This window comes from Eschscholzia californica, unplaced genomic scaffold, assembly GCF_041429995.1.
Source record: "Eschscholzia californica isolate CP2 unplaced genomic scaffold, dmEscCali1.0.p SCAF_2, whole genome shotgun sequence".
Classification (NCBI taxonomy): Eukaryota; Viridiplantae; Streptophyta; class Magnoliopsida; order Ranunculales; family Papaveraceae; genus Eschscholzia; species Eschscholzia californica.
The window spans coordinates 36947140-37019228 of NW_028238309.1; the positions used below are offsets into that span (position 1 = coordinate 36947140).

At 36.2% G+C, this 72089-nt stretch overlaps 4 protein-coding genes and 1 long non-coding RNA gene across 5 annotated transcripts; all 5 read left to right on the forward strand.

The window, feature by feature from the left end:
* The first annotated feature begins 11357 nt into the window (after positions 1-11357).
* GALS2 (glycosyltransferase family protein (DUF23)) lies at positions 11358-14806 on the forward strand. Its single transcript, XM_086658800.1, has 2 exons — positions 11358-13031; positions 14250-14806. Exons 1-2 carry the CDS (start codon positions 11896-11898, stop codon positions 14593-14595), a joined length of 1482 nt encoding a protein of 493 aa, XP_086514926.1. The 5' UTR covers positions 11358-11895; the 3' UTR covers positions 14596-14806.
* Positions 14807-23126: 8320 nt separating this feature from the next.
* On the forward strand, positions 23127-23591 carry LOC147557664 (uncharacterized). The gene has a single exon (XM_086658913.1). It carries the CDS (start codon positions 23127-23129, stop codon positions 23589-23591), a length of 465 nt encoding a protein of 154 aa, XP_086515039.1.
* A 429-nt stretch (positions 23592-24020) lies between these two features.
* Positions 24021-24751, forward strand: LOC147557665 (uncharacterized). Its single transcript, XR_015235331.1, has 2 exons — positions 24021-24209; positions 24509-24751. It is a non-coding gene; the product is annotated as an uncharacterized LOC147557665 (long non-coding RNA).
* Positions 24752-30797: 6046 nt separating this feature from the next.
* On the forward strand, positions 30798-31639 carry LOC147557666 (uncharacterized). The gene is made up of 2 exons (XM_086658914.1): positions 30798-31077; positions 31128-31639. The coding sequence occupies exons 1-2, from the start codon at positions 30798-30800 to the stop codon at positions 31637-31639; spliced, it is 792 nt and encodes a 263-aa protein (XP_086515040.1).
* A 3723-nt stretch (positions 31640-35362) lies between these two features.
* On the forward strand, positions 35363-41406 carry LOC147557667 (uncharacterized). The gene is made up of 2 exons (XM_086658807.1): positions 35363-40590; positions 40684-41406. Exon 1 carries the CDS (start codon positions 36133-36135, stop codon positions 38131-38133), a length of 2001 nt encoding a protein of 666 aa, XP_086514933.1. The 5' UTR covers positions 35363-36132; the 3' UTR covers positions 38134-40590; positions 40684-41406.
* The last annotated feature ends 30683 nt before the right edge of the window (positions 41407-72089 follow it).

Sequence of the window (72089 nt, forward strand, 5' to 3'; positions counted from 1 at the left end):
AACAGTTTTGCCATTATTGGTCTTTCTTCAAAACCTCTTCACATCTATGGTAAACCCCATTATCAGTGTGATTGGATCCCTCATGGTGGAAGAAAGAAATAAAGTGGGAAATAGGAAGTAGCGTGGAATTCTCAAGGTTAGTGGAAGAATAGTGGTGTTGAAATCACGAAATTGGAGGAACCAACTGTGTTTCTTTAGTCTATTCTCATAACAGAAGGCTCCTTCCCAGGCTTTAATGTAGTCGAAGTAGTTAAACCAATATTTATCCAATTCTCTTCTTCCAGCTCTGGGTATTTCATGATATTTGAATAAATCACCCTGCCAATTTTCAGGGGTAACAACTTTCTTAATAAAGGCTTTAGAATAAGCCCATTCTGCGCCTGACCTTATGACAGAATCAAAATCCACTGATTGAGTTACTTGCAGGATTGCGCAGTAAAAATTGTATTCCTTAGGATAAAGGAATGGGTCTGCTGATTCCCTAAGGTAAAAGGATGAAGCTTCAACTGGAGAAAGATGAGCGTATTTTAACTCAATAGGAGCTATCCATATAGTAGTGTAAGGAATATATGGATAGATATATTCATTAGTCTGATTAGACTGAACTGCTGCTAAATAAGCATCTTCTCCGACTCCTAAGGAGTTAAAATTAAGAGAAGATGCTTATTTAGCAGCAATTCAGTCTAATCAGACTAATGAATATATCTATCCATATATTCCTTACACTACTATATGGATAGCTCCTATTGAGCTAAAATACGCTCATCTTTCTCCAGTTGAAGCTTCATCCTTTTACCTTAGGGAATCAGCAGACCCATTCCTTTATCCTAAGGAATACAATTTTTACTGCGCAATCCTGCAAGTAACTCAATCAGTGGATTTTGATTCTGTCATAAGGTCAGGCGCAGAATGGGCTTATTCTAAAGCCTTTATTAAGAAAGTTGTTACCCCTGAAAATTGGCAGGGTGATTTATTCAAATATCATGAAATACCCAGAGCTGGAAGAAGAGAATTGGATAAATATTGGTTTAACTACTTCGACTACATTAAAGCCTGGGAAGGAGCCTTCTGTTATGAGAATAGACTAAAGAAACACAGTTGGTTCCTCCAATTTCGTGATTTCAACACCACTAATCTTCCACAGTGGTTCATTAAAATATCATAGTTTTAATTCCATTTAGTTTCATTTAAATTCTCGTAAATTTATGTTTTATGTTTTTGTTTTAATCTTTGTTTTAAGTGTTTAAGTTGTTGTCCAAATTAAATTTCTTTAAATACTATCATACTTATTAAGTCTTGAAGCGTGACTTTGGTGAACTAAAGTAATTTTGTCCTGTGAAACCCGGGGAAACCCTAAGTCGCGTAGCCTAGAATTCCCGTGTTAGCCGGTGAGGGCGTTGTAAGGGATTGGCATAAATCGTTGACAGTGATCAGGAGCAAATATGCTTGGGATAACCAGAGCCATGTCTAAGAGACATGATAAGGCTGATAGTAGCTGTAATAAAGAAATTTTGTTAAAAGAAAATTTTGAAAAATCTTTACAAAACTGGAATTTACCAGTTCAAAGTTCTGTTTATAAACAGAAAGGAACTTTTGAATTCACCTCTGATTATATCGTAAAGACTGTAGAAGAGGCTATACCCTTAACTGAGGGTTACAACTCATTCCAACTGTTGTCAAAAAATTTGATTGATAAACATAGACAACAATACAAATTCTTGCATATTGGGTTAATTCAAGTAGGTTTGAAACCTGCTACCCGTTTAGGCTTAAACACGTCCGCAATTATTTGTGTACGTGATAAAAGGCACAACAAATTTCATGACTCATTACTTGGAATAGTGGAGTCTAGTCTTTGTGACGGACCCATATTCTTTTCGTGTTTTCCAAATTTTACTCTGTCATTAAACGACCCCACAATTATGTACTCTCTTTGCCTTGACATTAAATCTGATGGATTTAATATGATGCAAGGAGCTGAAAACATAATCCTTATTTACAGGATTCAGTATAAAGTTATGAACACCGTAGTACCCAAGATGAAAAATATTTTACAAGATCAAAAGGGGTCTACTACTTTGTTTATAACCAATTTAGAAAAAAGCAATGTAAAGGTCCCAAAAACGATCACATGGGATCATGTTAATTTACCTGAAAAATGGATTCTTGAAAAGGCTAATGAGCCTGTTAAAAAAGATAACCGTGAACTCGAAGAAATCAAAGAGTTCCCTGACGGTGATGTTGAAATTGTCTTCTCTAATCAGAGAATTGCAAGGTTAAAATTGGAAAGCCTAAACAACAAAGTTATTCCAGGTAGAAGTTCTACTTCGTCAGTTCCAACAACTAATTTTGAAAAAATTTCTGGAACAAAATTTACCTCTGACGGAGTAAACCAACCTGAATATAGGGTTAATTTACCCACTTCTGAAATTAATAGTGAAAGAACATCCCCCACTCCTTTTGATATGGGTTATTATAGCCTTTCGCCTATAACGATCCATAAAGAAGAAAAATTCAAATTTAAATTTCCTTTTAGGGGACTTCCAAAGGAATTATTTTATTCCAAAGAAAACAAATTTAAGAGAACATGGTTTTTCCTTGTTAAAGACTCTAAGAGTCATGAAAAATGGTTTTCTCGCTATAAAAGGTTTTTAATAAAAAATGGAGAAGTTATTGATTTCTTCATTTTTATGGAACAATATTATGAAGAATTTCCTGACTTCAAGGATCAAGATTTCATATTTTCTCTTGAAGCTTCTTATAAGAATTTTATTGCTAAAAATGGAAAAGTTTTTAGGAGTGTTCATCCTCCGGAAACCCAATTAGCAATAAGAATCAACAACGAAGAAGTTGTAGCAACTCCTTACAGGAAAAGCGACAACATTGAGGCTGTTGTTGAACAAAACAATTTTACAAATTTAACTCTCAGAACAATGGGAGATCAATTAAATAGAATTGAGAAAAATATTGATTTTGAAAAACAAGAAAAGGCTTCAAATGTTTCTAAAATTTCAGAAACTACTTTTGAAGAAAAGGTTTTATTCAAACCAATGAGTTCTGAAAACTTTGATTTCAAAATGGATCCTCAGAATTCTGAAATGGTTGATGAGATTATAAAAAGATTAAAAAATCTTGGAATTAAAGACAATGAATGTGCTCCTCTAGAGACACATGAGTCAGATTATAATTCTGATGCTTCTTATGATGAAGCAGAAAATTCTTCAAAAACAGAAGATAAGATCAATCTTCTGGAGAATATGTTCTTATCAGAACAAAAAAATAATGAAAATAAATTTCAAGTAAATAAGCTTGCATCTTCCTACAAAAAGAAAATGGCTTATAATATTCCTGCAAAGCCCTATTATCATAGGCCTACACCTGTAGACCTTCAATTAGAACAACATGATGAATTCATGACTGTTCAATTTGATGGAAAATCCATTAATGAATGGAATATAGATAGCATGTCAGAATACCAAATGCAAACGGTATTGCACTACATGACTATGTATGCAACTGCTTGTAAAGCACATGGTAATTCTGATCAAAATATTGCCAAAGCCTTAATTCAAGGATTTACTGGTCAATTGAAAGGATGGTGGGATTTCTACCTTCCTGAAGAAGCCAAAATACATATTTCACAGGCTGTTAAAACAGAAGTTAGAGACAATCAGGCTGTACAAGTTACAGATTGTGTCAATACACTTCTGTATACAATAGCAAAACATTTTATTGGCACTACATCGTTGCTTATTGATAGATCTCAAGAGCAACTGATGAATTTAAAATGTCAGAACTTATCTCAGTTCAAATGGTATAAAGACGTATTCTTTTCAAAAGTCTTCACCAGACATGATAGTCAAAATGATTTTTGGAAAGAGAAGTTCTTATCAGGACTACCCCATTTCTTTGCGGAAAAAATACGCAATCGTATTAAGCAAAGACACAATGGAATTATTCCTTATTCCGAATACACTTATGGGGATTTATCCTCAGAAGTGGTTGCTGAAGGCATTAATTTATGCAATGAAATAAAATTGCATAGACAAATCCAAAAGGAGAAAGTCCTTGGCAAAAGAATTATAGGGGACTTTTGTGAGCAAATTGGCTTACCACCTATTGGAACCTCTATCGAAAATAGAGGGAAAAGGACCAATAGGGTCTATGCCAAGCAGAAGTATTTTCCCAAACAGAAAAGGAAAAAAAATTTTAAAGGAAAGAAAAGGAAGTCTGAACCTGAGAATAATTCTCGGCAAAAGACTATCCCTGTCTGCTTGAAATGCCAGAAACCTGGCCACTACGCTAATAAGTGTAGAATGAAAAAGAAAATCAATAGCCTGAATATTGATGAAGGCCTTAAGAGGTCACTTGAAAAATTACTTCTTAATGAAGAAGGAAAAAATTTTAAAGTAGCCGCTATTGTAGAAGACAATCCTGAGGAAGAATCATCTTCAGAGGGATCTGATGATCAAATAGAAGAATCTGAGGATGACTCTTGCGAAGGAAATTGTGATTACTATAAAGCCTTATGTCAGGCAAATGGTCTATTTCCTTTAACAAAAGAGGATAATTTCATCCTTGACCTTATTGATCAACTTTCTGATCCTATTGCTAAAAGACAAATGCTTCAAAAGTATTTGGAAGATTATAATGGAAAGAAAGGTGACAAAAGGTTAAAATTTGAAGAGCCAGAGACTTATAGTCTAAAAGAAATTTTACAAAGAGCTAAGGCTTCAATTTCAAAAGAAGAAACTCCTGGAGAATCTTCTCGCATTAATGAATTACTGCATGAAGTCAAAGTTCTCAAAAGAGAAATTAATACTCTTAAATCTAGAGTAACTTCTCTTGAAATTAAAAAGGATAAATCTATTCTTTCTGAGTCTGATTCTGATCATGAGTCAGATGAAGAAGAATGGAATTCCTTAAAGGAAAAATTAGATACTTTAACATCTGTTAAAGATAAATCTTCAAAAGACGAAGGATCTTTGAAGGATGAATCTTTAACATATGTTAATATGTTAGACAGGGTTATTACCCATAAATGGCATATTAAAATTAAAATCATTGTTCATAAAGAATATACTCTCTCTGCAATTGCCATGGTAGACTCTGGAGCAGATTTAAACTGTATCAATGAAGGATTGATACCCTCCAGATATTTTTCAAAAACTACTGAAATTTTAAATGCTGCAGATGGTAGAAAAATGCTTGTAAATTACAAGCTACAAAATACTGCAGTTTGCAATAATGGAATTTGTTTAGAAATGCCATTTATAATGGTAAAGAATCTTTCTCATGATGTTATTTTGGGAAATCCTTTTCTTCACATGTTATATCCCATTAAAAGCATTAATGAGAAGGGTATAACAAGTTCCATTAATTCTCAAGAAATTACATTTAATTTCGTTACTGAACCTCATTATCACGAGATTGATTTGTTACAAAAGAAAATTCAAAGAAAAGAAAATTTTCTTAACTCCTTATCCCAGGAGATCAGTTACATGAAAATTACTGAAAAAATCAAACATCCTTTAATTCAAAAGAAAATAAATGATCTTCATGATCTTATTGTCAAAACAATATGTTCTGATATCCCCAATGCCTTCTGGGAAAGAAAGAAACATATTGTTAGTCTGCCTTATGAGCCAGACTTCAATGAAAGGCAAATTCCCACTAAGGCTAGACCTATTGCTATGGGACCTCGCCATTTGGAAATTTGCAAAAAAGAGATTGATGAGTTATTACTCAAAGGTTTAATTAGAAAATCATACAGCCCTTGGAGTTGTCCTGCATTTTATGTTGAAAATGCTGCTGAACTTGAAAGAGGTGTTCCTAGGCTTGTAATTAATTACAAACCTTTGAACAAAGCTCTTAGATGGATAAGGTATCCAATCCCTAATAAAAGGGACTTATTAAATCGGCTGTTTTCAGCCAAAGTTATGTCCAAATTTGATATGAAATCTGGGTTTTGGCAAATTCAGATCGATGAAAAGGATAGATACAAAACTGCATTCACAGTTCCCTTTGGCCACTATGAGTGGAACGTGATATACTACATACCTACTAACTTGGCTCTGATACCACTCACTCATTTTACGTCATCAGGATCATGGAAGAAAGAAATAAAGTGGGAAATAGGAAGTAGCGTGGAATTCTCAAGGTTAGTGGAAGAATGGGTGATGATGAAATTCCAGAGAATATTATTCAAAGTTATTATTGCTATGTTACAAGATTGGAAGGATGGCACCGTTTATATAGATACTAAGAGTAACCGGATGACCTATAAACCGGTTACCGGGAACTTGAGTAGCAGGTAAAAGTAACCCCGGGTGCTCATTGGGCCCCATCGTCAGGTTATTAGTACTGCTAGTGCACGTTCCTTTACAAAAGATAATTGGCATTTTATGCCGACACCAAAAAGAAAAGTAAAATGACCGACAACCTAAAGTGCGAATATTTAAAGTAACTACAATTGTGGTGGATATAATAATATCCTTCTTTTTACAAAATGCTTGACTTTAATAAAAGCGATCATAATTGAGATTTAGACTTTTATGCAAATGGGTCCTGGGAATCTTGCATAGAGTCATCATCTTCAGTGTCGTCATCTTCATCAGATGAGTTGTTTAAAATTTCTCTCAACTGCTTCTTTAGGTCTGACTTTGAGGATGAAGCGAGCAGTTCCTTAAGAAGATCTGAGACATCCTTTTTAGGAGCTTTTGGTGGAGGTGCTGGTTCAAATGAAACAATTCCTTTTTCAGAAAATATCGAATCCTTAAAGAATTCAAATTTATCCCACCATTTAATAAGAATTCTTCTTCCCAAATAAGGGATATGAGAGACTGTTATCTCAAATTTTTTAATGGGAAGATTTGCAATAACAACGTCCCATCTAGCTATCCATGGAACCTGATAATAAGCTGCAAAGATAAGCTCGGGATTTTTTAATGATGGGTTAGATTTAATAAAATCATCAAATATATTCCTAACTTTGTCAGGGAAAATTATAGGGTGTGATCCCCAAGTGTAAAACCATTTGATGAACCACTGTGGAAGATTAGTGGTGTTGAAATCACGAAATTGGAGGAACCAACTGTGTTTCTTTAGTCTATTCTCATAACAGAAGGCTCCTTCCCAGGCTTTAATGTAGTCGAAGTAGTTAAACCAATATTTATCCAATTCTCTTCTTCCAGCTCTGGGTATTTCATGATATTTGAATAAATCACCCTGCCAATTTTCAGGGGTAACAACTTTCTTAATAAAGGCTTTAGAATAAGCCCATTCTGCGCCTGACCTTATGACAGAATCAAAATCCACTGATTGAGTTACTTGCAGGATTGCGCAGTAAAAATTGTATTCCTTAGGATAAAGGAATGGGTCTGCTGATTCCCTAAGGTAAAAGGATGAAGCTTCAACTGGAGAAAGATGAGCGTATTTTAGCTCAATAGGAGCTATCCATATAGTAGTGTAAGGAATATATGGATAGATATATTCATTAGTCTGATTAGACTGAATTGCTGCTAAATAAGCATCTTCTCTTAATTTTAACTCCTTAGGAGTCGCCTTTAAGGCTTCAGCTTTAAGCTGTTCTGTTGTTTTACCAATCATAGTCTTATAAGACTGAGAACTCGCGCTTGAGGGAGAAACTGCCAATTTAGCTTTCCCTTTTCCATTATCAGACTTCTTGCTCATGACTCTGCAAAAATTCACGAGTCAAGAAATCAGGTAGTGAATTACTACTTCCTTTGATAAACTCAATGTCAAAATCAAACACAGACAATATGCCTTGCCATCTGGCAAAAATTTGTTTTGATGCTAAATTTTTAACATCTTTTTCTAAAACATCTTTGGCTGATTTGCAATCAACCCTGACCAAAAATTTTTGGTTTAATAAATCACTTTCGAATTTCTGTATACACAGAACTATAGAAAGGATTTCTTTTTTAATTGTGGAATAATTTTTCCTTGGCCCTTGCCATATCCCAGAAGTAAATCTTACTAGGGTTTCTTTGTTATTAATCCTTTGCTTAAGGATTCCACCATAGCCTAATTCAGAAGCATCAGTTTCAACAATTTTAAAAGCTTCTGGATTAGCAATGGCAAGACAAGGGATTTCCTTAATCTTTAATTTTATCTTTTGGACTGCTTCTGTATGAACATTAGTCCAATCAGGAGGATTTTTCTTAAGCCTGTCAAATAAAGGCTTAGCATCAATTGCTAAGTTTTTATAGAAGTCAGAAATATAATTAAGACTTCCTAAAAACCTTTGCAATTGGGTTTTTTCTTTGATTTCATCTGGAAATTTATCCGCAAAAGCAATAGATCTATCAATAGGGAAAATAGTCCCTTCTTTGATGGTATGGCCAAGAAATCTTATTTCTGTTTGAAATAATTTGATTTTTTTTTGCTGACACAACTAGACCAGCATGTTTGACAGCATTAATAAATGCTTGAAGATGTTTAAAGTGTTTATCTATATTCTCAGAAAACACTAAAACATCATCGATATAAACAATACAGAATGACGTATAAGGACTGAAAATGTCATTCATTATATTTTGAAATTCTGAGGGGGCATTCTTAAGCCCAAAAGGCATCACGTTCCACTCATAGTGGCCAAAGGGAACTGTGAATGCAGTTTTGTATCTATCCTTTTCATCGATCTGAATTTGCCAAAACCCAGATTTCATATCAAATTTGGACATAACTTTGGCTGAAAACAGCCGATTTAATAAGTCCCTTTTATTAGGGATTGGATACCTTATCCATCTAAGAGCTTTGTTCAAAGGTTTGTAATTAATTACAAGCCTAGGAACACCTCTTTCAAGTTCAGCAGCATTTTCAACATAAAATGCAGGACAACTCCAAGGGCTGTATGATTTTCTAATTAAACCTTTGAGTAATAACTCATCAATCTCTTTTTTGCAAATTTCCAAATGGCGAGGTCCCATAGCAATAGGTCTAGCCTTAGTGGGAATTTGCCTTTCATTGAAGTCTGGCTCATAAGGCAGACTAACAATATGTTTCTTTCTTTCCCAGAAGGCATTGGGGATATCAGAACATATTGTTTTGACAATAAGATCATGAAGATCATTTATTTTCTTTTGAATTAAAGGATGTTTGATTTTTTCAGTAATTTTCATGTAACTGATCTCCTGGGATAAGGAGTTAAGAAAATTTTCTTTTCTTTGAATTTTCTTTTGTAACAAATCAATCTCGTGATAACGAGGTTCAGTAACGAAATTAAATGTAATTTCTTGAGAATTAATGGAACTTGTTATACCCTTCTCATTAATGCTTTTAATGGGATATAACATGTGAAGAAAAGGATTTCCCAAAATAACATCATGAGAAAGATTCTTTACCATTATAAATGGTATTTCTAAACAAATTCCATTATTGCAAACTGCAGTATTTTGTAGCTTGTAATTTACAAGCATTTTTCTACCATCTGCAGCATTTAAAATTTCAGTAGTTTTTGAAAAATATCTGGAGGGTATCAATCCTTCATTGATACAGTTTAAATCTGCTCCAGAGTCTACCATGGCAATTGCAGAGAGAGTATATTCTTTATGAACAATGATTTTAATTTTAATATGCCATTTATGGGTAATAACCCTGTCTAACATATTAACATATGTTAAAGATTCATCCTTCAAAGATCCTTCGTCTTTTGAAGATTTATCTTTAACAGATGTTAAAGTATCTAATTTTTCCTTTAAGGAATTCCATTCTTCTTCATCTGACTCATGATTGTTTGATGTCGTACAATCCAAATTGGGAGTGAGAAAAAAAGACCGCCTTAGTTTTTCCTCCTATCACAACCTAAAGATTTTTTTCCATAAAATATAGGACAATCTAAAGATACATTGATGTTGTGGTTGAAGAATCACACCGACAATAATAAAGTCATAAAATATCACACATTTTCATTTTCCAATTAAAAAAAAAGTAGAATGATAACAACTTAAAAGATTCCTAGTTGAGATACCCAAGCATTCAACAACGAAAGAAATTAGTACTCAAGCCAATACTTGCAACAAAAAAAAAAATCCCAAGCCAATACCGAAGGTAAGATCTATCAAAACTCCCCCTCCCCTTTTCGCATTCGATCGTAATTGTGGGTCTCACGAATTGACTCAACTTTTGAAATAAGCCGCATGTCTAGGGACACAATCACTTGGTATAGAAGGACCGGGCGTGGGGCACCTAAAAGTTTTAGCTTTCGTTTTAGATGTCCTTTACCAATTGAAAGACCGAGTGACCGACATATCTAATAAGCTCAAAACTTCTTATTCACCATAATACTTCCACAACTCCACCCTTCCCAATACCACCACTTTCTCTATTTTCTCTCTCTCTTTCTTTCATCTTCATTTTCCTTACCATCTTTTATTTTCACCTTCTTCTTTTTTCCTCTATTGACAAAAGAAAAGACTTCTATTGACAAAAGAAAAGACTTTTGTCTTCTTCAATGATTTCGTTTTAGATGAAAAATTATCGACGACAAAAAAAATTCATATATTTCCACCGAAAAGGTAGAACATCTAATTTTAAAGTTTACCGGAGTCTGAGAAAATATAGATCCTTAAAGTAATATAGAAAAGTGTCTATGTACAAGAGGGTTGATGTCCCCATAGAGGTGGTGACCCTGTACACCAACCTGAGGTCCCCATACAACGACCCATCTTGAAAATACTGTTAAACTATGAAGGCTATGTATACCTTCTTTTCTCTCATCACTTTTCTCTCTCTCTCTCCAGAGTGTCCTGTTCCAATAAAACACATGTGTGGCAGCCAGGGAAGACTTGCACTGTTTCTCATCCTTCCTGGTGTCTTCTTCATACTCCCTGCCCATCATCCTACTCTATCACCTTACCTTAGGTCATGTTTGTTGTTCTCTAATAGTCTTAATGTGACAATCTAACTTGTCTTAATTAGGAAATAATACAATCGACTCTTTATTTATATTATATCTGACTAAATTGAGTCGGTTATTCTGAGTTTAATTCAAATAGATCTGAAATCAAACATCTAGACGAATATTACATCAAGGATAAAAAGAAAGTAACTTGATATCCGAGTAGATTTGTCAAATTACCTTAGAATATAAAACTTAACCAATTCTTTTTATTTTAGTTACTTTCTCTAGTACCCATAAAATTAATTCAAAAATACAAAATCTCATGTTACCTTAGCACCCTTTTTCTTTTTGAAATTTAAAATTATATGTTCCTTTTTTAACGCTAAAGAATCCAATTCATTATTAGTCAAAAAGAAACCCTTTAATTATTGTTTAAGTAGGAATTTGATCTAATTAATAAATTAATAATCTCACACCCCTCTCTCTCTCTCTCATAGAGTAAAAGGGTAAAGGAAATAGTAGCTAGCTTGAATTCCAACATCAATAATAGAAAGTTAGTACTATTTTACATCATAAATACATCAAATTTTATTCCCATTTCTATTGAAATGAAACACAGATAACAGAGTTTCCTTTTATAGAGAGAGTAGAGAGAGTAAAGAGAGAGTAGAGAGAGAATCACTCTTGTTCTTGTTCATTCTAGGAGAGAAAATCTTACTCTTCTTAATCTTCTGTTTTTTTTGGGAGTCCAATATTTGGTTTGTTGATAAGGTATATGGATAGATAGAGAGAGAAACAGAGTCCTCCCATCGTCTACTACTTTCTTAGAGAGAGAAAGAGTGAAACCCAATTCATAATCAGATTCCTCTTTCTTTCTTCTTTAGAGAGAGAAAGAGAGAGACTGAGTTTTCTTCTGCTTTTCTAGAGAGAGAAAGAGTGAATCAGATTCACTATCAGAGTCATCTACTTGTTCTTTCTTTAGAGAGAGAAAGAGAGAGAAAGTGAAAAATACCCAGAAAAGGAAAGCATTAATGGCGAAAGAATCAGGAGAGAAGAAGATGTTCGTTGGAGTAATTAACTGGAACTACGCAGCTGAACTAAAGATCTTCTTAACTGCACTTCTTTTACTCTGTTCTTTAGCTACTCTTCTTCAATTCATTCCTTCTCGTTTCTCTCTTTCATCTTCAGATCTTCGTCTCTGCATCTCCAAACTCCCATTATCCCCTTCCATCTCTGAAACAACCCAAATCACCACATCCCCACCACCCCCACCATCACTAAAACCAGATGAAACCCTAGAAAACGGAATCATAAAACGTTCTTTTAACCCTTTTGGTTCTGCCGCTTATAACTTTATCCAAATGGGTTCTTATAGAGGTGGTATAAACAGTTTCGCCATTATTGGTCTTTCTTCAAAACCTCTTCACATCTATGGTAAACCCCATTATCAGTGTGATTGGATCCCTCATGGTGGTAATGAATCTCAAATCATCTCAACTGTTGGTTACAAAATCCTCCCTGATTGGGGTTATGGTCGTGTTTATACTGTTGTTGTTGTTAATTGCACTTTTCAAGATCCAATCAATGTGGGTGGGAAATTAATCTTACATGCTTCAACTTCTGGTGGTGGTGATACTGATTTAAATTATACTGATAAGATTGAATCTTTGATTGAATCACCTGGTAGTTTTAATCTTTCAATCTTTAATTCACCACCCAAATATGATTATCTTTATTGTGGTTCATCTTTATATGGAAATTTAAGTCCTCAAAGAGTAAGAGAATGGATTGCTTATCATGTCAGATTATTTGGCGAAAAATCCCATTTTGTAATTCATGATGCAGGTGGGATTCATCATGATGTTCTTCAAGTTTTAATTCCATGGATTGAAAAAGGGTTTGTTACATTACAAGATATTAGAGATCAAGAAAGATTTGATGGGTATTATCATAATCAGTTTCTTGTTGTTAATGATTGTTTACATCGATATCGATTCATGGCGAAATGGATGTTTTTCTTTGATGTTGATGAATTTGTTTATGTTCCAAACAAGAAGACTATTGCTTCTGTTCTTGATAGTCTTAAAGATTATACTCAATTCACCATTGAACAGATGCCTATGTCTAATAAGCTATGCCTTTCTGATGATGCTGGAAAAACTTACAGGTATAAATTTCTTGTCTCTTTACTTATTTACTGTATAATTTTCATTCTTACTCACCCTGTACAAGTAAGAACCAATTAATTCCGTCGACATTCAATTTTAGTAGTAAGTTGAGGGGCTCTAGATATTATATTTGCGAGAATAGTCCCACACGGGAGAAAGGTGAACTAGTAATCAAGAATATGACGTCTAGTCATCTCCTCTCATTGTCAGTTTGTTTCGAGTTGGATGACCACAAACTTAACTATATTCCCGGTCTTGGTTGGCCGATACTTCTTTTTGTCTATGTGACACTATTTCACGTGTACCGTCGTTATCTAAGGCATTCGTGGAGCCTAATACTCGTTTCTTTGTTGTTTGCCTATGACTAATGGGCTTGTGACTCGTCGGCTTTTGCTCTTGAACCATATTAGTTTGTGGTTGTTCAACGTAAAACTCAATGACATTGAGTGAAGAGTTACTAGATATTATATTTTTGGTCATGAGATTTCTCGTTTGTTTATCTGAAACTATTCTCACAGAAACTGACATTAGACACTTTTGATTAATCGATTAGGGTAGTCTATGAACGATTTCACAATCTGATTTAGACTCTTATTTGTTTTGTTGTGTACTTGTTTGATTTTGTATACTATCATCACTGGCTTAAATGTTCTTTTTAGTTACTTAAATAAGGAACAACTAAATTGGAGGGTTGGGATGACTCGATGAAATGTTAATTCAATTGGATTTTGAGATGCAGGTTATTGAATTTTAAACATTCAAAGCTGGTAGTTGAGTTGAAAAACAAAAGAATTTGGTTTTCCTTGAAAGCGAGTTTAAGTCAAGCGCTAAAATTGTTCTATTTCCTTTCTAGTCCATGAACTATATTTTATTGTTGGATATCCTGGATTTCAACCTACTAATAATAAAAATAATTTGTGATTGTGACTGTAATTTGTGATTAGGTGTATCGTTGAAATCCAAAATCAAAGTAGAATTACATATTATCATAATTTGAATGACAGTTTCTGTTTACCCTAGAATTTTACTCATAATCATACTGGAAAACCTGAAGTAACATGAACTTGAATATACTCTCATCAACTATATTTTAAAAATCAAGGAACAGACTATTCCGTCATCTTGTTTAAAAGTATGATCATAATTGCGATTTCTTTCGATTTTTAATGTCTCGTATAATATAGTCTTAACTCACTATTCTTGTTCTTGAAATATAGGAAATGGGGATTTGAAAAGCTAGTATATAGAGATGTAAAGAGAGGAGTAAGAAAAGACAGAAAGTACGCTGTTCAACCGAGGAATGTATTTGCAAGCGGAGTTCACATGTCTCAAAATATAGCCGGAAAAACAACACACAAGACAGAGAGTCTAATCAAATACTTCCATTACCACGGAACCATAGCAGAGAGAAGAGAGCCGTGCAGGCAACTCGTCAACACCACCGAGTTAACCTTTGAAGGTACGCCTTATGTTCTCGATGACACTATGCGAAGAGCTGCTCAGTTTGTTAAAAGATTCGAACTGAAGACCATCGGAACTAGGTTACAAAGAACTCATCAGTAATATAATACTTACTCTTTGTTTTTGTAGTTTGAAATACTTTTTGTTTAATACACGTTTCAAGCACAATTCTTTTGTATAATAATAATAATAATAATAATATAGTAGGAGATAAGATGGGGAGGTGATTTCTTTATTCTTGAAAAAGAACATTACTTAAGTTTGTTATTAATTAAGGGGTTAAACTGAAATATAAAGAAAGGTTATTTTGACAGACTCCTTATTTAGGTCGTGTTTGTTTTTCTAAATTTTTCAGGAGAAAATATTTGTTTTTTCAATTTACAAAATCTGAAATTTTGGTGGAATTACTACGTATCTGAATGGGCTGAATAAAGACTTAACTATTTCAGACTTCAAAACAAGTCTGAAATGGGTGCCAACATCGGGACACATCTGAAAGACGCATATACCCACCGTGAGTTTTAGGAAAATACTTCCCTATCTTCATGTTCATCTCTGTTACCTCACACCGTCACCACGACCACGGACCACCACCACCATCGACCGCCACTACCACCAAGGACCACCACCGATTACACTCTCTTCAACCCGAAGATTTCAATCTGTAATGCACAAAGAGAGGAACACAAATATGATCTTTCACCAAATAAAAGAATAAAATCATCCAAAAGATGAGAAAAATTAGGAGATAAACTACAAACATGTTACTTTTACGGGGTGATAGTAGAGTTGCGCCCACCAAGTCACTTGGAGTCAATTTAGTTGACGAAGTCTTTATGCCCCTCAATCTAGATGCCCCATACCATCCACTCGTAATGACGATTCATTGTGGCTATAGAATTTCATTTATAGTTTGACTGAGAGCCTCACTCAAATACGAAGATACTACACTCTGTGATATTGATTTTTATTTATTAAGTGTAAATAGAAGTCGCTAATGGAAGCATATTTAGGAAAGGTTATATAATATATAGTTTTTAGAAAGAACCTCGGCGTAGGCCCCTAATGTGTTTCTTTTGTATAGAAGTATTGATTTTTAATTATTAAGAATTAAAAGAAATTAATGATGAAATTATATTTAAGAAAAACATATTAAATCTGTATTTGTAACAAGTTAACAACTCGAGTGAGACAGCAAAAGCGTCTCTTTTTGGTGAATGGTTTTGAAATCTTGGGACCCCATCAGGCCATCATTACCACAACCAAGAAAAATGAACAAAAAGAAAAGGTAGGGTTTAGGCTCTCTTTTGAATGTTTGTTTGTTTATGTGGAGAAGAAGTGGGTAATAATGTTAGGCAAGTTGATGTTTCAACAACTTGGATCCAGCTGGGCTTGTGATTTGGGATTTTAGTTTTTTTTTTTTTTTTTTGTTGAACTAATTTGGGATTTTAGTAGATGGAAAATTTTTGAGGAGTAAAGTGCAATTATGTGGTATTGACAGAGCTATTATTGAATCATGTGGTAGGAGTGGGGGATTTAATTAAAATAAGATAGGAATAAAAAAGTGCATATATGAGATCCACATGTCATGGGTTGGCAGTGGGAACTGAAGTGTCCCAAATCAGAAGCTTCCCATTAGGTTTTCGCTGTCACATGGTTTTTTATTCTTACGCGGCAAGATATTGTTTTTGGCCATATAAACGTTCTTTTTGGGTTTTTCTCATTTACTTTGACACCACTTAAAAGTGAGATTCACTTATTAAGTGAAAAAACAAACGATCTAAAATTGTCGGCCCGCACTTATTAAGTAAAAATCATTTAATAAGTGCAAAATCAAACATCCTCTTACTCTCTCAAGAAGCATATTGTCCTTAATAAGTATATCTTGAAGACTGTCATGGACTTTATTTTGTTTTTACCTAAAACCTGTATCCTAAAGTATCAAGGGAATACTTTCTTTATATATTTTTATGAAAAATAAATATTAATATAACACCTATTAATTTGGTGAAAAAATAGACATGGTTAAAGATTTTCTTAAAAAGTTCTTAAATGTATTATAAACTTTTTTAACATACTTAAAATTCCATGTTTCTAAGAAATATCATAGATGTCATTAAGTAGGCTAATATGTTTATAAGAAATATATAGATGTAAAATTATAAAGATTAAAAAGTATCAAACCTATAATAAAATGAAAAAGAAAAGAACTAATTAAATATAAATGTAAAATGAAAAGAATTAAACTAGGCATCCAAAAAATTTGTAAAATGTAGTGTATAATTTTATAACATACAAAGAATGATGTTTAGAAGTTAATTAAGAAAAAATATTTATAATCATTAAGTCAGTTAATATTCTTATAAAAAATATTAACATTAAAACTATTAATTTATTAGAAAAAACATATAATACTTTAAACAAATGAAATGTTAAAAAGTTTGATATATCAAACTCATAATAAAATGAAGGAATCAAAAAAGACGTTTTACAAGATTTACTTTAGATTATGATACATATAAAGTTTATAATATAATTGTTAATGTCTTGAATGAAAATATTTAAAAGAAAGCTCTTGTTCTCATTATGCATAAACGTTTATTTGTATTAAGTAATAAGTTAATATTAATAGTTTAATAATATAACATATATATGAAAATAAATTTCGTTGTGTTTGTACAAAAAAAACAACTCGATAAACATATTTAGATCAAAAGATACTTCGTTGATGAAAAGGACTAATTTAACAATTTTTCTTTCCAAATAAAAAAGAGTTTGTTTGTCTTAGCGTCCAACATATATACTTAAAAAGAATAGGGAATAAGCTGAGATTATTGTGGTTCTAGTGAAGCCAACAACAATGTTACATTTGATGATATTAACTCTAATATCGTTGAGTGAACAACATAATTTGATAACGCTTTTAAGTAAGAAATAAAAGAAAATGCATACCTGAACTTTTTTATTAACTGGAAGAAAAAAAAATCTATAGTCATTAAGTATGTTATATAAGAAATATTAATACAGTATTAAAATTATTAATTTACAAAAAAATAAACATAAATAAATATTTTAAATACTTTAAAGATAAAAAAGAATCAAACATATAATAAAGTAGAAGAAGTAAATAAAAAACCGAAAGGTTAAGTAAGCATAAATCTATATAACAAATGACATAGGTTTTGGTGCCATGTCATAACTTTGATTTATAAATCTCGGTCGTACAATTTTCTTTTGTAAATCATGGCCCTTCATTTTAAATGATAAAGACATAAAATCAAAATAAACTACCCACTTCCTATAAAATCTCACACTATCTCTCTCTCTCCCTATTTCCTCTATTTTTAAATTTTCACGAGTCTCTTTATTTTCTCTTCTTTCTTTAAATTTCACATTATTACAATTATCATTTTTGTTTTATCGACTTGAAAATTTCTTAATGACCAAAACATATGTCGATAATTTAACGTAAAATACTTATAGAAAACTCCGTGCCCTAAGGGAACGGGCTATATCCTAGTATAAATATAAGAATTTTTGTGTGTATGGCAAAAAAAAAACGGCCCCTAATAACACTTTTAATCCTCTCTAATCACATAAAGGGTATAAAAACCAAAATATTAATACAAATCGATATCTAGTCCATTTAGGTCCATCTAGAGAGAAAACACAAATCCCTAGAAAAACTATAAAATATTAATACCTAAACTAACCTTCCTTAAATATAAATACACATTTAAGCCCAAATTCACCAAATATCTTTTCCATTTTTATCTCCCTGTTTCTCTCTCCAATAACGTTTCTAAACAAAGAAACCGTGATCTTCATCATCTTTTGGTTTTATCTTTCTCTCTCCAATAACCGAAATCTTCTGGTTTTATCTTTCTCTCTCTCTACATCTTAATCGTCTGAAACTATCCTCCATTAAATCAGAAACCTTTGTTTCATAATCGTTTGAGTTGATGAAATAATCTTAATCATTGTTAATCAGGTAGAACACAAATCAATTTATAAGTTTTCTGATTATGTTTCAGTTTATTATAGTTGATTATCTCTCTATACATCTTAAACGACTGAAAATCTTCCATTAAAACAGAAAACTTGTTTCATATTCATTAGAGCTTTTGAAAATCATCTTTTAATTGTTAATCAGGTAAACAAAATTTTTCTTTACTGATTCTGTTTCAAATCGAGTATGTTATTATTGTCTTTCTCTCTCTAAAAATTTCATTAATGATTTTGATATTGATGAGAATATCCTTCATTACTGAATCCTACAAATCGAGTATACTGATTGTTGCATCAATCATCATATTAGATATCTTTAGATTTGTAGTTTAAGCAAAGTATGATATTCACATTTTTCTTCAGATCTAGTTTTCAATCCGTACGGATTTATGAAACGTGTTTTTTTTTCGTACGGTTCCTCATAACATAATTAACATTACATGTACTTTATCATAAATTATCATAATTTACAATAAATTATACAAACATCTCCCGTACGATGTTTTTCAAAATGAGAACATGATATATGTATTTCTAACAAATTATATATACTTTATCAGGAATATCATGAATATTATATTATTGTCCATAAATTATGCGTAATTTATAGAACATTATGTATGCTTTAATCTCAAAACAGTACTCGTTTCATTATTAGAACAACTTCACTTTATATATGCAAATCTCGTGTACTTTGTAATAAATTACATATAATTTACGTAAATGTTCGTGTAATTTATTGTAAATAATATACTTTTCTATATAATTTATTTGTATTAATGTCTCTCCATTTGTTATCACAGATGGAGTTCCAGGCAGAATCATCAAATCAAAATAAGCAAATCAAACTGAAATCAGATGGTTGGAATAAGATACTTACAGAAACAGGACAATTATTTCCTGGGGGTGTAAAAATATTTCGATATGCTCTTAGGCAATATAGTTTACTATAAATCTAGTTTCTTCTTCAGAAATCTAAATGGATTGAATGTATTCCCCTCTGGAATTATCTTTTTCTCGCCTACTATGTCAACAGTACGATAAGAGTTAGCTTTTTTCCTTCCCTTTCTTGTTGGTTGAGCTTGCTCCCCACATGTTACATAAAGTATTAAGATGTATGTGCAAAGTATGACCAATTACAAATAAATTATGTATAATTTATCATAATAATAGAAATTTTTCAGAAATTTCATAAACAGACTCATACATCATACCTCTTTGACTGAAATTACTTTGTTTTTTTGCTTTTTTTGTGTTAGACCTTCTTCATTGGCCGAGCTTACTTTGATTTTGGATTTTTTTGCAGGAACTAATTCTTTCACTGTTGCTTTTCTTTTAAGAGGACTTTTTCTAACTGTAGTAGTATCTTTGGCTGCTTTTGGTGTCGATTTTGATTTAGGTGCCATTGAAATCTCCTGCAAGAAAAAATTAAACATTTAGATACTTTCAGAACACTAAAAACATTTTTTATTATAAATTATATGTAATTTATACATCATAAGCATCAAAATAAGTAACAATATGAAACTAAACACTTAAATCACAAATCAAAACCCTTAAAACACACAAAATGTTCACAAAATCGCCAAAATACCAAAAGCAAACCCTAAACCCCAAAAAGAAAGAATCATAAAGAACGAATCATAAATTATAGTTTTTCACAAAACAATATCTATAATTTATCAAACAGATCTCAAAAAATTGATTTATGACGAAGCTTTGAACATCAGAAACTATGTCACAACAGATTAAACCCTAAAAATCAACCAAAAATCTCACCATAACGTTGCAAAAAACTTCTTTATGATGAAAAATAACCATGTAAGCTCGGTTTTATATAGATTTTCACAAGAAAGTAATGATGGTTCAAAACCCATATCGAGAAAACTTTTCGTTTTAATGGCGATGATACCTCTTCACCTGAACCGAAAGCTTGAAAGATTAAGAAGGTTGAAGAATAAAGTCGGTTTTTTACCTTCTGGAAGATGGCGATTCGAATATCTCGTTAGGGTTTTGGAGCGTTTCGATTTGTGAAAGGTGTGATTTTTACCTAAACAGTAAACTGATGAGAGAGAAAGTCGAGTAAGAGATATTGTTGTAAACGGAAATAATTCAAAAATCAAGCTTCATTTAACCGTTACAAAGATTCACTCGGCCCCACATTTCGATATCCCGCTCAAATAGAGTTGGGATACAACTGGAAATAAAATAGAGATGGTAAAGGTTTTTTGACCAAAGAGCAAAAGGACTAAAAATCCATTTTTTTGACAAGATTGGACCCTAAACCCTTTTGGAACATTATTTTGGTCTATATACCCACGGACCCTAAATATAAATGAAAAGCCATTAAAAGAAACAATTTAAAAGATCTTTTTAATTGTAAGGAAACATATAAAATTTTATAACATACCTTTCAATGTCTTTAGTGAGAATATTTAGAAAAGTCTCCTACTCTCACTGTGGGTTACTTCTGGGTCAAATAACATATTTATTTATATTAAATACATACTAGGGTATAACCCGTGTCTGAGAGCACGGGCAGTCACAATCAACATTCAATGAAATTATGTGGAACATATGGAAAATTAGATGTGACCATTGCTTTCAACACGAAATCAACACGCTAGACACAATTATTAACATCATTACGACTTTCCCACAAATTCAAATAGTGAATGAAACAAAAACCAAAACAGAACAAGGAAAATGGATCCCCCCTGGAACGTCCTTTTTAAAGATCAATGTAGACGCATCTTTTATAAACACACAAAGCATCACAGGTATCAGTCTTATCGTCCATGACAATGAATCTAAATTGGTCGAAGCGGCATCATACACCTCTAGAAGTAGAAACGCGGAGGAAGGTGAGGCTATTGCAATCCTCAAAGGAATACAATGGGCAGAATCTCATGAATATAAAAAAATCATTATCGAAAGTGACAACATTAATATCATAAAATATCTTCAGAAAGGAAAGAACAATATTCAATGGCAATCCCTCATACATATCAAAAGAATCCAGGAAATAAAAAAGAGATTAGAAATAGTGAAATTCTCTCATACAAGCAGGAAATTCAATCAAGCAGCGGACAAATTGGCAAAATGGGCAAGAAAGAAAAACAGATCGAAGGTTTGGAAACAAGTACCTTATTTTCTTTGTAAATTGTATTGTAATAGAACTCTTATTTCTATCTAATATATATCATCTTTCAAAAAAAAAAAAGAGTACTAACTCTAGAACTTGTTATTTTTCAATTTGATAGGTTATTTTGGAAACAAATATTATGAGAAAAAGAAAAAGGAAATAGGTTATTTTATTTCTAAAGCTGTGTTGTGCAAGAAATGACTTTTTTATGTAGGTTATTTTATTTCTAAATCCGGGAATCTTTTTTTTTCTTTATATGACTTCATTTTCTTAGATAGGTTATTTTATTTCTTAGAAGGACTATATTGTAATATAAAGGAAGGGTTTCTAGACAATATACATAATTAAATAAGGATGTTTGTCCCAGTCAGCATCATTCTTTCTGTTTTATATACATAACTTCAACTTGAATTGTTGAAGTAACATTAACTCGAATATACATAATTAAATAGGTTATTTTATTTCTAAGAAAGACTATATTGTAATATCAACCAAAATTTGTTTAGAAGTATTATGAATATTTTGTGTCTTCCATTTTAAAGCATCCTTACTAAAAATCTCTCTCAATAAAATAATAACTAATTTAAGAAAAGGAAACAAAAGAAAATAACACCAAAAAATTAGGGTATCCAGATATAGCAACATTAAAAATAGAAAGTCGGGTGCAATTAGGGTTAGGATTTCGTCAATTTTGTGTTCGTGCCCTGAGGCACGGGATATACCCTAGTAAATGATAAATTCGTAATCACTAACATTCTTCCGCCATCAAAATTCCTAACTTCTTGTGCTGCCATTATTTTTATCTTTCAATAAGATTATACTGACTTATTTTTGTGATTGAAATATTTTTGTAAACTTAAAGTAAATAAAATGTGCACAATAAATAGTATTCCACCACCATCGCTTTTACCATTGGACGCTCGCTATTGCCATTGCTTTTATTGTCCACCATCTTTAATGAAATTTGTAAAGATTTTTGGCACAGAGGAACATGATGACTATGACCCAACTTTTATTGACCAGGTACAAGTTGATAAGGTTCTTGGAGTAGAAGAAGGTTATTAAGGATATACTACATGCACCTCCCAACCGACATGCTAGGCCCAACCACAAGGCCCGACCGATCAGCAACTCCAACCGAGAGAGCTAATCGAGAATCCCACCAAACCGAAATAGTTATGATTTTATGTGGGAATGTTGTGATATGTATAGTTAGGATTTCCCTATGATCCTATGTAATCTTTTCTTATTAGATAAACATCAGTAAACCTATAAATAGATGTATTGAATCAATGAAAAACACAAGAGAAACAGTTTATCATAATCTCTCTCTCGGTTTCTCTCTCTCCCCTCTCTCTCTATCTTTCTATCTATTTCGACCATAGCCGAAATATTCAAAGTTGAGGTAATTACCTCTTCACATGGTATAAGAGCTTGGTTCGATTTTTTTTAGAAAGAACGGTTATTTACAACTATTTCAATGGCAACTCTCAGTGATACTACTTCTTCTGAATACATTCCTGACACACCACCTTCCTCGAACCCAGTGTTCGATGTTCATCACTCTGATTCACCAACTACGGTTCTCATTACTCCTTTATTGACTGGAGATAACTATGCCTCCTGGTCTAGAGCTATAAAGATGGCACTTCGTGCCAAAGACAAGCTAAGGTTTGTTGATGGTTCAATTCTGAAACCCTCCTCTGCTTCTGAATTACACTCATGGGAAAGGTGTAATGATCTAGTCGGTAGTTGGATTATCAACTCCGTTGCTCAAGATATTCGTTCTTCCATTCTCTACGATGATAATGCAACTGACATATGGCGAAATCTTCATGATCGTTTTTTTTCAAACCAATGCGCCAAAATTTTTTCAGTTGAAAAGAGCTATTTCTTCTTTCAAGCAAGAAGGGAACGATATTTCTTCTTACTTTACTCATCTTAAGTTTCTCTAAGATGAACTACAATCTCTATTGGCTGTCGATCCATGTAAATGCGGACATGGAAAATCAATTATTGATCGTTCTAATCAAGAACGCGCTATGGAGTTCCTTCAAGGACTGCACGATCGTTTTTCTGCAATTCGGAATCAAATATTCCTTATGGATCCTTTTCGGTTGATTCTTTGCATTCACTCCCTTATTAAACAAGAGGAGTTTCAACAAAATATCATGGCTTCTACGACGAATGCTCCTGAAGCGACAACTCTTGCCGCCAGTCCCAATGACGCTAATCAGTCAGACCGGGCTGACCATCCACGCCAAAAGAGGCCTCGACCTTATTGTGATTACTGCCGGCAACACGGTCACATCCGGGTTACCTGTTTCCAGCTTAACGGGTACCCAGGTCCAGGAGGCGGACAACGCCGGCCTAACTGACAACGGGGAGGCCCACTTACTGCTGCTGTTGACACCGAAACAACTAATGGGGGGGTGCTTCCAGCCACCTCCCCTATCGCACGAACAGTATCGAGGAATGTTGGCCCTCTTAGATCAACAATGAAATTCCATGGGCACCCACGGACAGAACCTTGGCCAAACCGAACCGGGCATCAACCTTACAGGTATGAACTTTCTTTCATCCCCTTGGGTCATCGATTCTGGTGCCGCTAGACACATTTGTTGTTCTTTGTCTCACTTTTCGCATTATATTCCTGCTCCCACGAACTTCTTTGTTCGTTTAGGGGATGGTTCTCGTATCAAAGTTCAACATATGGGTACTATTATTATTTTTAGTAAACAATTTATTCTTAAAAATGTTTTACAAATTGCAGATTTTAAAATAAATTTAATTTATGTTTCCCAAATTACTAATTCTCTACGATGTCTAGTAACCTTTGACTTCACTTCCTGTGTCTTTCAGGATCCATCAACCAAAACCAGGATTGGACTTGGTGATCTCCATAAAGGGCTCTACTTTCTTCGCACGGATTTTAGGATTTGTTCTTCTTCAGTTTCCAGTATTAGTCCACGTAGTAGTTCTTATGATGTATGGCATTGGCGCCTCGGACATCCTTCTATTTCTAGTTTTCAATTTTTAGTTTCTAAATTTCCATGTATGAAGTCTATTAATTTCAATAAAACACCGTGCGAAATTTGTCTGGTATCTAAATTTTCTCGTTTACCATTTCCATTGAGTCATTCTTCCTCTCCTCTCCCATTTGAACTTATTCATGCGGATTTAAGGGGACCCTTTTCTGTCCCCTCCAATTCAGGATGTCGATATTTTCTAACCTTAGTTGACGATTTCACACGTTGCACTTGGATTTTTTTTAATGACCAATAAATCAAACACTTTCTCTTTTATATCCAATTTTTTGAAATTTATCTCGACTCAATTCAATGAGTCCATCTCTCGCATACATTCCAATAATGGTACCATTCCCATTCTAAAGATTCAAACATTCTGTTCTGATAATGGTACGAAATTTATGAACAAATATATTCAGTTTTGGTTCCGCACACATGGAATCATGCACCAAATTAGTTGTCCTCACACCCCTCAACAAAATGGGGTTGTTGAACGTAAGCGTCGTTATATTCTCGAAGTTGCCCGTTCTCTTCGTTTGCAAACACATCTTCCACTTTCTTTTTGGGGTGGATGTGTCCTTACGGCAGTTTACCTCATTAATAAATTACCGACGCCAATTTTAAATGGCCTTTCACCTCATGAAAAATTATTAGGATCGCTCCCTAAATTCAGCCACCTTCGGGTATTCAGATGTCTTTGCTAAACTAGACGTCCCATTGTCAAAACTAAATTAGATCCTCGTGCCTCTCCGGGCATTTTTGTGGGCTACCCCCATGGACAAAAGGGACACCGTGTCTATGACCTATCTTCTCGCAAAATAATTACTTCTCGCGATGTTATGTTTCACGATGACAAGTTTCCAATGGCGTTATCCTCCAAAGTTCCTGCCACCCCTATCACGCGACCACTCATCTCCATCACTGACGACGGGACTTTTGTCTTTCCTACTGTCCTTTCATCGGACTCAACTCCTGTCCGGATTCTATGAGCACTCCATTAACCTCTAAAGACTCAGCACCCACTTCCACAAGGCCACCGACGCATGTCGATTCACCCTCGGCTATGGGCACTCCATAACATAACTCCACTCCGGATTCTGTTCGACCCATTCAATCGCCTTCGGGCACGCCAGACTCTTTAGAGGCACACTCCCAGGATTTGTCCATTCATCTCTTACGACCACAGCGCACTCGGAAGCTTCCTTCCCATCTCGGAGATTATATTTGCCAAAACTCCATTTCTTGTAATGTCCAGTACCCTCTTACCAATTATCTTTCCTTTTCCAACTTCTCGCCCTCTCATCAAGTTTTTTTTAACTTCTGTAATTTCAACAGAAGAACCTACTTCCTTTTCTCATTCAGTTTAGGCACCTCTATGGCGTAAGGCAATGGAGGACGAAATTCAAGCTTTAGAAATCAATAACACTTGGACGATCACATACCTTCCTCCCGGCAAATGGGCTATCGGTTGCAAATGGGTCTATAAAATCAAATTCAAGGCCGGTGGTTCCATTGAATGGTACAAGGCTCGGCTTGTCGCCAAGGGGTATACCTAAATTGAGGGCCGTGATTTTCAAGACACCTTTCCCCTGTGGCAAAATTGGTCACCGTCCGAGTCCTTCTCTCTATTGCAGCTATTAAGAATGGTCGCTGCATCAACTTGATGTCAATAATGCCTTCCTCCAAGGTGATCTGGACGAAGAGGTATTTATGAAAACCCCACCTGGATTTCTTAAACAGGGGAAAACGAGTAAAGCGGAAGTGGATCTTGCTCGTTTCACCCAAGCCCCTGTGCATGGTTAAGTGAGCGGAGTGGTCAGGGACTAGGCCCTGGTGTGGAATGGTTTATGGGAGCCCCCTAGTAAGGTCTGGTCGAAAAAGGGTGGGACTTCTATAAGTTAGGATGCTGTAATAGTTAGCGCCTGGTTAGATCTCCTTTTTCCTTCCCAATAGCCATTATAGGTAAAGTCTGTCGGCTCCGCAAGTCGCTCCATGGCCTCAAACAGGCCTCCCGTCAACGGTTTCCCAAATTTTCATCTGTACTAATAAACAAGGGTTTTACCCAGCCACTCTCTGACTATTCTCTCTTTTCCTTCTGGACACCCTCCACAAGTCTCTATGTGTTAGTCTATGTGGATGATATAATCATCACTAGCAACAATGAGTTAGCTATTTTTCAGCTTAAAACATTTCTTCATAAAACCATTTCCTTAAAAGTGTTAGGTCGCCTACCGTTTTTCTTAGGAATCGAAGTTTCACGCTCTTTCAAAGGCATATTTCTTTGTCAGAGAAAATACACCCTCGATATCATCAAAGACTCTGGCCTAACAGCTTGTTGTCCTTCTCCGTTTCCTATGGAACATAAACTTCGCCTTAGTCCTTTTGATGGTGATCCACTCCCTGATCCCACTTTTTATCGTCGATTGATTGGTCGTCTCCTCTATCTCACAGTCACCCGTCCTGATATCACTTATGCCGTCAATATTCTCAACCAGTTTTTACAGAAACCTACCAACATTCATCTTGATGACGCTCATCGCAATCTTCGTTATCTCCAAGGATCTACTGGTCATGGCCTTTTCCTATCTACCACAAGCTCCCTCAAGATTTCCGGATATTGTGATTCTGACTGGGCAAGTTTTCCCTCTACAAGTCGTTCCACTACGGGCAATTTCACTATGCTTTGTTCCAGTCCTCTCTCACGAAAGTCCAAAAAACAACCTACTATTGCTAAGTCCTCTGCTGAGGCAGAATATCGTGTTTTAGCACATTTAAAAAGCGAGCTTTAATGGCTCAAACTTGCTCGGTGACCTTGGAATTGATCATTCTGCCCCTATGGCGGTCCACTGCGACAACAAGGTTGCACTCCACATTGCAGATAATCCAGTTTTTCACGAACGAACTAAGCACATCGAAATTGACTGCCACTTCTTGCGGGAAAAAAAAACTAACGTCATCGCTCCTCGTGTTACACCTTCTTCTGAGCAACTTGCGGATATATTTACCAAACTACTTGGAGCAGAGGCGTTTACCACGATTATCAGCAAGTTGGGCATCATCTCCCTTTCTGCTCCAACTTGAGGGGGAGTGTTAAAGATATACTACAGGCACCTCCCAATCGACATGCTAGGCCCAGCCACAAGGCCCGACCGATCAACAGCTCCAACTGAGAGCTAACCGAGAATCCCACCAAACCGAAATAGTTATGATTTTATGTGAGAATGTTGTGATATGTATAGTTAGGATTTCCCGATGATCTTATGTAATCTTTTCTTATTAGATAAACATCTGTTAAACTATAAATACATGTATTGAATCAATGAAAAACACAAGAGAAACAGTTTCTCATAATCTCTCTTTGTCGGTTTTGCTCTCTCTTCTCTCTCTCTTTCAATCGATTTCGTCCACAACTGAAATATTAAAAGTCGAGGTAATTACTGAAGGGTTTTGTCTGTATCCTATACACTATCTAGTGTTCTAAGCGGAATCTCAAACATCATATGTTAACACTAGATTGCCCAGGATCATATGCATAAACTAATCAATGAACTAGAAGAGGGATAAATACCTTAACGCGTTTTTCCCTCGAACCATTCCAATCGCGTGTGAAGATCGAGAGCTCCAAGTGTAGCTCCTGTACTTGAGACACCGAGTGAATAGACTTGATCTCCCTTCCTTTCAGACTGCTAGGACTTACTAGAAGGTTGAGAAGAACTCTTCTTCTTGACTAGATTGATAGAACGAAAGCTTTTTCTCTATATTCCTCTCTCTCCACTAGCTGTATATTGAGAGAGAGAGAGAGAGAGATGTATATTTTTTCTTCCAGAGAGAAATCCACACCTTTTCTGTTCTCTACTGACCCTATATATAGAGAAACCCTAATTAGAATCTCATTCAGATTAGGTCTTTCTGTTTTCGGGTCACAGAAAAGATAATTACCAAAATACCCTTTTGGGGTATTTTGACTAATCCCTTAAGTGTGGCCGGCCAGGGCAGCCCACCATGGGCTTTATATGGCCGGCCCACTTTCCTTGGTCGGCCATCACATGGACGGCCTTATAAGCCTTCCTCCGGGCACCCCTTTTAAGGCCCGGTTCTTTCTATCTTGTTCCGAATCTCCATTCGAACCTTTTCGGCCTTTCCAGTTGGATCCAATCCATCTTTAGCCTGTTCTCGTCTAGTCAAGTCTCTCCGATCAAGTTACCACTCTTATGTGTAACACTTTGTAGGATCCGGTCTATGTTAGCCGCGAATCAACGACTTGATCCGACAATCGTAGTTGGCTTCTAGCAAAGCATTACGACCCCTAATTGGACCGGACTGGATGATCTTTTACCGTATGGTCATCGTTATCTTAACTGACAAATTGATCGCATTGCCACCTTGGTCGAAGGACATCCCCTTCAGACCGAACAGATATATCCTTCAATTACCTCTTCCCAAAGGTACTAATCTGATAAAAGATATTACTCGCAATGAAGTTACTGCCGCTCTTTCCATTGTAAGATCTGATAAGGCACCGGGACCGGGACCGAACGGGTTCTCTTTTCTTCTTCAAGAAATATTGGCACATCATAGGGGAGGATTTTTTCAAGGCAGTCTTGAATTTTTTTCGACAAAAGAAATTGATGAGTGAGACGAATGCTACTCTAGTAACACTCATTCCTAAGGTAACGAATCCCACTACTTTCTCAAACTATAGTCCTATTGCTTGTCTCAATTAATTAGTATATAAATGCATTACAAAAGTTCTAATGAATCGTCTCAAGGATGCGTGCATCAGAATTGTTAGTCCGTGTCAGTCTTCATTTGTTTCAGGTCGAAAAATTCAGAATAACATTATGCTAGCTCATGAACCAGTTCATAATTACCACAAAGTAAGAGGTCCACCGCGTTGTGCAGTCAAAATATATTTGCGCAAAGCATATGATATGATTCGATGGGATGCACTATTTCATTGGTTAGCAAAGCTAAAATTTCTTCCATTGTTTATTGAATGGGTCAAACTATGTGTTACAACTTCTTAATTTTCAATAAAGATTAACGGTTATCCAAGAGGTTATTTTAAGGGTAAGCGGGGGATTCGATAAGGCTTCCCTTTATCTCCGTATTTGTTTGTTATCATGATGGAATTGTTTGATTGCATAATAAAGAAGCAAGTACAACTTGGAACCATTACTTTGCACCCAATATGCAAGGACCCGATGATAACCCATCTTTCATTTGCCGACGACATGATAGTTTTTAGTGAAGGGAGATGAGAACTCGGTTGTGGGGTTAACTGAGGTAGTACATGAATTCTCTAGCTTTACAGGACTGAAAGTGAATCATCAAAGAGTAATGTGTTTTTGGCCGGTGTAAATGATCATATAGGTGTTACTATACATGCCATTCTTCAATTTGAAAAGGGGGAACTGCCTGTAAAGTGGGTTTGCCATTAACCTCTTGTTTACTATCATACTCGGGTTGTGTTCCTCTTTGAATCATAGAACTAACCGAGTGAAGTCTTGGAAAGTGATATATGTGTCTTATGCCGGTCGTTTACTTCTCATAAAAGCAGTGCTTACGTGAAAGCTTAATTACTGGATCACTTGTTTCTGTCTTCCACAGCATGTAATACATGAAATTCAAGCCATATTAAAAAGATTTTTTGGGGTTGGGAAATAGATGAAAACTAAACAAGCTCTAGTAGGAAGGCAACAAATATGTCTACCATTCACAGAAGAAGGGTTAGCGGTTCGTGATATCCAAGCCACCAACGACGCTGCTACCATGAGATTCGTCTGGGATATTCTAAGTGGGAAACATACACTTTGGATTCAATGGGTGAAAACCAATCTTATCAAGGGGAGAGATTTCTGGACTCCCAAAATTATTCAGACTCTTCCTGGTGTTGGCGCAAGATTTTAACATCTAAAAAGAATGCAAGGGATCAGATTTTCCATATAGACGGTAATGGTGAAAATATTTCATTCTGGAATGACTATTTACACCCGTTAGGAAGATTAACAAGTCATTTTCCTCCCTCACTCTGCCAAGACCCCCACCTGCACTTCAATGCAACAATTAGTTCATGCATCAGTGGAGGAAAGTAGTACGTGCTTCCTCATCTCCAAAATAGTATGGGTGAAATAATACACCACCTCACTGAAACTAGTTATGATGTCATTGTGTCTGATGTGATGGTATGGAAATGCAACAAAGATGGAATTTACGCTTTAAGGGACTCTTATAATGCAATAAGGCCAACTGGAACCAGTGTAGCCTGGAGTAAAGTAGTTTGGTTCAAAGAAGTCATCCCTAGACATGCTATGATTCAATGGATAACACTTCACAGAAGACTAAAGACCAAAGAAAAACTTATGAGTTGGGGAAGCAATGTTGATCCTACATGTAGTCTATGTAACAAAGAAATTGAAGATGATTTCCACTTACTTTTCAACTGTTCATAGCTGGGCAGTTCGGTCAAGGTTTCGTTCTCAAATGGGTACCAAAAATCATGGCCTACTTCATGGGAGGAGGAGATAGAGTGTTAATGAGATATTGTGGAGGCAATTCAAGTGTAGCAGTGGTGAAAAAACTATTTTTTGGAGCTTACATACATCACATTTGGAGTGAGCGGAATACTCAGATTTTTAGAGGTAGTTCATGTGAACCCGAAGCAGTTATTTGGAAGATAAAAAATGAAGTGAGAATGAAGATCAGTTGCATGAAAATGCAGGCCGAAGACAAACCAGAATATCGTTTGATCTTCGACAATGTAGAAGTCTCGGTAACCTTCACTAATCAGCATAGGACTATATGTAAATGGAAACCACCGATGGTGGAGTTTATGATGATTAATACAGATGGGTCCTTGCGAAATGATAGGGGAGGAGGATATGGTGCATTAATACGAGACCATTGGGGCAACGTTCATGGAGCAGTGGTCGGGAGAAAACAACCGACAACAATAAATGCATGAGTTGCAAGGTATTAAAGTTGGTCTTAAGCTTGCAATCTCTCTAAATATTCAAAGAATTCAGGTTTGCTCGGACTCCAAAACCAGGGTATCATATACTTCAGACCTAACTAGACAAGACCGCTGTGGCATTACTAGAGTCTATGGAGGAACATCCTTCGACTAAAAGAGTCTTTTGAGTACTTCAAAATTGAGCACATTTACAGAGAACTAATAGAGCGGCTGATACTTTGGCAAGTTAGCTGACAGACTCACCATATGTGGAGATCCACTCTTCTAAGTTTAGGAGAGAATTACTTAATATCTTTAAGGAAGATAGGTCTGGTACACTTTATGTAAGAAGTTAATTGATCTTTTTTTAGTCTAGGGTCTGGGCCCTCTCCCAGTGTACCGTTTCAAAATATAAAGAACTTGTAAAGATTTAGTAATAGATTAGATCATCTTTTAATAAAGGGTGTCTTGATTAACTTTATTAATTTTTTTTATTTTATTACCTTTTTATGGTATAGGGAGAAGAGCAAAAACGTTTTTTTCCAACACCCTGTCCAAATAACTGAAAGTATATAAAATAATGTAAGAATTTCAATAGAAAATTCAAATGAGTTGTTTCTTATTTGGTTTCAGAATCACAATCAACACATTGTATATGTAGAGGTAGGAAATTTTTATATCTAGGAAATTTCAAGAGACAACTAGTATCCAAGAACGTGCTGCTGCACCAAACCCCCTCTCCCCGTGGGCCTTAAGGAGCAAATTTAACTAAATACTTGTGTTTAAATGACATCTTGTATTAAAATTGGACAACAACGTAGTTTTTTTTTAAAGGACAACAACGTAGTTTTTTTTTTGTTAAAAGGGACAACAACATAGTTGGCTTGCCAAAAAGTGGATCTGGATATGGAAATTATAGATTTTGTTAAGAATCCAATTGTTTGTATGAGAATGTGCTGCTAACAATTTCCCATTTAGAAATAGACTTTTAATAAATTTCTAAAAATAAATATTAAATGCCCTTTCTATTAAATGGTCTTTGGTATAGGAAGAGCAATGTTCAGTAAAGGCATGTGCATTAGATAGGGATAGAATTCTTTTTAGGATAGGGAGAGATAAACACTATTTTCTAAAATATCCCAAAATTAAACATCAGTCCTGCTGATGTCAAAAAATGGTCTTCCGTTATATCAGCATGAAATATGAACTGATGCATGACAGCGTTTCGTTATGTGTGAATATTCTGTTAGGTTGAGTATGATTCCTTCATCTGTTCTTTGCTCCAGCTCTGGTTCTTTTCTCCTTGCTCATGTTCCTTCTCCTTGCTCCTGTTCCTCGATTCTTGAGGGGAAAACTTGCAAACGATTCGAAAACCGCTCCGACGCTCAAGTCAGTCAGGGTGTTTTTTGGAGTAAAAAGATTGAATATTCATTGAACCTTTTAGGGGGTGATGGGTCATGAAAATGTCCCATCTAAGTCGTTTAATTTAGCCAAGTTAGTCGGTTTCGAGTCTTTATTATAATAAAATGGTTGGTTTTCTTGATTAGGTGTCTTTTGCAGAGTTAGGTGTGAAAAACGGTTAAAAATGAGAAAAAGATGCATAAAGGGTATTTTGGTCATTCGGAGTCAAGGGCATTCTGGAAATTTGGCCAAGGTCAGTTCGTGGTTGAAAAGTAGAGGTCGAGACGAGTCCGTAGGAGAAAACGGAAGTCAAATCGGAGTCCGGACGAAGGAACAAACCAAGGTCAAAATCAGGTCAACATTTGGTAAGCATTCGGTACAAGTTCGGGCAAGTTTCTGGCCCGCGGTATGCTTAGGGACACGTGTCGTAGTTCGGAGGTCGGAGCATCTAAATCGCGTGTTCGCGCTAAGCAGCGAAGTGGGACCATCGTGAATCATCCAGTGTAGCGCGTCTTAGCGAGCTTCGGTAGTCCCTTGTTCACGTCTTAATCTGGACCGTAGCCTTCTGCGTGTCCTAGATCGGACGGTTCCTGTGCATCCCGTGTTTTATGGCCTATTCCGTGCACCCGAAGCAACTTAATTCCATAGCCCCGATCTCACGTTTTAATCTGGACCGTGACCTTCCGTGTTTTGTAGATACAACGGATGCTGTGTGTCCCGTGTTTTATCATTATCCCGTGCACCCGAAGCAGCCTAGATACCGTACTCCCAGACGCGTGTCATCACTCCCGTCCCTCCGGATCCCCGTGTCTCAAGATCTAACGGTGGCTGTTTGCTGCCGTATTCTATTTCAAGTGGCGCGTTGCACCCTATCAAACGAAAGTGAACCCAGCAAACCCTAGCCGCCGGACTTATGAGAATGATTAGGGTTTTATTCATTTTTAACCCCTGTAGTTCCAAAACTAACCCTCATTTTCCCATCTTCTACCATTTTGACCCTACTCAAAACCCTACCCCTATATAATATCTTTTTCTCCTCATTCTTCAACTAGACTTCAACAACCCTCTCAAAAGGCTTCCTTACCTAATTTCTAAGCCACTTCTTATCCTCTCTTAGCCTCCTTTTCTCTCTACCTCTTCTCAACTAAAAACCCTAGCCACCATTCTTTTCTTCTACTTTTTCTACCACCTTCATCTTTTCTCTACATTTTCTTTCTAATTTCTTTCTCCTTCTAATTTCTTCTTCTAACCTTCTAATTTCTTCATACCTTCTTCTCTAAAATCTCTTCTTCTTCTATCTCTCTTCTAAATTTCTCCTCTTTTATCTTCTAATAAGCTATTATTTGGAGTTTTGAGCAATATTCTTGAGATACTTGGAGCTTAAATTGGACATCAAAATGGAGATACATGGGAGTATGGATTGTGAACATTCTTGGTGATTTCTTTCCATTAATCTTTTGTAATTCCATTTATTTTATGAATTCAATGAATATTATTTTAGATTCCATGAGTAGCTAAATTTTGTATCTAGGGTGTAGAGGAAACCCATATTTGGGCTTATTTTGAGATATGCTATAAATCAATGAATCCTTATTTTGAGCTTCAATGCCTATTGATTGTCATTTCATGTTGATTCTATAACCTTATTATCATTCATGTATTATAATTAGATATTTCATGCTTTTATTGATTTATTAGATGAGATATGCCTTTTAGATCTTGAATGATAGTGTAGGAAATTAGTTTTATATGGTAGTCAATCATACATTCTTGATTTTGAATTGTGTTATTAAAGAATATATTCCGAAATCTAAATAGTTTATTATGTTAGATTTTGAGTTATACATGAGAAAAGGGATTTGTTAATTAATGCATGTTTTAAGTAGTCCATCTATGTGGTGAAATCGAAAACCCAAGATTCTTCTTCTCATCTTGATTTAATTCTTATTAGTCTATTAGTATTGCTTTCTTTTTTAAAATAGTTTCTTAAAAACAAATCAAAATTAATGAAAGGGGGTTTTAATTCGAGATTTAGATAAAATAGCTTGTCCTTGGGACGATACTCGATCTTATTTTCAATACTATAACTTGACCCCGTATACTTGCGGGAATATACCTATTTTTAGGCCTATCAAGTTTTTGGCGCCGCTGCCGGGGATAAGTTTAATTTTATTTTCAATCTTGAATTGGTTTTTATTTTTATTTTTGTCTATTTTGATTACTTTGACTTGTTTTTCCTTTCTTTTTGTAGATTCACAAAGGAGGGAGCATCAAGGAAGAGGACATCAAGAAGACCCTTTTTAGTTATTTTTACTTTATTTTTATTTTGAGGGCATTTAATTTGTAACCGAAACTAAGAAGCCTCGGGTTCGCACACTTGCGGGAAGAGTGGTCCGGGTCGTCTACAAAGGTCGTCGCCCGTCTTGAACGGGAGGTAACATCTCGATCACCCACGAATCTCCTGTAAGTGGGTACTTGTGATGTTTTTGCTTGCCTAATTGATTGTCGAACTGTTAGTTTAATTATCATATTAGTAAGGGCATTAACCCATTACAAGATAGGAGTCGGATTTCATCACCGGTCTCTTGCCCATCTAGGTAACAACATCGCCGATCCCAAGCCTCACTTAAATTAAAAATCGATTTAGACATTGGCCAAAGGGTAACGAGCTTATAGGACATTCTTGACAAATCTCGAACTTGATTAGTATTTGGAGTTTTCCCAGGAAGAGGGAACGATCCAAGAACACAGTTCTTGATCGTTGTACTGTGACGGAGTAACTCCTCATAAGAATCATAGTTCAAGTTTTGGTAAGAAGTAGAAGCTGTCTAGATCAATTTTAGGTGAAAAAGACTACCCGGTCGTCTAGATTGTGTCTAGGTTGCTTGGTGGAGTCAGCTTGCTTGCTTTGTTGTTTTCCTTAGGATCTTCGTAGTTTCGTTACTCTTAAAAAAAAAAAAAAAAAAAAAAAAAAAAAAAAAAATCAAAAGAGTCTGTTGTCTTGTCTTTTGGTGTATGCCTCTTAGGTTGTGTGATGAGAGGGGTCATTTTGTTAAGAGTCTGATTTGAGTGTTTTACTTGAAAACCTTTCTTTAAGCGAGACTATGGAGGATCACATTGATCAAGCTAGGACCGAGAATCAACCTATGACTCTCAAAGATTACATGCACCCAACTATGGTTTGTCAGCCATCATGCATTAGGTTACCCTCGACTAACACTTATTTCCAGATAAAGTCAGGGATTATCAACATGCTTCCGGTGTTTCGTGGTCTAGAGAATGAGAACCCGTATTATCATGTTAGGGAATTTGAGGACGTATGTAAGACTATGAACGTCCCTAACTCGATAGATGCCGTTACACTTAGGTTGTTCCCTTTTTCTCTAAAGGATAAAGCAAAGTCTTGGTTTTATGCCTTAAAACCAGAGTCTATTTCTACGTGGGCAGAACTTAGTGGTGTATTTCTACAAAAGTTCTTTTCCACGCATAAAACCAGAGCTTTAAGGCTGAATCTGCTAAATTTTGAGCAACTCGAAGGAGAGTCTCTCCATACATATCTTGAGAGATTCAAAGATGTTTTACTAGAGTGTCCACACCATGGGTTCAGAAAAATGAAACTAGTCCAAATATTGTATGAAGGACTAGATTATCCTACCATATCCCTGGTTGAATCATTCTGTAATGGCGGGTTTTCTAATAAAACCGCCGACGAGGGCGTGGCCTTCTTAGAGGAACTAGCCGTGCAATCTCATCAATGGGGAACTTCGATAGAACTTGTGTGTAATACATATAATCCAAGCTGGAGAAATCATCCCAATCTCTCTTGGTCTAAAAGTCAATACCAGAGTCAACCCAGTACTTCTATGAACCATCCTGAGTTTGGTGCCTCTAGCGATCCTTATGCTCAATCTAGTGTCCAACATTCTTCTGAAAAGAAGATGACATTAGAGGACACCATGAACACGCCAGAGTTTATGCAAGCGACCACTCAGACATTGATTAGTTTAAAAAACCAGGTGTGTCAACTTCAAGAAGCCTTTAGTCAGATAGAAAATGGTGAGGTTCTGAGCCAACCAGGGCAGGGATCAGAATGTACATTGGCTAGACAACCACCCGATCAAGCCAATGTAGTTACCACCCTTAGGAGAGGTAGAGTTCTTGACAAGAGAGTAAGAGTTCATGAGGATAACAAGTTACACCCTCGTGATAATCCTGAGAAGGCTCGTGAGTCCGAGAGTCCACCTCCAACGTTTGAACCTTATGTTCCTAGAGCTCCATACCCTCAGCGTCTAATGGAGACGATGAAGTTACCTCAATCTGATGAGGTAGTGAAATTGTTCAAACATGTCAACATCAATGTTCCATTATCATACGAGTCCATTGTTGAGCAAACTCTTGAGCCACTTTTAGAAGATCCAAAAGCTGAGTCTGTATTATTTCTTGATGCTCAATCTTTTACTACACTTAGTCATGATGATACCCTTTTGAGTCCAATTGGAGGTATTACAGAAGATGAAGATGATGAGTTATGGCTTGCAGAAATGTCTAAAGAGAGTGATGACTCATTTGACTTAGGTGAAACCTTAGAATTCTTTAAGGACACCGATGACATCATAATAAGAGAAATTTTAGAAAGTTTTTCGGAGTCTTTACCTAAGTCAGACTCAAATGAGCTAGTACCTAACTTGGAGGTGATTTTACAACGAGCCAATGAGGTCATTTTAGAACCTCCTAGTTTGAGTGTTGATCTAGATGAGTCCAATCTCTTAAATAGTTATGCACCATGTCCCTCGGAAGTTCAAGTTACCCCGTTGCAATCGCTTGTAAACTCTACCATGGTCTCTCAATCCATTTGTCATGTTTATGAGGATCCGTTTTATCCAATGTCTTTCAACTTTAGTTTATCGCCAAACTTAATGATTGTTGCTTCATCTAAGTTTGGGGATAAATCATTCACATTGGAAGTCTCACTTAAACTGCCATATCATTCCATGGACGTGAGACTGAATCTTCCTGGATACTTCATCTTTTGGGTTGACCCTCAAATCTTCCGATTACTATTGTATGGGGAGTCATCAACCCTTATTCCAGTAGGTTTACAGTAACTTTTCTTTCCTTTTTCTTTCATCATCGTCTGGCTGAAGACGATAAACTTAGCGCTTCTTGGGAGGCAACCCATGCTTCTGATATAGGACAGTGGAGTATGGTAATATCTTCCCTCTCATCTTTTTATTTTTGGCATAGTCTTCAGAACATTGAGGACAATGTTCGGTTTAAGTTTGGGGATAGGGAAGTACTTTTGCTAAGTCCTTCATTTCGAAAATTCAAGAGGGTTCAAAAATTTTTCAATTTTGGACCGAAAATGTGAGTCTAATGGTTGTTTTTGGCTTGTTAATAGTTATAGAGTCGAGTTGACCGTACTATCCGGTTGTTAAAGGTTTCTTCATGAATTTCGAGTCTTGAGGTCGTCTGTGTGCTAGCCATGTGAGTATTATGGAAGTGAAGGGTAGACGGTTCTGAGAGAACTAGATTAATCATTAGTGGAGACTTAACCCTTGTGAGATTTCTGAGCCTTTCTATTACCTTTGAGTGTACTCTTCTGCGCTGATTCCGAGTAGAGTGAAGAGCTACTCAACCTCGCAAATTTGTAAAAAGAGCTCATTTGATCTCGTGTGCTCAACTTCCATAGCCACTAGGAGTGACATCAGGATAGCGAATAAACCTTACTCTTGTAGTCCATGAAACCCGATAATAGTGTCAACTTTAGGAAGACGGATACTCCACCATCCATTCATCATATGACTCCCGAGAATGAAGGCATGAAAAGTAAAGGAAGAAGAATGTGAAAGCAAAGTGCGAAAAATGGAAAAGTTGATTGTTGAGAATACTAGTGTTGGTATTGCATTGATTGCATGGTTTATAGTTGTGTTTAATAGTGTGTTTGAAAAAAAAAAAAAAAAAAAAAAAAAATTGAAAAGTGAAGAGAAAAATCTCTAAAAAAAAAAGAAAGTTTGTGTAAAAAGTTCATGTGAACTTTAGTTTGTTATGTAAAATAAGTGTTCGAAGCAAAAAGCTAAGTATGGAAGTTGCTTGAAGTTCTCTAGCATTGAAGGCGTCGACATTCTCGGGATCTCATCACCATCCATCTCATCACTTGTATCCGTTGACCTTTAGGAAGCATTATTATAAGGTAGAGTGGGTGAGAAGGGTAAGTGAGCTTCCCCATTCCATTTAGTGGTTATATTCCTTTTCGTAGATCATTCGTTCTAAAATGTTGTCCTCACCCTTTTTATGTGTTGAGTTCAAGTTTAGTGATCACACTCGCACATACGAGCGAACCATTTCTGAGTGATTCATCTTTTAGAGCGTATGTCTGTGAGGCCAAAGTCGAGGCGAAATGTATTAAGATAGGGATCAAGGGTCTGTCTTCTTGGAACCGAAGTGATTCTCATTGTGGCTAGTCACGTACACTTTGAGTCTAGACTACTAGTGAAGAGATCTTTAACGTCTGTATAGTGTTGTTAACTTTGATTGATTCCTATTAGCTTGCTAAAATTTTCTAGGAGATAAACATTTTTGGTCTGTCTTAGTTGACTTTGAGTGCTTTTGGACCCTATTGTATTTTAGAAATGTTTTTGAATTTTGTGGGTATATTCTCTGAAAACCCTCACGAGACAAAACTCGTCCACTAGGGCAACCTAGGGGTTTAACGGCTTGTTGCATATGCTAAATGCAACCGGGATTCCTCCGAAAGTGAGTTAGGTTTTTCTTTTATTTTGTTTTGCTCGAGGACTAGCAAAATCTAAGTTTGGGGATGTTTGATGGGTCATGAAAATGTCCCATCTAAGTCGTTTAATTTAGCCAAGTTAGTCGGTTTCGAGTCTTTATTATAATAAAATGGTTGGTTTTCTTGATTAGGTGTCATTTGCAGAGTTAGGTGTGAAAAACGGTTAAAAATGAGAAAAAGATGCATAAAGGGTATTTTGGTCATTCGGAGTCAAGGGCATTCTGGAAATTTGGCCAAGGTCAGTGCGTGGTTGAAAAGTAGAGGTCGAGACGAGTCCGTAGGAGAAAACGGAAGTCAAATCGGAGTCCGGACGAAGGAATAAACCAAGGTCAAAGTCAGGTCAACATTTGGTAAGCATTCGGTACAAGTTCGGGCAAGTTTCTGGCCCGCGGTATGCTTAGGGACACGTGTCGTAGTTCGGAGGTCGGAGCATCTAAATCGCGTGTTCGCGCTAAGCAGCGAAGTGGGACCATCGTGAATCATCCAGTGTAGCGCATCTCAGCGAGCTTCGGTAGTCCCTTGTTCACGTCTTAATCTGGACCGTAGCCATCCGCGTGTCCTAGATCGGACGGTTCCTGTGCATCCCGTGTTTTATGGCCTATTCCGTGCACCCGAAGCAACTTAATTCCATAGCCCCGATCTCACGTTTTAATCTGGACCGTGACCTTCCGTGTTTTGTAGATCCAACGGATGCTGTGTGTCCCGTGCTTTATCATTATCCCGTGCACCCGAAGCAGCCTAGATACCGTACTCCCAGACGCGTGTCATCACTCCCGTCCCTCCGGATCCCCGTGTCTCAAGATCTAACGGTGGCTGTTTGCTGCCGTATTCTATTTCAAGTGGCGCGTTGCACCCTATCAAACGAAAGTGAACCCAGCAAACCCTAGCCGCCGGACTTATGAGAATGATTAGGGTTTTATTCATTTTTAACCCCTGTAATTCCAAAACTAACCCTCATTTTCCCATCTTCTACCATTTTGACCCTACTCAAAACCCTACCCCTATATAATATCTTTTTCTCCTCATTCTTCAACTAGACTTCAACAACCCTCTCAAAAGGCTTCCTTACCTAATTTCTAAGCCACTTCTTATCCTCTCTTAGCCTCCTTTTCTCTCTACCTCTTCTCAACTAAAAACCCTAGCCACCATTCTTTTCTTCTACTTTCTCTACCACCTTCATCTTTTCTCTACATTTTCTTTCTAATTTCTTTCTCCTTCTAATTTCTTCTTCTAACCTTCTAATTTCTTCGTACCTTCTTCTCTAAAATCTCTTCTTCTTCTATCTCTCTTCTAAATTTCTCCTCTTTTATCTTCTAATAAGCTATTATTTGGAGTTTTGAGCAATATTCTTGAGATACTTGGAGCTTAAATTGGACATCAAAATGGAGATACATGGGAGTATGTATTGTGAACATTCTTGGTGATTTCTTTCCATTAATCTTTTGTAATTCCATTTATTTTATGAATTCAATGAATATTATTTTAGATTCCATGAGTAGCTAAATTTTGTATCTAGGGTGTAGAGGAAACCCATATTTGGGCTTATTTTGAGATATGTTATAAATCAATGAATCTTTATTTTGAGCTTCAATGCCTATTGATTGTCATTTCATGTTGATTCTATAACCTTATTATCATTCATGTATTATAATTAGATATTTCATGCTTTTATTGATTTATTAGATGAGATATGCCTTTTAGATCTTGAATGATAGTGTAGGAAATTAGTTTTATATGGTAGTCAATCATACATTCTTGATTTTGAATTGTGTTATTAAAGAATATATTCCGAAATCTAAATAGTTTATTATGTTAGATTTTGAGTTATACATGAGAAAAGGGATTTGTTAATTATTGCATGTTTTAAGTAGTCCATCTATGTGGTGAAATCGAAAACCCTAGATTCTTCTTCTCATCTTGATTTAATTCTTATTAATCTATTAGTATTGCTTTCTTTTTTAAAATAGTTTCTTAAAAACAAATCAAAATTAATGAAAGGGGGTTTTAATTCGAGATTTAGATAAAATAGCTTGTCCTTGGGACGATACTCGATCTTATTTTCAATACTATAACTTGACCCCGTATACTTGCGGGAATATACCTATTTTTAGGCCTATCAGGGGGCGAGTATGGAAACTTTGTATCTTCCTTCTAGGTTTTTGGGGTAGAAGATGATGTCTTGTGGAAGACAATAGGGGGCCTTCTATAGGCTTATGAGGCGGATGTGATTGCCGTTAAGAAAAGTTTTCCCTTTATGTTTTTCTCGTATCTAGGATAAATAGAAGTTCTTAAGTTTAAAGGTCCTTCGTAGATATCCTACCGAGGTGATAGATCTTCTGGGAGATATTTCCTCTTGTGGGACTCTTTGAAGTCCAAACTTGCTTTAACACTCAAGATCCGTGGCCGACTGAGATCTTTAAGGAGATTTTGGGATTAAGTCGGTAAGCCTGCAGCGCATTCCTGTCCTCCCAGTTTAGGGTGTCAGATAGAAAACTAACTTACGTGGACCCCCCTCATTCCTTTAGAGATTCCAAAAGAGATCTGTATGTGGCGAGGGCAGAACAGGGTTGTTACTTCAAGCTGACCTCTCAGTTAGGGGTACAGGTAGCGAAGTGTTGGGAAATTAGCCGTTCTGTCTGCCTTAAGATGGGTTGACCTGTTGGACTTCAGGTCCGTTCTTGACTCGTTGACGTTAGTCAACGTCTGGACAATTTATGCATCATCAGGTCCATCTCCAAAATTATGTTCAGTCAAAGAGTGAGAAACCCCTAAAACTCTGTTTAATCAAAGAGAGAGAAACCCCTAAAATTATGTTCGATCAAATAGAGATATAGAGACGCTGTCCGATTAAAGAGAGAGATAGAGATGTTGTTCGATCAAAGAGAGAGATAGAGTTGATGTTTCATCGAAGAAATAGATAGAGATGTTGTTCGATCAAAGAGAGAGATACAGATGGAAACCCTAAATCCTAGATGACTAACACAACACTCATGCCCATAGAAGGGTTCATACCTCTTGCTATTGCTTGATTTCTCCATAGATTTTTAGGGTTTTAACACTGATTACAATAATTTTGGAAGAAGTTCCGCTTTTTTAATAAAACTCATGAATGAAAATAGTGAAAACTTTCATCCAGAACCACTGAAAAGCTAAACAAATTTCATCCAGAGCGGATGAAAAATAGACCAATATCAGCCGAGCCGTTCGAGATTTGATGTCTTTTTCACTCAACCCAAATTAAAATCCTTTACTAGAACAAAAATGACCTACAACCCTAAAAATGTTTGTTCAACCATAAAGGAAGGAAAAAAAATTATTTTTCTTTACCTGGGACATATTATCTTCATTATATATGTCTTTGTTTAAGCGATGCCCTCGTTTAAGTCAATGTTTTCATTTAAATCGATGTCTTCATTTAAGTCAAAGGACTCTTCTTTCTGATGTAGGTTGCATCCTTCTTCAGTAATGGTGGTTCTTCATCCATGAGATCTTGAGGCATCATTAAAAGCTTCTAACTAAGATAATGGTGATTGTAACTTATGTATTTTGCAATTTTTTTTTAGTATTAATGGTGATGTTGATACTAGTGATTGTTAAATTTAACTCCTTCTATGTTAACATTATTTATTAAATGATCCTTATAACGCTCTCTTAAAACTAATTTGGTAAAGGAAGAGCAAATACATAAATTTACCTTTCTGATGCACTGCCTATACCCGATACTGTTCTTCCTATACCAAAGACCCTATTAAATAGAGGACGAATATGAATCTCATTTATTCTTGTACTATAACATTACTAGAGCTATATGGTTTGCTTTTTAATAGTAAATTCGATGCGATAAACAAATTTTATTTCTTGGATATTCGGATGGAAATCAACATATGAAACACACGAACTTGGCCTAATTATCACAATAATGTGATTTATCTGAAAAACTAGATGTAATTATATTTTTAGATCTCATCAGCCAGTAGATTTGGATTCCGTAATAGCTCGAATCAGTTCTCACATTAAACTTTCTAATGATTGCTTACAAATTCAAAAACCATTTGATTTCATCCAGTCCGTATAAGCAACCTGATCTTTTGGATTTCATCAAAATTAACACTGGCGCCTATTATTTTGAAGGTAATCATGAAGTAGGTCTCGATCGGTATTATAGTTCACTCTCATTATGGAAAATTTATAGCATTTCCCATTATACTGGACCGAACATGAAACAACGAGGAAAGAGAAGCCAAAGTCATTCTGATGGAGACAAACATACAAAAAAAATCATGATGGAAGTAACCCTTAATTAAAACTCTTCAAGATCATTGACAATCCTATCACTGGATGACTGAAGACTTACCAAACAAATTTTCTCTATCTTTCAACAAATTAAATTTTGTAATTTATCTCGTTCCTTAAATCTATGTGTGGATATCTTAGCTAAATATGTAAATATAAATTCACAGGAGGGATCTTGGAACAAGATTCTTTCTTTTCCATGTAAATCCACTTTGGAATTACTTCTTTGTCTATAATACAATCCTTTTAAAAAAAACTAGTTGACTTGCAAGAAACAATACTTAAGAATGGAAAGCCAAAGCTATTCTAGAAGCTACGCAATGGGCCAGGTCTCTTCCTATTGACAAGATAATAATTGAAGCAGACAACAAAAACATCATCTCACAGTTTTTTTTTTTGAAGTAAAGCTTTCATAGAAAACGAAACTTAAATCCATATAAAGTCTGAGGACCAAACGATAAAGTACAGACGGATAAAAGAAACGTTGTTAACTGAAAGGACTAGTGAGTGAACTTCTCACGCCGAGGGACTAAGCATTGAGTTCGCTAGATTGTGTGCCTCCATATTAGAAATGCGGGGGCAGAATTGTAATTCTACTCGGGCCGAGGATAAGCTTCCACGAAGCAGATTTAACTCGTTAGATAAGCGCCTCGAGACTAGGGCATCCTCATCTGATAAAATCTCGACCATCGATTTGGAATCGCCCTCCAATATATTATCTCCATTTCCCAACTCTTGCATCAGTTGAAACCCTAGAGCGAAAGCCCTCATCTCACTGTGAAGAGGCGAAATGGAATGGAACTTTATCGTTTTGCTTCCTAAGATTCCACCATTGGAATCTCTTGACATTGCTCCTACTAATGCGTCAGGGGGTTTGAACGCCCCATCTACATTAATTTTGATCTTCGTTGAATGAGGGGGGAACCATGCAAGCTCCTGTTCATCAATGAAATCATTCGAAATGTTAGAGGAGAAGGTGATATTACGTACCTCTTGTTTGACCTTCCACCAACACCTTTTCAGATCTGGGTTTTTGTTGTGGAAGATGCGACCGTTCCTGGTTTTCCAGTACCACCATAAGAGATAAGTATATAAAATCCAATCTTCTTGTGCACTTGAAATTTGATTCAGTAGATTTCTCATGTTAATGATCGGATCTGTATTAAGACTACTAAGCATGTGATTGGTAGTAATGTTTATAATTTCTCTAAAGGTGGAACAGTCACCAAAGAGGTGAAAATTTGTTCCCGTTTCTCCTGTGTTACACATCTTACAGTTGGGTAGAGTAGTCTGATTAAATTTCGTTATTTTACCCAGAGCGGCCAGTCCATTATGGACAACTTTCCAAACGAAAAGCTGGATCTTTGGGTCCATCGATTTAATTTTCCAAATTTTACTCCATTATGGCCAGTCTCACAATTATTACATAGACAATCCAACACGCATTGGACATCACAAGTCACAATGGCGTAACTTAGAAAATTTGAGGACATTTTTCAACAACATCACATTCTCGCATTGCAATCGAAAGCATAATTAGTTCGCTCATAATCTTGCAAGATCGGCTCAACAAGTTTGATTATTCAACAAGTTTGATTATTGTTCGTATTTGTCTTATTTTTCCTCTGCCCTATTTTAAAAAAAGCCCTACTAACGCATGACTAGTTTTTTTTTTACGAGAGACCCATGACTAGTTATGAGTTGGAAAGTCAGTACTTACATGTGTTTTGACATTCATGACTTAAATACATCTTAAAAGCGCCCCCTAACTTGAGTCGAAGCTCTCGATATTTGTAAATAACTACTCCCTCCGTCCCATTTTGTTTGGTTGTTATTCCTTTTATGGATGTCCTAAAATGTTTGTTAACTTTCCTTTTATAACATTCATTCAAATAATAAAATCATGGGACTTCCAAAACTACCCTTTGTTTTGAATACCAATAAAAGGTTCTAATTGGTTATACACTTCTACCAATGAAATATTTAATGAAATACTCGATATTAAATGAGGGTAGTTTAGGAAATTGCATCTTTTTTGTCAACAATAAATAAGGTCTTCTTACTAAGTTGGATTCCCCAAAACTACAAACAAAATGGGACGGAGGGAGTAGGTTAATTTTCATTTTTCTATTTGTAGTCGATTACAAATAAATAAGTAGAACAGAAATTTCCTAGACCAACCTTCTCGAGAACAGAAAATAGGTAAAGAAAAAGGGGGCATGTGTTTCTAATTTGCACCACTAAAATAACTAATGGTGTGTTTGGATGACAGAATCATGAATCCGTAGATTCACGAGTCCTTCGGATTCATGATTCCACGGATTCATGAATCCAACTAACATTTTTTGGTCTGTTTGGCAACTAATAAGAATCCTATGATTTATTATTATTTGATTATTTTCAAACGCTTCTATAGAAAAATTATTGAATCAACCTTGTTCTCGAAACTCGTTTTTTCAAATATCGTTGCATTCGAGAAATCTCCATTTTCTTCATAAATTATTTTCGAGAAACGTTTTTTTAACTTTTTTCGTATTCATTTTTTTTTCAAAAATAGTTTTACCCGAAAGGCGTTTTTTCCCTATTTTTTTCCCAAAAACCATTTTTTCGGTAACCGAAATTTCACGAAGCATATTTTTTTTACCGAAAACAATTTTTGGCGAAAAACGATTTTTTGAAGAAAGAAATTATTTATGGTGGAAAAAATCATTTTCGTAAAAAAAATGGTTTCTGGGAAGAGAAAAAAACAATTTTCGGCAAAAAAAATTATTTTTGAAAAAATAATATGTTAACATAATTATTTTGTAGATGAAAATATTTTTTTGTTGATTTAAGTTTATTAATCCAAAATCCTAGCAAATCTTAAGGGGTAGGGTGGGATTTTGGTCCAATACAAATTTTGGGATTAGGAATCCTTAGGATTCAAGAATCCTAGAATTCTTGGTAGCCAAACAGACCTAGGATTCATGATTCCTACCAAATCCCACTTTTAATAGGAATCCTACTTAGGAATCCTGCAACCAAACACACCACAAACTAACTTAGCTTGGTTAACTTCATTTTTTTGTAGATCACTTTCTCTCTCTCTTTATACCCTCTTTTCCTCTCACCCAAAATAACTCTAACTATTGTTTTGGTCTGAGATCGAACTAGTTTTTCAAATTGCACCCCAAAGAAATTTGGTGGGTAGTAGATAGGATTCACAAATTTATTAGTATGTTAAGTGGTCGGGTTCTCCACCAGAAAACCTCCATGTCTAATACGCATAAACTCCTATGGCCTACCGCCTACATATCAATATATCATGTCAAGACAAAGTAAGATCAATTCCACCTAAAGTCCCGAGCCGAGTATTCCGGGTGTTGTAGAAATTAAAATTTTACCTTTTTGTCTACTCACCTACATGAAAATTGTGATTGGTGTGTTATGTTATGAGGATCTTTATTAAGTCGACCAATGACTATAGCATTTTTGTCTTTATCACAGGACAATAACAAATTATGTTTAGTGTTTTCCTATTAATACAGTGACGCTATTGTCGTAGCTTGAGAGAAATCTTGTGACTACTAGGGGATATTTCCATGCCAGATATCTTGTTGAGTGAATCCAATCCCACATGAAAATTCAAGTAACTCAACATCACTTAGGTATTGGATCACATTGGATCTCATTGATTAACATCAAAATCCTGGTGTAAACACATGGGGTATACGTATCACTTTTATAAGTTCGAAGGATTCTTTAATGCGGAGGCGTGCGACTCAGCCATCATCCACTAAGCATTCAGACAACATAAATTGCGACAAACTTGTTTAATGTATTAGAACTAATACACACATACTAGGGGTCTTGCCCTTCAAGGACACTGTCTCATCACTAAATGTTCATCCTTGTCGGTCACAATCTCATAGTGAAGTAAGTCGAAGCAATGAGCTACAACATGTAGAGTCACGTAGGCTCTGTGTATAGCTCAAACACAAAACTGTGTGAACCTTCGTCAGCTAATAATTTTATAATTATGAATGGTACAAAAAAAATGAATTACTTGCATTATTTATAAGGACATAAATTCTAATAAAATTAGGAATAGACTCGACAAATGTCAAATTCAGTCACGTCAAGAGAACGCTCAATGTTCAGGCAGACAAACTAGCTAAATGGGCTAGAAAGAAGAATAAATCTAAATCTTGATAGAATGTACTTTGTTTTTTAGTTTCAATATATTGTAATGGTACCTTAATTGCTTAATAATATTTCTCAGTTCAACAAAAAAAAATCTGTTAAAATTTTTAACTTTTTTTCTAAAATACCTCTCATAAAACAGTAGAACTGAAACCAGTGCCGATATGAACCAACATATTAGTAGAAGAAATGGTCCAATAACCTAGTGATGAAATAAGTAAAGTTGAATTAAATAACCCAGTTTAAGTAAGTGTGAGTTCAGGTCCCGGACGACCAGAACTCACACTTGACCTGACCTGAACTCACACTTGAATTTGGGATCCCGAGGAATTAGACAAGGAGATCCTCTCTCGCCTTTTCTCTTCACTTTGGCTATGGAAGGCTTAAGCAGAATGTTAATAGCAGACAGGGACTCTGATACCTTCATAGGATTCCCTTCTAACCACTCAGACCTATCCATCGCACATCTCCTATTTGCGGACGACTGCATCATATTTGGACGGAACTCCATCGATAACATTCACATACTTAAGAACATTCTTAGGATCTTCTGTGAGTCCACAGGTCAGATGATTAATTACACGAAGTCTAACATCTTCTACTCCAAGAACTCGCATCCCAAATTCAAGCGCCTCATCATGCGCTTGTTAAAAGTCAGGAATGCCTCCACGTCGGAAAAATATCTGGGGGCTCAGCTTTTCATTGGTGCTAATAAAACCAATGCGTTTAAAGATATTCTTCAACAGATACAGAAGAAACTTGAGAGTTGGAATCACTCCTTCCTATCTCAAGCTGGGCGCACTATCGTTGCTGCAACGATAGTGGCGGCCGTACCCCGATACCAAATGCAATGCTTCGCCATACCTAAAGGTGTAAGTAAACGCATTATGACTTGGCAAAAGTCATTCTGGTGGGGTAAGTCTCGCGGCATTTGCACGAAGGCATGGTCGTCCATCTGCCTCCCCAAGGCTCTGGGAGGGCTGGGTATTCATCTGCCAGAGCTGGACAACAAAGCTATGCTTTGTAAACTAGCCTGGCGGGTTAAAGCTGAGCCTAATGCTCTGTGGGTCAGGTTCTTAAAAGCCAAGTATTTTCCTCACAAAGAGAGCCCAGGCCCAGTCAAACCCAATTACTCCTGGACCTGGAACACCATCAGGAAACACATGGATCTTATAGAGGACTTTCTTACGTGGGAAGTTCACAATGGTAATAAAATCAATATATGGAAAGACAACTGGATTCCAGATATTAATACCCCCCTGAATCTTCAAAATGAAACTAATATTACGAAAGTTGCTCAACTTATCCAGAATAACGAATGGAATGAGGAGGTTCTCTCCAGAATCTTCGACCCCCAGGCTCAAAATTTAATCAAAGCGATTCCTATCGACTCAGAAGGAGAAGATCAAAGAAAATGGACTCTCAACAAATCAGGAAGGTTTACAGTCAACTCTATGTATAAATACCTCTCAACCAGCATGAATTCCCCCCCTCTTCATAACCCAAATTGGAAATTCATCTGGAAGCTTCCCACTATTCCGAGAATCCAAACCTTTATATGGAAGATTTGCACGCAAACCCTCCCAGTTAGGAAAAGAATAGGCAAATTCATTGATGGCAACACGCACTGTCCCAACCGCGCGGAAATCGAATCTATTGAGCACGCTCTCCTTCACTGTCCTTTAGCTAAAAATATTTGGTTCTACTTCAATATTATCTCTGAGAATATATCGAATGTGGCGGATTGGATCTTTTCTTGGGAAAACACTACCCCGCTGAACGATCATGAGATCCAGAACCTTTTAGCTACGATCCTTTGGATCATATGGAAAATCAGATGTGACCACTGTTTTCAACATGAAATTAATGATCTTACACATATAATCAAAATGATACAAAATTTCCCTAGAAAGGATAACATTAAGTTGAATAAAAACAAACCAGAGGAATCTAAATGGACACCACCTAAACGTGGATGGTTGAAAATAAATGTTGATGCATCTTACATGAATATTCACGAAATAACGGGTACGAGTCTGATTATTCATGACTCGGACGCTAAATTTATAGAAGCTCACACCTCCATTGTGAGAAGTAGAACAAGCGAAGAAGGTGAGGCTATAGCAATTCTAAAAGGCCTGCTCTGGGCGGTCGAACATAACTATAACCTTATAAACATAGAAAGTGATAATCTTAATATCATCCAGAACATCAAAAACAGTAAAAATGGAATTCAATGGCAATCCTGCATCCACATCCAAAAAATCCATGAAATTAAAAGCAAGCTGGATAGAGTCTCTTTCACTTTCTCTTGCAGGTCTTCTAATGCCGCAGCGGACAAGCTAGCTAAGAGGGCACGGAAAAAACACAAATCAGAAACTTGGAGTAGAATTCCTTATTTTATTTCGAAACTGTATTGTAATGACACTCTTATTACTTAATGAAATAGCACTCTTTAACAAAAAAAAAAAAAAAAAAAAAGTAAGTGTGAGTTCAAAAAAAAAAAAAAAAAGTAAGTGTGTGGACTAAATTTCCCATATGAACCCTATGGTTCATTAGGGTTGGCCGGTTGGGCCTTTTGTTTTTGTGTGGTTGTTGGGGTGGATGGTCCACCGAATCTGACAGAGAACATGAAGACATGATTGAAGGAAGGGAGGTGTATCATTATTAGTTACGTTCTTTTTTATCTTGTGCCGACATTGGTGAAGTTGTGACTAGTTAATTAGTGTTTTTTTTTTTGTTTTGTTGAATAGTGCATTATATTACTCAAACTAAAATACTATTACAATAATGTTTATATAAAAAGAAAGGTACATTCTTCCATGTTTGTCGCTTGATCTTCTTTCTAGCCCATTTCGCCTGCTGGTCAGCTTGAGAGTTGAGGCTCCTATTGACACACTAGTTAATTAGTGTTGGCCCATCTCATACAAAAAAAAATTAGTGTTGGGCTGACTGCACCTCCATTTTTTTCTGCCAAATTTAAACTTGGTCGCGGCTTTGGGGAATAAAGAAAATTCTCCTGGAAAAAAATTCTCGAGGGAATCCAGATTTTTTGAAAATACTCCGGGGAATAAATTTTTATGGGGAATACAGAATACACTTTTTTGAAAGTTCGTCCCCATCTCATCTGTTCTCTTTGCCACTTCATCTTCTCGACACCTCATCATCTTCTCTGGCGAAAGTCGCCGGCCGCGATTTTTCCTGCCGGCGACCTTCAAACATAACAATTTTTTTTTTTTTAATTTTCTCTCTCCTCTCTCTCTCTAAATTTTATTTTTTCTTTTCTCTTCTAGAGAGAGAGAGAAAAGAAAAAAAAATTTAGAGAGAGAGGAGAGAAAAAATAAAAATAAAAAAGTTTTTTTTTATGTTTGAAGGTCGCCGGCCGGAGACTTTCGCCGGAGAAGATGATGAGGTGTCGAGAAGATGAAGTGGTAGAGAGAGGTGATGAGCCTTTTTTTTTATAGCATCTTCTAAAATTAGAAGCCCCTTAGCAATAAAAAGAAACATAAAAAGTCAATCTTATTTGACTAGTTTTAAGGAAAGTCTTTATTCTCCGGAGAATTTTCTTTATTCCCCAAAGCCGCGGCTTTAAACTTTTACATAAATGAGTATAAAGCCTAACTAAACTATTTTATTTATATTTATAATAACTGAAGTTCAATAAAATTCGATGCTTATGTTATTTAAATAGGAGATTTTTTTTTTTGTGAAATAAAAAAATGAATTTTTAAGTTTCTAGTCTAACCTAAACATACATTTAGTCCACCCTAATATTAATATAGGATTTTAAGTCAAAATAATAATTATAATGGATATTTAGTCCAAATTGATCCATTTCTATAGAAAAAACAGATATATATCATTTCTATTTAATCATAATACCCATTATAACCTTTTACATAAGAAAAAACTCACTTTTGAAAATCAATTCTCAAAATTCTCTTTCTTTTTTTTCTTAGATTTTTTCGATTGATTTCAAACTTACTACCTGTTTCTCAATATACACGTTATTTAGTATCAATTACGTATATTTCTACAACAAAACATATTTAGTATAGTTAAAGTATGTCTAGATGTCAAAGTTATAGTGTTTTTCTATTTATTGATTCTTGTTTTGTTTCATAAATAATGTGTTATTTATTGTTAAAGTTTCATACTTTATTTCACTTTTTTTTATATGTTCATACATAACACATAATGTATCAACATTGTTTCTTCCAAAAGAGAAAAAGACTAAAATCCTATTTTTCGGGAAGATTGGACCTTAACTCTTTTTGAATTTTATTTTGGGCCTAAATCCCGTGAACCCTAAAAAATATTTAAGTAGTTGCATAGTTTTTTTGTTATTGAAATAAGTAGTTGTACATTTAGAGTTATTTTTAGTGCCTGCCCTCTCTAACTAATGATTGTATTTATATGTACTCAAACAGTCATTTAGCCCATCTTTTACCATTTTTAATGGTTATATAATACATGCAGCACAAATCTAAACATCCAGTCCATTCTTTCACTTTACATTCTCACCAGGGGCGGAACTAGGATTTTAGGTCTAGGAGGGCAGACCCTTCACTTAAAATTAGTAAAAAAAATTTGGGAGGATATGTACTTTAGATGTATCTAGTACTTCAGATATTTTGTTTTAGAAAACTAAAAAAAAATACAATTAGTTTATTCAGAATTTGCTTTGAATTTGATAATTTATAGCTCAATTAGAGACTAAAGTAGAAATTGACACAAAAAATTACCCTACATTCGATTATGTAAACATAAGTAGCCCTAATGAATCATTATGCTAACGGTAGATTAAGTAAACTTACCCTAACATATGATTCTCTAAACTAAACCCTAATATATCATTATGCTAACAGTAGATTGAGTAAATTTACCCTATCATATGATTCTGTAAAATAAATAACCCTAATATATCATTATGCTAACAATAAATTGAGTAAAATTACTTGAACATATGATTATGTAAATTACATCAGTTTGCAAAACCCTGACACATAATAATCAGAAATCAGAACAAAAACTAAGATTAAGTAAAATAAATAACTTAACTGCATCTTGAGACTAGATTTCTTTGATAAACAGCGTAGTGGAAGGAAAAAAAACTATATTAACTTCGATTGTTTTAAGATCATCATTATGCTAACCTGGTTGCCTGAATATCTAATTGATTCTCTGATGGCTGGAATGATAGCCAGATAAAAGATTAATGGAGGCAGACTTGAATTAGTGTTTAGGGCAAAGCAACCCAAAAACTTCAAACTTCTAATTGTTGTCTAATGCCCTAGCTTCTCCGACGCCCAAATTTGAGTTTCTAATCCCGTACAAACCTTCCCACCCCTAACAGAGAACTTTTTTTTTGGAAGTCTAACAGAGAACTTAGAATATATGAAATTACAAAATTACCCCTATTGCTAATTGAAAAAATACAAATTCCAGGCCGGGCAGGCCGGTCTCCAAGTAAGTCCTCCCCTGATTCTCGCCACTTTATTCCAACCCCATTTTGCCAATCTTTTACAATGTTTGAGAACTTTAAACCATTAATCTTATCATTTACACTTACCTAAAATCTAGTCAAGTAACCCAATAAGTCTATTGGGGGTTTATAGTTCATATTTGCGAAAATATGAATACTTTCTTTTTCTTTAGGTTGCGGCAAGTCGGGAATTTGAGTTCTTTATTTCATTGTGTGTCAGCTTTTTTATCGAGTTGAAGGACATTGTAATAGCTCATTGAACTCATCAACAATGTACAAATTCATGTAATATATTTGAGTCGTTTATTTTGACATTATAAATTGCAAATAAAAAATTAATTTTGTTTTAGGATTCGTTTGATACGTTGGAGAGTAAGTTAGGGAAAATCTATTATTCGTTGTTTGATTGGTCCAAGAGAAAGTCGATTTCCCGTGATAAACATAAGTAGGACTGTAGGAAAACAGCTTAACAAATTTCACCACCTAAAATATTAGAAAGTTGTTTCCCCACACTCTCCTTTTACGCTCTCTGTCCTCCCGTCTATCTCGTGCCCAAACACTCTCTCCGATTGTGCCTTTATTCAATCTCATCTCATTTTCTGAATTTAATCAAAACCATTAAGAAATCTCCTGACATAATTACTTCAATCGAAGTGCTTTATTTCTATTGTTGAAGCATATCCTCAATTCAAGATCTCATTTTGTCAATTCAAGATCTCATTTTCTCAATTCAATCAAAACCCTTAAGAAATCTCTCTGATTCGTTTTTGTTGAAGATTTTTGTGTTGTTGATGATGATGCTGCTGCTATTGCTATTGCTGAAGCTAAGAGTCTTAATGGTATCTGATCTGCTCTTGAAAACGTAGAAGATCAGCTTGACTTTTTCCATGGAAGTTTTTAGGGTATTTTTGTGTTGACTCTAACACTACAATTTCTAAAAAAAAGACTCTAACTCTACAAAAGTCTTTTAGGGTTTCTTTTGCTGAAGCTAAGAGTCTTAGGTGGTAATGGTTCAGGACATTGGGGGACACTCAGGGGCAAAAAATATTCTGTAGACATTTCAGAGCATTTATCCATAGACAAAATGTCGTTATAGAAATTTCAAGACGTTTGATTTATAAAGAAAATGTCTCGGAGACATTTCAAGACATTTGGTCCATATACAAAATGTCTTGTAGACATTTGGTCCATAAACAAAATATCCTGGGGACATTTTAAGATATTGAATCCATTAGAGAAATTGTGTGGCGGATACTATTATTATTATTATTATTATTATTATTATTATATAACATAGTAATATAATAATAATAATTTATTTCTTGCTTCATCACAGGAAGAAGAGATGACTTGGGCTTGCATACTTTAATTTATTTCCTGCTTCGTCACAGGACGAAGATGATGACGAATTTATGGATGAAATCGTCAACATCAAATTTAACCATTTTTGGGCATCCATTTTTGGGGAAGTTCTTACTTCTTAACACTAGGAAGAAGATGATGACGAATTTTCTATAGGCACCTCTAGTGAATTGGTATATAAACGAATAGTGAATGACTTTTAAAGGCATCCCACCATTTTCTCACCGCGTCATCAAACACTAAAAACTCAATTTAGATATGAAAACTTTGATATTTTTTCCATCAGAAAAAATGATTTCACATCAATTATTTTCACACGTATCAAACGGACCCTTATTTCTTGATTTCTCAAAAGTCATCGAGAAATATTTTAAGTGAGAAGGTGCGAGTCAATTGTTACCAGAATGTAAGAAGTGTAACAGATAGGGGAAGATGTATTTAATACTATTGATAATGAAGTTATTATGCAGCGATTTCAAAAGATGAAAACTCGTCGAAGACAATTAAAGATGTGTTTATTTTAAGTTCAATAATCAGTAAAAGTAATTCTTTAGTTACTTGATTTTTTTAACTACCTTACAAATGTGCTCCATCCAAAAAACGTTATGGTCTCGCCATTAATTACAAAGATATCGATCTTAAGTGTGATATAGATATTATACGGGATCTGAAAGTTCATTCGCTAGTACCTATCTTATTTCTACTCTATTTCAATAAATTAGAGATTTCTATTTCTATGAAAAATTGTAGTGGATGCCTAACCACTGTAGCAAATGTTCAACAAAAAAATCCACTGTAGCTAATAATAGTAGACTTTTGAGTGCCGATTGAAAAACTTTTAATTAGACAAGAAGAGCAAGATATCTAAATAGTGAAATGAGTTGTTTTATCTTCATGTCTGAATACAATGAATTTGAGGTTTTTAACCCTCAAGGCTCAACTGGGTCACTCATTTGACCTTCTATTAAATTGTAGAGACTCCATTGCTTATCAAGGTGACTTTCGATATAAGAATATATCGATAATGAGACTAAAAAACCTTATCCTCACCATCCCGATAGTGACAGATGGTGAAGACCAAAGGAAATGGACTCTCACAAAAAATGGTAAATTCAGTGTCAAATCTATGTATCAACATCTGAGGCTCAGCATGAACTCTCCCCAACCCTGGTCTCCCAATTGGAACTTTCTTTGGTCCCTACCAGTGGTTCCTAGAGTACAAATCTTCATTTGGAAACTCTGTAATAACGCTCTCCCCACTAAGGATAGAATAGGAAAATACACAGATAACAATCAAAGTTGCCCGAACTGCAATGAGACAGAAACCATCGAACATGCCATTCTCCATTGCCCTATAGCGAAAAATATCTGGTTCTATTTTAATATTATATCAGAAAACATTTTATCAGTTAGAGACTGGATCTTCACCTGGGAAAACAATAATGTTACGGATTGTACGGCAAACTATATTCATTTTGCCACCATCATGTGGAACATTTGGAAAATAAGATGCGACCATTGCTTCCAACACGAAATCAATAAGCTAGAAAATATGATCTCGATCATTACGACATTCCCACAAGTACAAAAGGAACAAGAACCTAAGAACAAAACAGAATAAGGCAAATGGGTACCCCCAATATCGCCTTTTGTCAAGATAAACGTAGATGCCTCATTTTTAGATATACAACATATAACAGGAATCAGTCTAGTCATCCATGACAATGAATCTAAACTAGTTGAAGCGGCAACTTTCACAGCTAGAAGCAGAAACTCAGAGGAAGGTGAGGCAATAGCAGTCCTTAAAGGAATGCAATGGGCAGAATCTCATGAATATAAAAGAATCATAATTGAAAGCGACAACATCAATATTATAAAATTTCTTCAGAAGGGAAAGAACAATATCCAATGGCAATCTCAAGTGCATCTGAACAAAATCCTAGAAATTAAAAACAGATTGGAAACAGTCAAATTCTCTCACACAAGCAGGAAATTCAATGGAGTGGCAGATAAGCTGGCTAAATGGGCTCGAGCGAAAAACAGATCGAAAGCTTGGAAACACGTTCCTTATTTTCTTTGTAAAATGTATTGTAATAGAACTCTCATTTCCTACTAATATATTATAACTTTTCAACAAAAAAAAAAAATAAATAACTCGAGCCCACTTTATTTTATTTATAGCATACTTTATATGTTTTTGTACTTTTAACTGATTAACTAATGGTATTATTGCAAAGATAAGATAACATGGCATAAAGTAGTCAAAATTTCGGTCCCATCAGGTTTACTTTGAGGTCTCTACTACCTACAACATTAAATTGTTCGAGATCTTTTCCAATGAGACAGTTATATTCTAACAACTTAAAGATCGGCATAAAACTTTAGAATTTTTGTTAAAAAAATATACTGAATAGAATACTCTATTCAATATTCAATTACAATATAGAAGTAGTAATTTTAGAGACCCTAAAGATGACACTAAGTGCCTGTCAACTCATCAAAGTATAAAATTTAAACGAACAGAAAATTTTATTTAAGAACTACTTTGTCCAATTAAATGTTGATTCTTGTTATACTAAAGAGAATATACATTTTACGTCTATTCTCTGGATCTTATGGAAAGTTAGATGTGATCACTGTTTCCAGCATGAAATAAATGATCTTCATACTATCATTAAAATGATAGAAAATTTTCCTAAAATCAATACTAAACATCAGAAGAATAATCACAAAACATACGAAAAATGGCAACCTCCGGAAAATAACTTTATTAAGATTATTGTTGATGCATCTTTTACGAATATATCGTCCAGTATGGGAATTAGTTTAATTGTTCATAATGCAGAATCAAAATTTATAGCAGCGCAGGCAAAAATCGCAAGAGCTAGGAATAGTGAAGAAAGTGAAGCTATTGCAATTTTATCCGGCTTAGAATGGGCGAATGAAAAGAATCTAAAGTCTATTATCATTGAAAGCGACAACATGAATCTCATCAATCATCTGCACAATAAACATCATTCAGTTCAATGACAATCACTTATCCACATCAAGAAAATCCGAGAAAGTAGGAAAAATTTCGAAGCGATGCGATTCAAATACATCAGAAGAACTTCCAACTCGAACGCAGACAAACTTGCGAGATGGGCAAGAAAGAAGAATATGAGCAAGAAGTGGAATAATATTCCTTGTATATTAGTTGATAAATACTGTAATAACGCTTTAATATTTTAATGAAAATCTGGTTCAACAAAAAAAAACAAAAAAATGTCAGACTTTTATACTTCTCAACACCAATTGATAATTGAGCTTACCCCAATGAGTCACTAATGTAATCCCATGGTTTTGTTGCTTGCGCCAAACGCTAGAACCATGTTTTGGAGCAAGGGATTTGGACTCGTAAATTTTTAAATGAAACAATTTACAAAAAAATAAGTCTATACAACTGATATTTTTGACAACATAGTATGGTATTATAATTATTAAAATCACATTATTAGATTGTTATCCTTTGCATCCATATGTTTTTTTTTTCGCACGTCAAACATCACCTTGGTGTTCTTAACGAAATTAGTAAGCATAAGGAGGAAACACAATAAGTACTAACTCTTCAGGGAAGGAAACTCAATTATCAATTATTGTTAAGGGACTAGAGTAAAAATAGCTTTTAAATTTTTGAAACATATGTATTATTATAATAGGTTTGTCTTTGCCTTCGGGCAAACGCTTCTAACATAACTTCATCTTTTATTCTCCTTTGAGAAGTTAGGTCAATATTTCTTTAAATTTTTGTTTTGTTGAAAATAAATCACTCGATTTTTCTAAATCTATAGCTCAGAACGTATTCTCATAATTTGCAATTGGTTGCAAGCATGGGAACGAAACTATAATTTTAAATCCGTCCAGCCTACTAAATAATTTTTTTCATTTACAACATAAATGTACTTGTACAATAATTTAATTACATGTTCTTTGATGAATATATTATTTTCCTATCACTATTTTAACATAGTAACATATATCTAAAAAATTAGATCCAGAATAAATTACTTCAAACCTTCGTGTAAGAATAAGTAAGATTTTTTTTTCAGATGAAAGAGGCTCACGCCTTAATTTATTCAATTAAATTTGAGGTTACATTATGGTTCTGTTCGGAAAGTAATACACTAACAATGTTAGGCGGTGTTTCATGACAACCCCATTGTTTACAAATATTGAGTTCCAATGCTTCGGAGACTAGTGTGCGCAACTTTGTTTGTTGTGCGCAAGGTGTATCGGAATTCTACCATCTCCAACCTTTCCTTTTCATTCATGATCTCTGATATAACATTCCTAATTCTCCATGGGGTGTGCCCATCATTCGTATTGCAAGCTCGAATAACGGTGATTGCATCTCTTTCGATAATCACTTTGTTAAGATTTAATTTGATTGCTAGTTTCACACCCAAAAGAACTGCAATTGCTTCTGTAATTGTGGACGGTAGAAAATCACACAATTAGTAGATCGTCGATTGGTGGGCCACCGACAACTTGGGCTTTAGACCTCGAGATGGACGAAGTTCCGGTTGGACCTGTAGACAGACAAAAACAAGTAAAACCGTGAAGTCTTGGGGACACCGGGATGGTGTCTTGCCAAGGGCACTCCGACGGTCAAGTCAGCAAACTATAAAAGATAGGTGTTTAAACGATAGAATGCTGAGGGTGTCACCGTGTTATATCGTCGGAGGGTGGCTAGACTCGTAGAGTGGCCGGAGCTTCGACTCTACGGGATAGTTGGTCGGATTGATCTCCTGGAGCAGGTCGAGAGGTCGTCTCGATCGGAGATTCTGGATAAGGAAGAAGTGGGATGTAACAAGAACTTGAGAAGGACTTCGAGGGTGATGGAGCTTGAAGATGTAATCTCGCCGTCTAGAGCACTGATCAGAAGATACTAAATATGTGAGAGAGAGAGAAGAATGTTCTGTAGTTTTCTAGTCGGTATTCGGTGCCTTTGGAGTCTGAGTCTCCTTCTATTTATAGGCGACTGATGGACTCGTGGAGTCTGTCAGATCCGAGATGATTGGGGTCGAGGGTGACCCCAAACCCTAAGGGAGACTCGTTCTTGGCCGTCGATCTGTCACCAGGAGTAACTCGATCGTACGATTACGCCGCCTCGACTTTAGGCTCTTCGTAGTCTGAGATCACCTAACGGTACTTAAGGCGACGTGGGGTTTTAGAGGGACTTCGTCAAATGAATACGTGGCGAGGTCTCCGGAGTTGAGGTTGACTCGGTAACCGGCATACTCGGTTGAGGGCGACCAAGGGGTGCTTGGAGTATTGTTGCTTTTAATAGGTTATTGTTCGTCTAGATGGACGTTCACAAGGGCTTAGAGCCGTTTGGACCTTTAGTTGGCCGAATTCCACGTTGGAGAGTGTCCAACTAGTAGGCAAGTGGGTCGGGCCCAAGTGATATTTGTTCGAAGTAGGCTCGGTCTAGGCGACCTTTAGACGAAGTGGGCCCAACACGATTTTTGACCACTACAGTTTGTCCCCCACTCTCTAAGTTAGTGATTTGCTCGCTTAGAGAGTAGATTTCGTATTTCCGAGGAGGTGTCGGTGTTTAGCGTTTGATCGGGGAAGTTCTGGTATTCTTGAAAATTGTATGACGTGTCCGAAATATGTTCTCTCGTCGAACATATTGATTGTCTGACCACTTCGAGTGAAATACGACTTAGTGTCGAAATTGGTCTTCGATCTTATAATGATTTTAAAAATACGCAAATATTTACGGATCTAAAAAAAACATCGAGTTGTCACCACGAATATGTAGCAAAATTAGTCGGACAGATCCGGTCCACACTACCGAAAAGCAGTTCGGGAGGGCCTCCAAATTGCCCACGGTTAGTGGGTGAGGAGGTTTCCTCCGAACCACCCCTAGGTAGTTTGGGGAGGGTTTCCTCCAAACTACCACAAGGTGGTTTGGAGGTTTCCCCCAAACTATCATAAGTTAGTTTGGGGGAATTCCCTCCAAACTACCTGGTGGTAGTCTGGGGGAATTAATTCCTCCAAACTACCTAAAGGTAGTTTGGAGGCTTCCTCCAGGCTACCTTTCGGTAGTTTGGAGGAATTCCTCCAGGCTGCCTTTCGGCAGTTTGGAGGTTATTCCTCCGAACTACCGTGGGTAGCTTGGAGACATTCCTCCAGACTGTCGTTAAGCAGTCTGGAGGTCGGTATTAATTTTTTTTTTTCCTTTTAAATCAAAATTGATTATTTTTTGAAAAATTTGTGCATACATATATATATGTGTGTCTGTGTGTATATATATACATGTGTGTGTAAACATTTACATACAAGTGTGTATGAACATTTATATACATGTGTGTAAACAAATATGCTCAAGTGACATATAATTAAACAGACAACAAATGATTTTTGTGGGGGGTCTCAACAACTATATGACACATTTATTTTCAAAGGTCTCGACCAATGTGTGAAACACATACCTTTTTTCTGGGTAGTACACTTGTCGAAATCCGTGTTTTGCTATTTATGGAATATTGGCCTTGAATTTGCTTGAAGTAGTCTAGATGGACTAAGTGTCGGCTCGTTCCTTAGGTGTTATGATAGTATTAGATGCCTAGACGTTTCAAGTTTAGCGGGACTTTAGTTATCCTAGAGAGACCAAATATAGTCTAGCTGGACTAAGTGTTGGCTCAATCCATTTAGCGGGACTTTAGTTGCCCTAGAGAGACCAAATATAGTCTAGCTGGACTAAGTGTTGGCTCAATCCATTTAGCGGGACTTTAGTTCCCTAGAGAGACCAGACATAGTCTAGCTGGACTAAGTGTTGGCTCAATCCATTTAGCGGGACTTTAGTTGCCCTAGAGAGACCAAATATAGTCTAGCTGGACTAAGTGTTGGCTCAATCCATTTAACGGGACTGTAGTATTGAACATCAGAATATTTGCAAGGGCGATGATTTCTTCAATGAATTTCATGAGTTAAGTTACACAATAAAAAAAAAAAAGTACGTATAAGGAACATTGCAAACAAGCAAGAATGAGTTGAGTAAGAAGTATTACAAAGTAATTCAGACTTGAGGTTTGTCATCTCGAGCTTAGTGGCGAGAATTTCTCCAGTGCTCTTCTCGAGCTTGACCTTCGGGGTTGTTCTATCGTCTACTGAGTTGGCCCAAGGGCTATCATTTTCGAATGCGTTCATCTAGAATTGTAGACTTTTGAGACTTTGTAGTTGGAGTCAGAGTCGAGAGCCTTAAGGCGTCATTCTGCCATGTAGAGCTCGAGGGTGAATTCTTTCAAGAAGAGAGTGAGATCTCAAAGCCGTTGTGTTATTTTGATGACTTTGAGGTCTCGAGCTTTCCTTCTCTTTCGGTAACACCCGAGGTATTTATATTCCCCAGGATGTATCTATCTCGAACCTTCCTTAGGCCGGTGGAGTCTCGGAGACGTCTCGACCCGATACAATGTGTAGAAAGAGAATTAGAGGAAGGGAGATTAATGGCGCCTTGTGTGGATCATGTGGGGGGTACAAAAAGGTATGTAGTGCTCCCTTTAAAGCCGGTTGAAGTTCGAGCGTGAACCTCGTTGCTTCGTTTGAAGCGACAGTAAGCTTCTTAGAATTTTTGTTTTTTCGTCGAAGTCTTATGTTCTTCATCTGAAGTATGAGGTCGATAGCTCTAGTCTTCTGTGTGGCTATGTTGGAAGTTTAAGCTTGCATTTCATGGTATTATTTGTCCCCTGTTAGGCCAGTTGGAGCTCGAGCGTGAACCTTGCTGCTTCGTCGAAGCGACAGTAAGCTTCTAGAAATTTTTTGTTTTTCGTTGAAGTCTTATGTTCTTCGTCTGAAGTTTTAAAGTTGATAGCTCTAGTCTCCATTTAGCTTTGAGGGAATTCGAGCTCGCATTTTAGGCACCATTTGTCCCCCCAGCCTAAGTGCAGAACATTATTTTCTGGACTTAGGTTGATTATTTGCTGGCTAGCTTCGGTGGATGGGTGAATGTTGTGTTTCTCCTGTTTGTCCACGAGCTTTGACCGAGCTGCACACACAAAAGCGAAGGTCGACGGCAACACCACCAGCCCTCCGGCGCACAAATTAGTAATTTTCTATCAACAAAGAATGATAGAAATAATGGGTGAAGACATTCAATACTTCCTGTTATCAGTATGGGAGTCGAGATGAATATCGATTAACCTTGTGTGGAGTCCAGGATAGTGCAAGATTCAGGTCTGGTTCCAGCTAGGTCGTGCTCCCAAGGGGTTATTTGATGTTTTTTGCCCCAGATTGTAGGTGTAGAATGTTTCGTGCCCTTTAGCCTAGAAGTTGAATCAACTTTTCCAGACTGTTGTCTCTAAAGTCGACTAAAGTTGGTGGATGATGGAGGTGTTGTTTTCCAACCATGTTTGTCCCCCGGTCGTGTTTAGTCGCTCTGCGATTGGGTAAGAGGGGAGGTTGATGGTGGAACCATCGACCCTCCAGTACAAAAGTTACTCAGTAGAGTTTTTAAGACAGTGTAGACTTTTGAGGTAGAATTTAGAAGGTTAGAGATACACCTCTGGCGAGACGTTTGTTGTCTGGGTAAGATGCTCTAACCTGCAAAAAATCGAGCTAGAGGGTTGGTCGGTGGCGTAGCCACCGACTCTCCGATGCTTAAGTCAGTAATTTTATTCAAGATGAAATGTAATAAAAATAGTTTAGAGTTTAGAAATGGTACAACTTTAGATGTGCTGCATTCCAACTCTTATTAATGTTGAGTCCATCTTCGACTTGTAGTTTGTCCACCTTGCCCTACTACTCAGTGTAGGGATTTACACCCTTCTACTAGTGTTTATAGCGGAAATATGACATCTAATGTCTACACTAGTATTCCCAGGATCACATGCAAAACTAGTAATTAATCTAATGGAGATAGTAGATTACCTTAATCGCTTTTCCCTCGAACTAGTTGAATTGATTGAAGAAGACCAAGAGCTTCAAGTGTAGCTCCTCTACTTGGGACACGAGCAATCAATTTGATCTCCCACCTTGTTGTATAGCTAGCACACCAATGGTGGTTGGAAAAGAAGAACACCTTCTTCTTTGACTAGATTGATAGTAATGGGAATTAGCTCACTTTCTCCTCTCTACTTGATGTGGTAGAGTAAGAAATCTTAGAGAGAAATTCCACACCTTATTCTCTGCCCTAAGAGTGTTTATATAGAACCCTAATAAGAATCCACCTCCTTTTAGGTTTCCTAAAACACCCTTTAGAATAAGATTTAGGGAAATAGTCGAAAATAGCAACTATTAGTATTTTCTCAATTCCCCAAGGAGGAGGTGTCCAAACACCACGAAAATTGGCAGATATAATGTTTATTATATCAGCAACTAACCCTCCAAAATTCAGCCCAATCCGAGTCCTAGAAGTACCCGAACCGGTCTAGGCCCAAAAACCCTGTTTTTGGCCTTTTTGTACTATCTTTGCCTAATTCCTTTTTAGGCCTATGAGATATGTTTATGGGACACTCCCATGATTATATCTCACTCCCACTAGTCATATCCTAGATCAATTTGTCACTCTTATGTGTAACCCGTTGTAGGATCCGATCGAAGTTAGCCGCGAATTACTTCGTAATTCGACGATCGTAGTTGGTCTCTAGCTACAACTCTACGATCCCTAAATCAATCGGACTTGATGATCTTCCACATCAATTGTCCTATCCGACAAATTGTTCGCATTGTCACCTTGGTCGAAGGACATCTCCTTCAACTCCTTCAGACTCCCACTTGGACTTAGAACAAGTGCAATGCCTCGATTCCCGTGTCAATTTAGTATCCCATCTGATACGTCACATCATTCAGACTTTCTTGATATCTGAGTACAACTGTAAAAGACAAACGATTAACTTTTAATCCGTTTGAGCGCGGCCACGCATTTTCAGTTGCTACTCATCAAGTGGCCTTGAGACACTTTGTACCTAATGTGATTAGGGTGACACAATCCATTCTTGCGCTCCCACTTATCTTCATGTCTATCCTGTCCTTCCCAGTATCCGTCTTTATAACCTCCTTTTACGGCGCGGCGTTTAACGGAACCAAAGTCGGGCATTCCTTACATAAGATGAGTGGAGCACTCATGTTTTGAGGAATCTCTCCAATTGTCTTTATGAGAAGTATTGACGTTCATCACGAATGATGTACTTCTCATTTGAGGGTTATCCAGTGTATAAACTTTTTATACACCCACGTAGTCGAATAGAATATACTATTCCTATAGCCCATGAAACTGCGCTAACCCATCGACTCCCGTGCTAGTCTTCGTGAGTCATTGTTGTCCATGCAATGACCTGGACCAGGGATTTTTGATAATAAATATTCCAAGTTCACTTAATAGGGTTTCATTCATCAGATCACGTATCTGACAAACCTATTCGGAACGTTTTATTATCTATGGACTGTCGTTTAAACACTAAACCAAGTTTAGACGACAGGTGAAATAATTCTTATTATTTCTGATAACGAGAGTTGTAAATCTGAGCCTCTTCCGTAAAACTCCTTTTACCCACTCAGTTTTACTTGTCGAGGTTTAAAATTACACCTCATGCCTTAGACTTTGTATGAATCTCATACTATGTCTTAGGTGACAGTTTAGTTTGACTACCGTGGTAGTCGGTTTTAAACTTTGCTTATTATCAATTAATTTGAAGATTACTATCTTCAACCTTGATAATATCTAGTAATCTTTACTAGAGTTAAGGCCTTTAATTCTTTGTGTAGTATTTGCAACAGTTCCCGGCTTAAAACACTTTTAGCCTACTTTCCTTCCATGTCTGGAAGTTTGCTACGATGACATGTTCAACTTTGTACTACTTCATCCTTTAGCCTTCTAGGATGTACTAAGTAGTGTTTCGGTTTTCCAATCCGAATTCGGATGTTTAAATGCTAATCATGTCCAACATGATTGACTTTATGTTTTCGAACATAAATGTCTCTCTCATGCGTGCTAGCTCATCGGTGTCTTTTAGACTCCGAGTTTTGCAACGCCCTCTGTCATGAGTTTTTGGGTCGAAATTCTTTTAGACTTTCCGAGTCTTAGATTTTCTGTTTCGGATCTCAAGCATCTCAGCGTACTGAGTCTCTCTAATCCTATCATCCTTTTGATCTATGCTTATAGATCTTCAGATGCCCAAAATGGCATTTTATCCTTTTGTGTGTGGTCCTTTATTGAGTCAGTTCGTTACTGTTATACAACACCTTATGTCGTACTCAATCTTTTGTATGTACTCTGCATACGGACCCGGAAGGTTTGTTTACTCCCACTTACCTTCTTGAAACTCGTGATTCAAGATTTTCTTCATTCTCCAGGAATCAAATTTCTCTGATTGCCTTTTGAATCAAAGATTCTAACTCTTGCGTGCTTTTAATCCGTCGATAGATTTCTGAAGCATGCTTGTGGACATAACTTGATTGGAAGAATCTTTATTCTTCTTGTCTCGTTTCGGGAAACACGAATGTTTCCATCCTTCTCAGTTTTCTTTTTGGAAAACCAATTTAGGTCTTTTGTTGACTTAAATTATCAAGCTTCATGTCTTGACGAGATATGGATTCCACGATGATTTTGGGTTCTAGCCAAAATCTAGAGTCAGTTTCCGTTTCTGCGCAGGTCTTTTATCTCTTCAGAAATAACCTTTATTTTCTGTGTCTTTGAGATTTGACCTTTTAGGGCTTTTGAACAACAATTTGGAATTTTCTCAATTACTTTAAGATATTCCTTTAGAGACACTTTCACTTGTTTTGAGAGTTCTCCGGCGAATGACATTCGCTTTTGTGCGGTGGGTTTATAAGATCATGTCTTTAACCTTTCCTTTTTCGAGGAGCCGCAGTTTGTTGCTCTTGGTCGACTTTAATCGTCTTGTACAAGTTTCATGATTGTTCTTCATGACCCTCCATGATTTTTCTCATGATCGAATTAAATCGACTTGTACTTTTCTCCCACTTATTCTTGTAATAATTAGTGTTTTTCTCCCAGACGACCAGGTGTGCTAATTATTAGAAGAATACTATCATGAGCAACAAACACTTTGTTCTCTTGATTGGTTGTGGAAGAAGCCCAAATTTCTTTCAAAAGAAATTGCGTCAGATATTAGCTAGTTCTTGTAATGCTTTTACAAGCTTAGCTGTTAGACGGAATTTTGGTAGTTTTGTGAGAAGCTATGTCTAGACTAAATGGATTTTGGATGATAGAGTTTGATTCGTGTTCTTCATCTTAATCCTTTTGGACACTCCAAATATGGATAGGTTAGAAGTACGTTTGAAGATCAATCTCTGTTTTTTTTTTCTTGTCAGTTTGATTCATGTTTTGGTTATAGTGGACTTGTTGTCCTCATCCCTTTCCGATTGGGATGAACCTATCTTATAGGTTTTTGACCAATTTTAGAATCTTTTGGTATAGTTTGTTAAATTTAGCACTTATTAACATCTCAATTTAGAAATAAAGTTCTTTATTGATTCTCCATAATACTTAGTACAGAGATGATGTTAAAAAACTAGAAAACAATTAATCTAGAATAGTGCCTAAAGTAGACTTCGATCCCTTTCAGCATCCTTAGCAGTCGAGGCTTCTGCTCCCTCTTGGATCTTGTCTTCCTTAGCCAAATACTCAGTTCCCAGCTGCGCCTGTACATTCACAATGAAAGGGCAATTTTAGGTATCATATACCAAGGTTTGGGAATTTTTCAGTATTTGATAAGTTAACTGTTTATACCTGAATTGGAAGCCACTGTTCCATTCTTTTTGTCCTCCAAGAACTTAGGGCAGTTTCTTTTCCAGTGGCCCTTGCCATCACAGTAGAAACATTTGGTGTCAGGAGGAGGACCTTTGTCTTTAGGTTTGGCAACTCGTTTGCTTTTACCTTTTGACGTGGTTTTCTTCTTCTGTTTTCCACCTTTCTTGAACCCTTTGTCCTTTTGTACCATAAGAACGTCCTTCTTAGTTTCCACTATAGCGACGTCCTTTTCGGCTGTTAGAAGCATAGAATGAAGTTCCTCCAACGTTTTATCCCATCCATTCATGTTGTAGTTCATCTTAAACTGATTAAAACCACTATGGAGGGAGTGAAGGATAGTGTCGGTAGCTGTCTGTTGGCTATAAGGGAAACCTAGTTTAGCCAGTTTATCATTTGACGAACATGAGGCCCAACTGGTTTTCCCTTTTCAAGGCGCATGTCCATAATCGCTTTAGAGGTTTCAAACCTCTCCAATCTCGACTGTTTCTGGAACATTTCCCGAAGTTGTCGCATCATGGAGTAAGCATCCATGTCTATGAACTGCTCTTGCAGAGTCGGTTCCATGGTTGCTAGCATTAAGCAAGTTACGGGCTCTGCCTTTTTCCGCACACTCCTTTCTTCATCTATCTCTTCTTTAGTCGAATTATCATCCAATACAGGAATTGGAGTTTTTAGTACATGTTGTTTTCCTTCCATCCTGAGAACTATTCCTAGGTTCCTTTCCCAGTCAAGGAAGTTGTGCTCATTTAGCTTCTCCTTGTCGAGAAGTGAGCGGAAGTTGAAAATATCTTTTGTCATCTTTAAAACTACATAAAGTAATGGCAAAGTTTTAAAACTCGTTATCGTTTTTGAAAAACATTAGTTTTCCCACATTATTCAATATAAAATTGTCCCCGATTGAATAAGTGATTCCAAGACCCTAGTTCTTCGAAGTAAAGCGGACGAAGGCCCTACCCTTTGACTCCGTCGTTCCGGGTGAGCGAACTACTTCACTGATCATACCTTATGACTCTTGGTTGATAGATTTCATTAATGAATGACTAATCTATCCTTTTGCCTCGAGTATCCAAGACTCTCTTGCTGATCTCGTTGAGTAGAACCATTTAGACGTGTAGGCCTCTTCTATAGACCTACCCGCATTGTCCCAAGGTAGAGGAGGTACTCTGCGAAGGCCGACCCACCTTCCTCGAACAAGGGCGCAACGAGTGTCTTAATCTGGATAGGCGATTACTCAAGATTACTTTTGGGGACTTTTACGCTAGTCTGGCGTTTGTTATAGTGAACTATTTAGCCTAACTAACATCCATGACATAAAGCGTAAATAAGTAAGTAAATGCGCGCGAGAAAGTAAATCAAGCAGACATGGATCCTAGTATGGCCCCTAACCTAGAAGATCTAATCACCCTTGGTTTTCTTCTTGTTTCGCCTTTTGGTTCGTCTTAGATCGCCATCTTTGAACCTCCATTGATTTCTCCCACTCGCCTTTGGATTTCATCCTCGAGTTTCTTCAATGGACTCATAGACCCTAAACTCTAATTACAAGACTCTAACGATTCGCAGATCGTATAAACTTGAAATTAAAATTAATTACAAAGCATGCACCCATCCGTGCTTAAAACAAGAATAAAGAAATAAATCTATGGCCATACTAGTTTCCCGCATTCACATCACATGCAATCATATAATATATCAAGGCTAAGAATTATATATGCATGATTATCTTGGGAGATACTTTTGTTGACATCACATGTCACATTACGGACCTTAAGTCTAAATTCGAAGAATTCTACTAATGGTGCTTTCCGGTTTTATCTTTTATGATTTCTAAACTCATCTTTAAGAAAAACTCCGTTTTGGGCTCGAGAAAGCCCGGGTCAATTTCGGAAAAAATATTGGTTCGATTCTTAATGATTTCATAAATCAATTTAAAGAGAAATCCGTTTTGGGCTATTGGATGGCCCGGATTGATTTTGGAATTATTTGGTTGGAATCGGAAAAATTTTTGGCAAAAACTCCCACTCGAATGATGGTCCCTTTTCGTGGTCCGAAAAGCCTCGAAAAAGCCCGGGACAAGTCATAGACAAGTCCCGGCCCAAGCCCAAAAAGGGCTCGGACAAGGTCCGGACATAGCACGGCCCATAGGGCCGGCATGTCCTGGCCGAGGCCTATCAAGGCCTGGTCTCGTCCTGGCCGGAGCCAGGACGCTAGTCCATGTACCAGACGCGTCCTAGACGTGTCTGGTACTGGACCGGACCAGCACTAGGTGTCTCGGACTAGTCCGAGACACCCAGAACCTCCCAGACGCGTCTCCAAGACGCGTCTGGTCGAGTGCTCTGGACGCGTCCTAGACGCGTCCAGGAAGCTCCTTCGCAGCTGCTGGTCGCGTCTTCAAGACGCGTCCTCAGCAGCTGCTCTGGACGCGTCCAGAGGACGCATCCAGAAGCTTCTGTCGCAGCTGCTGGTCGCGTCTTCAAGACGCGTCTCAGCAGCTGCTCTGGACGCGTCCAGAGGACGCATCCAGGAGCTTCTGGTCCGGCCAGGAAGCTTCCTGGCCGGACACTAGGGTTTTTCAAAACCCTAGTTTCCAAAAAGAAAAAAAAAATTTTTTTTTTTTTTTTCTTATGCAACTCTAAGTTGCTATTTTCCAATTTTTAAAACTTTTCTTAAATTTTTGAAATTCCTTTTAGAACACTTCTAAAATTTTTTTTAAAACTTTTAGAAACTTTTAAATTTTTCCAAATTTGTTTTGAGAGCTTCCTAAAGTCAAAACTACTCTTTTTAGAACACTTCTAAAATTCTAAAATTCTAAAATTCCAAAATTTTGTTTTTCAAAAGTTTCCAAAACTTAAAAACAACTCTTAATCAAACCAATTTTGGATCAAAATCTAGGTTTTTGAAATTTTTCAAAGAACAATTTTGAAATCAATTTTGAAAAATCTTTGAATCCAATTCAAAATTAATCAAATTTTATGTTTTAAAATCTTTTTAAACATAACTATCAATTTAATCAAGCATGGATTAGTTTGAAATTCAATCAAATTGAGACTTTTAAAACACTTTTAATCATCAATGTGATTCTCAATTTGAAAATTTATTGAATCCCATCAAATTATGAGTTAAAAAATATCTTTTTAAAAACACCTTTTAAAATACTTTTATAAACTCAATTTTCAAACTATCAAGCATATAAATTAGTTCGATTCTTAGCAAAAACTAGTTAATAGCAAGAGGCTCTGACGCCACTGTAGGGATTTACACCCTTCTACTAGTGTTTATAGCGGAAATATGACATCTAATGTCTACACTAGTATTCCCAGGATCACATGCAAAACTAGTAATTAATCTAATGGAGATAGTAGATTACCTTAATCGCTTTTCCCTCGAACTAGTTGAATTGATTGAAGAAGACCAAGAGCTTCAAGTGTAGCTCCTCTACTTGGGACACGAGCAATCAATTTGATCTCCCACCTTGTTGTATAGCTAGCACACCAATGGTGGTTGGAAAAGAAGAACACCTTCTTCTTTGACTAGATTGATAGTAATGGGAATTAGCTCACTTTCTCCTCTCTACTTGATGTGGTAGAGTAAGAAAGCTTAGAGAGAAATTACACACCTTATTCTCTGCCCTAAGAGTGTTTATATAGAACCCTAATAAGAATCCACCTCCTTTTAGGTTTCCTAAAACACCCTTTAGAATAAGATTTAGGGAAATAGTCGAAAATAGCAACTATTGGTATTTTCTCAATTCCCCAAGGAGGAGGTGTCCAAACACCACGAAAATTGGCAGATATAATGTTTATTATATCAGCAACTAACCCTCCAAAATTCAGCCCAATCCGAGTCCTAGAAGTACCCGAACCGGTCTAGGCCCAAAAACCCTGTTTTTGGCCTTTTTGTACTATCTTTGCCTAATTCCTTTTTAGGCCTATGAGATATGTTTATGGGACACTCCCATGATTATATCTCACTCCCACTAGTCATATCCTAGATCAATTTGTCACTCTTATGTGTAACCTGATGGGCCTAAAAAGTTTCCTAAATAGGTCTACACCCGCAAGTGCACGGGTGTCAAGTTGTAATTTTCCGGTAAGACCGGTTCGTTCCTCAGAGACTAGTCAAACCTATTCTAGGACTCGGAAGTAACTCGATTTTTCTTTTAAAATTTGGTTTTGGTGATGATAAAATGAAATACTGA

Excerpts from the sequence above, each read along its gene's own strand:
- GALS2 (XM_086658800.1), top strand. The coding sequence starts at position 11,896 with ATGGCGAAAGAATCAGGAGAGAAGAAGATGTTCGTTGGAGTAATTAAC. Across the intron at positions 13,032-14,249 it reads GATGCTGGAAAAACTTACAG|GAAATGGGGATTTGAAAAGC; the intron begins GTATAAATTTCT and ends CTTGAAATATAG.
- LOC147557664 (XM_086658913.1), top strand. The coding sequence starts at position 23,127 with ATGGCAACTCTCAGTGATACTACTTCTTCTGAATACATTCCTGACACA.
- LOC147557666 (XM_086658914.1), top strand. The coding sequence starts at position 30,798 with ATGGGTGAAATAATACACCACCTCACTGAAACTAGTTATGATGTCATT. Across the intron at positions 31,078-31,127 it reads TGATCCTACATGTAGTCTAT|CTGGGCAGTTCGGTCAAGGT; the intron begins GTAACAAAGAAA and ends AACTGTTCATAG.
- LOC147557667 (XM_086658807.1), top strand. The coding sequence starts at position 36,133 with ATGGAGGATCACATTGATCAAGCTAGGACCGAGAATCAACCTATGACT.